The following is a 71,095-nucleotide window of genomic DNA, read 5'->3' on the forward strand; positions in this document are numbered from 1 at the left end:
TCAACTCCAAATTAACCTTTAGATTAGTAGGCAAATTACTGTCTTTAAAATGATATGTGGAGAAAAAATTTGCATATATGAAAAAAGAGTTTATGCTTATTTCAGGATTGATACTTGGTGTGCTATCATGGGGGTAAAGAAATTTTCACCTAGGTCTTATTCTGTTCATTTGTTCAAGTTGGAAAATGGAAACAGGAAGAATATCCCAAGATGGGGTAAACCAAGAGAAAATTCTCTCCAAGATTACAGCAATTTTATCTAGGCTGTAAGGAAGCCTAATAAAAAAGATTCTCCTCATTCATGAGGAGCTAATTCACACACTACGTGCACTGTCACTCAGAGGCACCAAAATGTAACTGCATTTTCTAACCCAACCTCATCTTGTTTTATTTTATATTTAAAAAAATTTTTTTTGAAACTTTTGCCCACACCACGCGGCTTGTGGGATCTTAGTTCCCCGACCAGGGATCGAACCCGTGCACTCGGCAGTGAAAGCTCAGCGTCCTAACCACTGGACTGCTGGGGAATTTCCTCATCTTATTTTAGAGCTCCATGCCCTATGATGTCAGAAAACACTTGGTCTTCTCAGCTTAAAATTTAGAGGGGGAGTAAAGAAAGCAGGGAGGTCAGGGGAAATGTTAACAGTAACATGGTCTCACCTGGAGACTGGCTTTAGCCAGAGCCCATGGAAGAGCTCTGGCACAAAAATTGCACTGCAGGCTTTTTCCAACTTGCCTGCCTCTGGCACAAGCTGCACATGCAGCTTGATGGAAGGAGTCGGCCATTTGTTGGCTGAGGTCTTTGCTCTAGTTGGGAGTTCAGCATCCAGGCGAGGCAGCTCCCATCTGGCAGAGGGCAAATCTCCAGAGAAGTAAATAGCTGTGAATTGTCATAAGCCAACACTTAATGCAGCTGGGTCGCAGATGCACTGATTAGCAAAAAGGATTTGGGCAGGGCACCAAAATCAAATCAAAATCATCCACTACATAATGTAATATTCAGTGCTCTATTGCTGAGAATGCCAATGCCTGTTCTTGAAAGATCAAGGAAAGATTTTATAATTAGAAACTTCTTGTTCAACAAAGCCAAGTTTTGTCTAAACAATGATTCACAAATATTTTTAAAGTCTATTTTGAAACCCAGTGAAAAACAATGATCTCTTTCTCTCTCTTTTTTTCTAAATGACGTTTCCCAACCCCATGATTCAATGGGTGAGAGAGCCCACATACAGCCAGAAATAAAAATATGTTGTTTCCCCTAAACGTCCATCGACAGATGAATGGATAAAGAAGAAGTGGTACTATACACAATGGAATATTACTCAGCCATTAAAAAAATGAAATAATGCCATTTTCAGGAACATGGATGCACCTAGAGATTATCATACTAAGAGAAGTCAGAAAAAGAAAGACAAATAACATATGATATCACTTGTATGTGGAATCTAGAATATGACACAAATGAACATATCTATGAAACAGAAACAGACTCACAGATACAGAAAACAGACTTGTGGTTGCCAAGGGGGAGTGGGGTGGGGAAGAGATGGGTTGGGAGTTTGGGATTAGCAGATGCAAACTATTATATATAGGATGGATAAACAACAAGGTCCTACTGTATAGCACAGGGAACTATATTCAATATCCTGTGATAAACCATAATGGAAAAGAATATGAAAAAGAACATATATATGTATAACTGAATCACTTTGCTGTACAGCAGAAATTAAAACAACATTGTAAATCGACTATACTTCAATAAAATTTTAAAAAATATATGTTGCTTCCCTAACTCAAAATATCCATGTTACATTGGCTTTTCCAACCTGCCTGCCTATTTTGAAAAAGTTATCTACATGTCTTTCTTCATCCCAGCTAAAATCCCAGATGAGAATTCCTCAGGAAGGATTATATTTTCAGGAGCAGACAAAGGCAGAGAGTACACCAAACTCTTCAAGTAGAGGGGTAATAGTTTTACTGTAAGAATTTCATGTGGCATAGTAAGGGAGAAAAATGATCGTGGAAATCCAGGACCAAGAACTGTAGTAAGCTTCATTCACAAGGAGAGAAATGTCAGGGTTATTCTATACCCAGGGAAGCTTCACCACCTTGGCCACAGGTGGGTTGTTTCACCACCAACGCTACACAGTTTCTCTCTGTCTATTTGTTCCATTCCGTGTCACCTGCATCTCTTCCCACCCCGACTAGCTTCTGCTATATCATCCCTTCTGTTTACTCATAACTGCATCATACATAGGACACCTTGTAACTGGAACACTACCACATGGCATCTCTATACATTCTATTATCTTAACCTGCTTTATTATCAACATTTTTTTCACATTCTTATGAGAGGAGACTGACCAGCCATTCTGGCACAAGGTTTCCATTTCCAATTCAATAACCTAGTTCAACCATGTGCTACCTGGCTACCTGTCCAGGAAGGGCCATGATAACTCCACCCACACCAAACTGTTTCTCATATCTTAGTTTCCACAAACTGAAATGCCCCTAAAATTTTTCTTGATGCCTCATCCCTTTGCCTGTCCAGTTTTTTCCTGGCCTGAGATTCCTCCTAAGAGCTCTACCAGAGAAAGATGTGGCTCACGTTGCCAGAAAATTGGGAAACTGGAGTTAGTCTTCTTTTATCTCCAAAACCCATGGGCAAAAGGAGAGTGCCAGGTGTCAGAGCTAATCAAGAGAGAATCCCAGCCCAGAGGAGTGGGTATGGACAAGGATAAAGTATGATCACAGAATTCCCAGGATGAGCTTGGGATTATTTTGACCCAAGTCTTTGCATTTCCATATAGGAGATAATAAATAACCAATTTAAAACCCAACACTATTCATGGCAGCACCATCGTAAGAAAACCAAAACGCTATGCGCGGGGATTTGCAAAAATTCCGTCTAGTGCTCCATCATTAATGAGAATCAGTTATCTCCTAGTAGCCTCCTTATGATGGCTACTCTTCACTACCAGCTGGCTTTCTCACTCTCTACCATTGGTTAGAAGTGGAGAGCAAAATACAGGTTTGGGGGAAAAGATAAGGGGGATGGTGAGTTGAAGAATAATCAAAAATCCAGGAGAGATGCAGAACTAGACTCCCTCAGGGAGGTTGCAATAGTTTTTATGTTTGCAACAGATGAGCTCTGTCCTCTTTTCAAACCTAAGAAGTTGATGTCCTCACAGTTGGTCATACACGACAGTTTTGAATAAAAATACATACTCCGCCCTGAGGAGGTGAAAGAAAGGGAATATAACTGTAATGACTCTGTTTCCTCCTACCATATTCCTAGGAATAACCTCTTTTCAGAGACTCACTGATCTTTCTCTAGACCCAAATGAGCTAAAAGACAGAGTCTATCAATTACTGACCCAGAGAGTGGATTTTATTTCCTAACTTATAAGGAACACTCACCTTTCCTTTCCTCAACGCTGTCTTAAGGAAAAGTCCATCTTTGCCCTACCCTCTGCAGGACCACCCCATCCTCACCCATCCTACTCACCCATGTATTCCATGGACAAAAGCAGGTAACTGTCTCTAAGGGGAAAAGGTGGTTGTTTCTCGGTCACTTTATACCCAACACTACCTTTTCTGGTAAGTAAGTAAATGTTTTCAACAGCACAAGTCTGGTGGTACTTCAGGGTGCAGGACCTCATGCCTTCATAGCATATCCCAAGATGATATTTTTTATATTTATAACACATCGTCGAAGGCTCTGCCAGACACAGAAAGAGGTGCTTAAAGGATGCAGTATGGAGAAGGTTCTCCAGGCCTGGGGGCTTCCCAACAGGAACTTGCTATTGACTAGTGGTTCCCAACTTTTCTAGGGACCCTGATCCCTTTGATAATCTTGTGAAAGCTAACTTATACAGACATAAATCAAATATTGTATATAATCTCAAAAGGTTGGAGTTCCTGTAAAATTTATCTATGGTCCCCAAGTAATGAACCCCTTATCTAGCCTAATGATTTTGTCCAGTAATGGGGAAGAGGAAGCAAAGACGGGGACTTTAGCTTCCTTACTCCACGAAATGGACTAAATTGGTCTGGGAGAAGATCAAACTCCTAGGATTCTATAGTAGGAATGGATAACAGCTTTCTTAAAAGATGGAGGGGAAGGTTTACTCCAAAAATGTCACCAATAACCTTTTTACCAAAGACTTTAGACTAGCTGTGGTCATACCTATCAGATGTTCACGAAATTCACCTGTGGAAAGAAGAAGTTTCCCTGTCATAATCACACATGCATCGGCCAAAGCCCCAAGAGCCAATTCTGGAAATTTCTCCTCCCCCAGCATCTTCCCATCTCTTAATCAACAACCAACCCTTCCTCTGTCTCCAGGACTTACCCTTACTCATGCAGACCAGAAAGACTATGCACAGCAGAAAGAGAACAAACATCCTGGGACTTTGGTCCTGTGCAGTTGCCTGTGGAAGGTACTGGTTGATCTCCCCCAGTGTTCTGCCCTTGGGCTATTCAGCTAAATCATAAAATTTCAGTGACGAACAGTACCTCAATGTTCCCAGAACCAACCAAACCACCAACTGGAGTCTCAATGCCCCTAAGGCATCTATTTAAAAATTCTCCTCAATGATGAATATATATATATATATATACACACACACACACACACACACACATATACACACATATATATATATATACATTCTTTATTCATAATTGTATAGCTAAGCTTTGTGCTCTGTAAGTCAAATTTTTTCCCCACATTTTAACCTTTCAGATATTTCAAGACAGGATTTGGACACCTTAGTTCCTTTTAGCTCTCTTCACTAATCTCAGAATAATATCAGATTTGTCTTTGTCTCACTTAGACTGAAGCACCAGGAACTAAGTTCAGGATTCCAGGTATAGTCTGAATGTGGGGGAAACACTGAGTGTCCCTTCTGTGGTGTAGGAAAGGGACGTTTCAGCAGAATTAGTTATTAACTAATTCATGGATTTTTTAAAGCAAATATTTTCTACACACATACCAAATGCCAACATCACAAAAAGAGACGTCACCAAGTGAACCAGGCCACTAATCTGTGGCCTCACAAAGACTTGAGTCTAGTTAAGGAGACCACAAGTACATCAAGCACAGTTGGCTATGGGGGTCTAAATGAGAGACATTCAAAGTTGACTGCCTGACCAGGGAAGGCTTCCCTGAAGAAGGGATAGTTGAGCCGGACTTTGAAGGCTAGTGATGTGTTAGTTAGAAGAAGTGAATAGGGACAGGCGCCCCAAGGAACAGCAAATGTCAAAATACAGAGATGTCAGGCAACCTGACACACTGGGATGACAGCTGGTCATGTGGTTCTAGAGACATGGGTGAGCAAGAAACTCAGAGAGATGCACCTTGTTGGAGGTGATGGCATATGGGTAAAGAGAGGGGCTCAAGGGGACAGTGCACTGTACTTGTTGCTGAGATTACTTTGTCCCAAGCACATAAAATGGGATCTCTTGCTCACTATTGTGCAATTGCAAGACATCAATGAAAAGAGTCATTTTTCCCAGGGCTGGAAAAGACACTAAAGTACCCACTCCTCTGTACCAATACTGAATTCTAGAAAGGACATCTCCCTTTATCCCGAACTTAAGCTTGGTACACACATGGGTTCCGATCCTGGCTCTGCTGCTTGCCAACGTTGTGACTCTGGGTGAGTTACTGACGTTCAGAGTAATTTTCATCATAAGATTGGTATTAGTAGTATTTTAAAGTCTGTGAAGAGAGAAAGCTCATATTTGTTAAGGTCCTGGAAACTATCAAGCACTAACTCCCTGCGCAGTGCTTAAGATTTCAGGAGAAGCCTGGGCCCTTTTGCTAGGGTAGGTGTCAGAAACTGAAGTCAAAACGAGCCACACGCAGGAAAGGGCATCTGACTGCGAGAGGCAATGAGGTGGAGGCTGTAACTGTGGTTTTGGCATCCAAGGGCCAAGAGCCTGGCTGTGAGGATGATGTTGGGAGCATCCTGTCAGGTGTTAAGTTGCAGCAAGGCTTACGTTTGGCCTTGGGTATTGGAAAAGATGGAAAGATTAATTACATTGTCTTCTAGAATGAACTTTGAAGACATAGTCAGCTTTAGAACAAACTGTTTCATTTGCTTTGGGTGGGTTAGCAGCTGGGAACTAGCTGAGCTCTGATTCACTGAGACTGGGTGAGAACTGGGTCCCATTCTCATAGCTCAAGCGTGAGGTCATCCATGAGCTGATGATGCTCAGTTTTATATCTCTACCTCAGACCTCTACTTTGAGTTCCAGATTCACATCCACAAATACACATTCTACTTTAGAAGGTTCACACATACCACGAGACATTGTTTACAAGAGAAAATCTGATGGATGAGATACTGTGGTAGGATGAGAAGTAGATCAGAGAACCTCTTGCTTGGGTGGAGTTGCAAAATTCTACAATCCTAACTGAAAATAATCCCGTAGAAAAGAGATTCAGAACTCAATGGGCCTTCCAGAAAATACCTGCCAAGGGGCACCTTGCAGGAAGAAGAATAGAAACTGGGCAAACCCTCTGTGGTTTAACCTAGAATTTTTTCTTCCTTTGCTATGATTCTAGACTCACTCGCTTTAAAGAGAGAGAAGAGAAAACAGGTGACAAATAAAGGCTCAGAAGTATGCCTTCTTGATAAGCCTTTGGAAAGTCCTGGAAAATGCTATCTAGTTTCCAACATCTTCTCCTGAAAGATGGAAGAATAGAAAATGAGATTCAAAGACTTCACAATCTTGATTGCCATTCTAGAATCAATTCTTTTCAAAGGAACAAATTCCCTCATGTTTAAGGCCTCTCTTCTTAGGCAGAGATGGGCTCCACACTCTGGTCATAGAAAAGGAACACTATAAATTTTGTGGCATTTGAACTAAGACTTTATTTCACCCGATCTTTATCTGATATTTAAAAATGTCATACTTGAGATATTTTGATGAACATATTGTTCCTACAACTAAAGAACATGTCGTTAAAATGAATTCATGAGAGAAGATTCCTATTGCCTCTAGCCAAAGTACCATAAGCTCACTGATGGGTTTCAGAGACTGACAGTGCCAGAACTGGTCATAATTTTCCAGTGGTTTACCCACGGTGAACCCTACCTGAGTTGACTTTTGTAGAGACAGATACCTAAAGCATGGGCAAAACTGGCCAGATTCACAATATAAATTTCCTAAAGATCAAGCCATGTGATAATTCTAGAGATGATTTCACAGCCCTACAAAGTAAACAGTCCCTGGCCTTGGAGAACAGATTTCTAGTAAAGTGAAAGAGTTCTGGGCTGAGAATCAGAAATTCTAGGTGGAAGGCCCAGCTTGGTCATAGATTATGCACCTTTTCATCTCTTTCAGTCTTCGTTTTCTCATCCATGAAGTGTGGAGCTAGGTGAGCTTTTTTTTGACTTATTCGTTGCTCTGCTCTTACACATGAAACTGTGCCTGGTCCATAAAAGCTCTCAATAACTATTAGTTGAATGTATGAATAAATCTCCAAGAGGCATTCAATCAAGATGGTTAAAAGTATGGCTTCTGGAACTAGAAAGTCTTGCTCTGAGTACTGGTGCTATAAGTCACTAGATATGTGATCTTGGGTAAGATGCTGGATCTCACCAAGTCTGTTTCCTCCTCTGTGAAACTGGGATAAGAATGATAATATCAAAGAAGAAAAACAAAAGAAAAAAAAGAATGATAATATCATAACTGCATTAATAATAATTACTATGATGAACAGTATATAAAAAACAAAGTTAACTTCATGTAAGCTCCAACATTTATTAATTATCATTCTCTGCTGTGGGGTGGAGAGAGCATGAACTTGAGCTCCCAGAGGAAACCTTGTGTGATTGGTTCCCCTTAGGCATGAATAATCCCTGCCCTATGATGAAGAGGAAGGTTTCTTCTTGTGGCCTAAAGACCTGTGCTTGCAGACCCTGGCTTCTTTTCTTCCTGTATAACAGACTTCTCTGTCAGGATGGACAAACACTTCTTGTTGCTCTCATCCGTCTTCTGCTGCATTGCGGGTGAGTCACAGACTTGAGTGGGCTCCAGAGACAGGATCTAGGAAGCCCCATGGAACTCCATATGTGTAGTTGGCGTCCATGCGGGGCTGAGTCTTGACCACGTTTATACGGGAGGGGAAGCCAGCCTTCAGAATGCTCCCTGGGCCTCCATGCCAACTTGTCTGCCCTTTTCAACATTCTGCCATTCCCCGCCAAGGGCTCAAGCCGCTGTGGCTGCCCCATCATAGTGCTCCCCACTCTGTCCCTACCATTCCCCATAATCAAAATTCCTAGTGAGATTTTCCTCAGGACATCCTTTCCATTTATAAATCTGTATCCCATCTGCTGAGCCTACAATAAATAATTTTGTAGCTGGTTTTAGTGCTATCAAGGGTTTTTGATGCCCTTATCAGGGATTTTTATATTACAACAAGTGATTGCAGGAAAGAAAATACTGGATGCACTGGAATCAGACAGATTAAAAAATGTTTCAGTCACTGTCTTAAATTCTCTGTACATCTAGTTGCTCACCTGAGAAATGGGGAAATCCCTACTTACAAGGCTTTTGTGAGGATTAAATCAGATACAAAGTAAGAGAACATGGCCCATATGAGATGCTCGATAAATGTTACTTTCTCACTTAGGTGCACCCAGGAGAGGTGTTTTTTTGTTTTTTTTAAAATTAAACCTGTATTTTGACCAGCTCACCCCACAGTACCACAAAAAGTGGCACTGACTATGATATAATTCATGAGGCCTTCACGTAGATTCAGTTCCAAGTTAAAAACAGAGTATATCACCTAACAATACGTAAGCCGCCAATCTCAGAAATCCCATCGTAGTAATGCTAGCACAGGTAAAAGTTTAAAGCTCTCAGCCTCATTATCACACTCTTGTCTACCTACAGTGCTGCCAAGTAAGCCAGGCCAGCATTAACAGAACCATTTTTAAGCCGGAAAGCCATTTAGCCAGAGGCTAAATCTTTGCTCAAAGTCACCAGGTTAAAAGGGCTGAAGTCGGGACCAGAAACCTTTAACTCTCACAGAGGCATTTCTCCGGGATGTGGAGTTGGTGAGAGATCCAGCTGCTTACTCCCGGATCCCAGCCACCAGCTCTTCACCTATCCGCGCACCACACCCCACACCTCAGGCCTGGATAGGTCTAGCTTCTTCTAAGTCCCTGCCTCCCCTGGCCTCACATCAGCTCTGTGCTCTCCAGCAATGACACCCCTGAGATGCATAACATGCCCCTTCGCACACAGACAGATCGCTGTAGAAGAGGCATCGGTGTCTGTGCTGCTGAGAAGCATGAGACATGCGTGATCTTAAAGATCTTCCAGGGTAAGTTAGAGGAGGTGCTGTGAGATTCCTAGAAAATTCTTAGGAGAGTACTCCACCAATTTCCTATCTCAGACTAAGGCCAACTCAAGAGAAGAACCAAAGTGCCGTATACCCCTGGGCATGGGTCCCTGTGCATGCTGACAGAAGAGGACCTGGGGAAATGAGACACGAGGAAGAAGCATCTGTACAAAGAGTTGAGGGTTGCCAGGGAACTTAGGCAAATAACCCCTGCAGGGGACCTGTGATTTCTTCATCTCCCTGCCTGAGTCCCCTTGGGAGTACAAGATGGGAAGCCAACCCCAAACCTACCTCGGATGCCTAAATAAATTTTTACTGACAGGACTAGTGCCAGGTTTGACTTGTCTTTAAAGAACTTAGATCACTGGCTTATTTTCTATGATTTCTTCTTATTACAGATAACGTCCTCCAGTTATCATATATGGTGTGTCAGAGATTCTGCAGAGAATTGACATACGATCTCAACGATGAACTTATGTTCATACATGCTGCAACTACAATTATTGTAACTTCAAAAATCTAAAATATTTTTTCTCCAAAGTTGTCCCTTTAAAATGTTATTGATGCTTCTCTGCCTTCACAGTCTGCCTGCCCTTGCTTTTCTGCCCTGTCTGTCCTGAAAGGATCCCAGCTCTCTCTGTAATTCAGTGTTATCCTTCCTGGTGCCTCAAGCTTGGTTCCTACCTCAGTTGGAGGATAATGATTCTGAACAACAGATTTCTCCCATTACAGGGTCTGGCATTTCTGTACTTCAAGAGGTCTCCCCCAAGAGGTCCAGTAGAAAACTTTAAAACAAGACCATCTAGATCCTTGTGATTATCTTAGATAGTGGAGGTGGACTAGAAATTCTTATTATGGCTATAATTAAGCAGAAATAGCAACAAAACAGATGGTGGACACTCAAGATTTTCCTCTATTGGCAAAAAGTTATTTTCCCCCGTGGACAGTGTCCATCTCACACTCAGTCATGATTTTCTTAGCATTTACATGGTGTCTCCATATACAATGTAAGAAACAGCAAATAAAGAATTTCCTGGCTCTGTGACATTCACAGTTCACACATAGCCACTTCTAGGCCTGTCAAGATGTACATTCAAGATATATTACAACTCTCATTTCTTCCTATTCCTCTTCTAGTCTTCTCAATTCCTTTCCTCTTTTGCCACCCACCTCTACTCTGACCTCTCCGGCAATGAACACAATGACTATACAAATTCTCCCTCTTTTGAATACCCAAGTCACTTTATGGGTACTTTTTTTTTTTTGACACTCTTTCACAAAAATGAATCATTTCTCTGTTTGTCTAATTTGCCCTAGTATGTTATAAATCACAGCTAGAACATGTGCCTTGTTTTATTCATCTCTATTGCCTTTAGCTGGCCAATTAAACTTTATTGTGTTTAATTGAACAGCCAGTAAAGTTGATGGAATTTTTCTTGTCCATCTGTTTAGCGTGACTTTTCTGGTTTTTTACCTATTTTGTTGAGTGTACTGGGAATGGTAACCTCTACTCCCTACCAGACATAGAACTTTCACTCCAGTGCCAACATACCATGTGTTTTTCTCAAAGAGATTATGAAAAGGACATTTCTTATTATGGAACCCTTCACTATTCAAATATATTAACTAAAAAAAATTTTTTTTGATGGGATTCTTCTAAAACTGAATAGCTAATCTTACTTCAAAATTCAAAATCAATACTTTATTATATCAAGTATGAAATAGGCCTGGAAGTTTAGAAAGGGTAATCTGGCCCAACCCTTGGAAATATCTGAAAGCACATGTTTTCCTAGTTTTAATGATGTCAGGATTGATCACATAAATTTGCTTGTTCTCAGACTTATCTATACCATCTAAAGTTTCCCTTCAATCTTTCATCTAACAGATTTTAGCCCTATTGATTATTGTTAACAAGATCTGTTACTCATTATGAGTTGAATAATAATCTTAATTGAAGTATAATTCATATATAATAAAATGCACATATTTTAAATATACAGTTTGATGTGATTTGAAAAATGTATAAACCTATATAACCACCATCTCATTTAAAACATAGAATATTTTTATCACCTTAGTAAGTTTCTTCAGGTAACAATCCACTCCCAAAAGTATTATTCTAACTTCTATCACCATAGAACTAATTTTATTTTACCTGTTCTTTTTTTTTGGCTGCGTTGGGTCTTCATTGCTGCGCGTGGGCTTTTCTCTAGTTGCAGCGAGCGCGGGCTACTCTTTGGTGCGGTGCGTGGGATTCTCATTGCGGTGGCTTCTCTTGTTGCAGAGCATGGGCTCTAGGAGCACGGCTTCAGTAGTTGTGGCTCACAGACTCTAGAGCGCAGGCTCAGTAGTTGTGGCACACGAGCTTAGTTGCCCCACGGCATGTGGGATCTTCCTGGACCAGGGTTAGAACCCATGTCCCCTGCATTGGCAGGCGGATTCTTAACCACTGTGCCACCAGGGAAGTCCCAGCCTGTTCTTGAACTTATTATAAAATAAATTATACAGAAAGTACTATCTTGAGTCTGGTCTCTATCACTCACCATAATATTTTTAAGATTCATGCATGTTTCACTTATATCAAAAGTTTATTCTTTTTTTCCCCATTGTATACATACCGTACAATTTATTAGATCAATTCTCTTATTGATGGACATTGAGTTGTTTCCAGCTTTGGGCTATTGTGAATAAAGCTGCTATGAACATTTTCATATAAGAGTTTTGATGGACATACACACTCATTTATCTTTGGTAGGTAATTAAAAGTAACATGTATGAGTCATAGGGTAGGCATATGCATAATTTTAAAAGAAATTGCCAAAGGGTTTACCAAAGTGGTGGTACCAATATATAGTCCTACCAGTACTGTATGAGAATTCCAGTTACTCTACATAATTCCCATCACCAATTATTATCAGTCATTTATTGTTTTGTTTTTTTACTTTTTGGCTGCACCTTGCAGCATGTGGGATCTTAGTTCCCTGACCAGGGATCGAACCCTCACCCCCTGAAGTGGAAGCTCAGAGTCCTAACTGCTGGACCGCCAGGGAAGTCCTATCAGTCATTTAAATTTTAACTAGCCTACTCATCGTAAAATTTATCTTACACTTTACTGATAACTAATGGAATTCAGCCACTTTTTATGCTCCAGGTAGATAATAATTCATCCATGTTTCCTTCTAATACTTTCATTGATTTAAATTAACTTTTGATTCTCCATTTGGAATTTACCCTTGTAAGAAAGTGATCCAATTTAATCTATTTCCACATGACTAGCCAATTAGTCCAACAACATTTATCTTTTATCTATTTTTTAATATATCTTTACTGGAGTAAAATTGCTTTACAATGTTCTGTTAGTTTCTGCTGAACAACATGAATCAGCTATATGCATACATATATCCCCATATCCTCTCTCTCTTGAGCCTCCCCCCCACCCCAGGTCATCACAAAGCACCAAGCTGATCTCCCTGTGCTACGCAGCAGCTTCCCACTAGCTATCTATTTTACATTTGGTAGTGTATATATGTCAATGCTACTCTCTCACTACATCCCAGCCTCCCCTTCCCCCACTGTGTCCTCAAGTCTGTTCTCTACATCTACATCTTTATTCCTGCCCTACCACTAGGTTCATCAGTACCATTTTCCTAGATTATATATATATATATATATATATGCGTTAGCATATGGTATTTGTTTTTCTCTTTCTGACTTACTTCACTCTTTATCACTGACTCTAGGTCCATCTACCTTACTACAACTAACTCAATTTCATTCCTTTTTATGGCTGAGTAATATTCTATTCTATATATGTGCCACATCTTCTTTATCCATTCATCTGTCAATGGACATTTAGGTTGTTTCCATATCCTGGCTATTGTAAATAGTGCTGCAATGAACATTGTGGTACATGTATCTTTTTGAATTATGGTTATCTCAGGGTACCAGAAATATTTATTTTAAAGTTAACATTTTTCTCAACTAATTTGAGATGCCTCTTTCATAATATGCTGAATTTCCATTAGCACTTAACACTAATTCTGGGTTCTCTACTTAGTTAAATTTTTCTACACATTACCTCTACCTCACAACATACACAAAAAACAAATTCAAACTGGATTGTAGGTTTAAAGTGAAAAGTATAACAATAAAACTTCTAGAAGAAAGCACAGCATGTAGTTGTAACTTTGGAATAGGCAAAAGGTTACTTAAACATCATCTGAACAGCAAAACCATTTTTAAACATTGATAAGTTAGACTTCATTGAAATTAACAATGGCAGTTCATCAAAATGTATCAGTAAGAGAGTGAAAAGACAAGTTAATGACTTGGAGAAGATATTTGCAATACTGATATCCTAAGTAGAACTTGTATACAGAACATAAAAATCTTACAGCTTTCCTAGACAAACAAAAGCTGAGGGAATTCATCACCACTAGACCTGCCTTGCAAGAAAAGCTGAAAGGAGTTATACAAGGTGAAATAAAAAGATGTTAATTAATGACATGAAGACATATGAAATATATAACACACTGGTACAGGTAAATATACAGTCAAACTTAGAAAACTCTAATAGCATGGTTTGTTAACCACTTAACTATACTACAAAGGTCAAAGGAAAAAGCATTAAATATAATTTAGCTACTATAATTTGTTAATAAATACACAATATAAAAAGAGTTAAATAATGACCTCAAGATATAAAAAAGATGAAGTAAAAGAGTGAAGTTTTGTAGACAATCAAAATTAAGTTGCTATCAGGTTGAACTAGATTGTTTTGCCTATGAGATGTCTTATATAACACTCATGGTGGAGGGGAAATTGGAAAAAGATAGTCAAAATGTACAAACTTCCAGTTATAAGAAAGTTGCTAAGAGCTCTCATCACAAGGAGACTTTTTTTTCTTTTTATTGTATCTCTATGAGATAAAGGATGTTAACTAAACCTATTATGATGATCATTTCACAATATATGTAAGCCAAACCATCATGATATACACCTTAAACTTATATAGTGATGTATGTTAATTATTTCTCAATAAAACTGGGGGGCGGGGGGAAGACTCATGGTAACCACAAAACAAAACCCTTGAGTAGAGGCACAAAAGATAAAGAAAGGGGAAACAGCAAACCACCATGGAAAACACCAATTTACAAAGGTAGGCAGAAACAACAGGAAAAAGAAACAATATATATACAAAAAAACCAGAAAACAATTAATAAGATGGCATTAGTAGGTCCTTACCTATCAATAATAACTCTAAATGTAAATGGATTGAATTCACCAATCAAAAGGCACAGAGTGGCTGGAAGGATAAAACAACAAGACCAAACCATGTGCTGCCTACAAGAGACTGACTTCAGTTTTAACACATTATTGACTGGGAGATTTTTGCAGAAACGAATGCTTGTGGCTATAATATGTCTCCAGTCAAAAATGTGTTAAGGACACAGATAGGCTCAAAGTGAAGAGATGAAAAAAGGTAATCCATGCAAGAGGAAACCAAAAGAAAGCAGGGGTAGCTATACTTATATCACAAAAATTAGGCTTTAAGCCAAAAAACAGTAACAAGAGACAAAGAAGGTCAATATATAATGATAAAGGGGCCAATTCACCAAGAAGATATGATGATGATAAATATATACAAACCCAACTTCATGAAGTACATAAATGTATTAAGACAATACTAGCAGAGTAAAAGAGAAATAGACTATGATACAATGGTAGTAGGGAACTTCAGTACCCTACTTTCAGCAATAGATAGATCATACAGATAGATGATCCAGATAGATCATCTGGACACAAAACAAGTCTTAGGAAATTTTTAAAGATTGAAATGATACCAAGTATTTTTTTCTGACCACAATGGTATGAACCTAGAAATAAAGAGTAAAAGAGGAAACTGGAAAATCTACAAACATGTGGAAATTAAACAACACACTCCAGAACAAGCAATGACTCAAAAAAGAAATCAGATGAGAAATCAAATAGTATCTTGAAGCAAATAAAAATGGAATCACAACATACTAAAATTTATGGGGTACTGCAAAAGCAGTTCTAAGAGGCAAATTTATAGTGATAAATGCATATATTAAGAAAATAGAAAGATCTCAAATAAACAACCTAACTTTACACTTCAAGGAACTAGAAAAAGAAGAACTAACTAAGCCCAAAGTTAGCAGAAGCAAAGAAATCACAAAAATTGGAGTGAAAATAAATGCAATAGAAACCAAAATTTTTTTTAAATAAACAAAACTAAGATCTGTTTTTTTTGAAAAGATAAACAAAATTGACAAACCATTAGCTGGACTAAGAAAAAAAAGAGATTCAAATAATAAAATCAGAAATGAAAGAGGAGACACTACAAATGATAACACAGAAATAATAAGGATCATATGAGACTACTAAGAACAATTACAGGCCAATCAGTTGGTTAACCTAGAAGAAATGGATCAATTCCTAGAAACATAAAACCTATGAAGACTGAATCAGGAAGAAATAGATAATCTGAACAGACCAATAATAAGTAAGGAGACTGATTAAGCAATCAAAAACCTCCCAACACAGAAAACTGAAGGACCAGATGGCTTCACCGGCAAATTCTACCATACATTTAAAGAAGAATTAATGCCAATCCTTCTCAAAGGCCTTCCAAAAATTAAGGAGGAAGGAACATTTCCAAATTCATTTTACAAGACCAGCACTACCCTGATACCAAAGCCAGATAAGGACACTACAAGGAAGGAAAACTAGAGACCAATATCTCTGATAAATATAGAGGCAGAAATTCTCAACAAAATATTAGCAAACTGAACTCAACAACATATTGAAAGGATTATACATTGTGACCAAATAGGATTTATCGCTGGGATGCAAGTATGGTTCAACCAATGCACATCAATAAATGTGATACACCACATTAATAGAATGAAAGATAAAAATTATATGATCATCTCAATAGATGCAGAAAAAGCATTTGACAAAATATAACATCCTTTTGTGATAAAAATCCTCAAAAAATTGGTTATAGTAGGAACATAAAACCTACAACCAAGAATATGCTTGTTCAGATTCAATGGAGAAATCACAAGCTTTACAGGCAAGCAAAAGCTAAGACAATTCAGCACCACCAGACCAGCTTTACAACAAACACTAAAGGAACTTCTCTAGGCAGAAAAGAAAAGCCCACAACTAGAAACAAGAAAATTACAGATGGGAAAGCTTAACAGTAAAGGAAAACATATAGTAAAGGCAGGAAATCAAGAGGAGAGCACAAATGCAGGACATTGGAAATGCATGTGAAATTGAGACTATCAACTTAAAGCAGTCTTGTATACATATAGACTGCTATATCAAAACCTCCGATAACTGCGACATTAAGGCATCAAAGGGTTTCTTTCCTCCCCAGGGTTCCCCTGTTTCTTTCTTTCAATCCTACTCTAGGTCAACCCTTGGGCCAATTATTCTCCTAGGTATCTTACTTTCTTTTTTCATTCCAAAATTAAAATTCCTTCTCACAACCTCCTAAGGCTCTGAGAATTCAGGGTCCTTTTCTCTCTGAGCCTCAGGTTGAAACTACTTTCTATGAAGCCACCTAAATGCTGGCTTTACTCAGCTACTTCTCCTTGGACTGTGGGCACAGAAATTTTCCGATATCTTCCCTTCTGCACACAAAAATCTCTACTCGGTTCTTAATTCTTTTATTTCTAAAAATGTAAACATATGTAAGAAGTACAGCAGATACAAAGAAACATGGTGTAAAGAAAACCTCGTTCACCATCTGGCATGTCCTGTTTAAGACTTTCATTTGTAAGAGGTGGTTCTCAGTTGGGGATGGTCTTGCCCCCACGGTTGGCATTTGGTGATATCTGGACACATTTGTGATTGTCATTGTTGGGATGCTACTGCATCTGAAGTGTAGAGGCCACGGATGCTGCTCCACATCGTACAATGTGCAGAACAGTCCTCCCAAACAAAACATTATCTAGCCCAGAATATCAACAGTGCTGAAGTTGAGAAACTCTGATTTACAACATCACCATATTTCATTCCACCTCAACTCATATAGCATCTGCCCCTCCCAGCTGGGGCATCTCACTGATTATTAGGAATTTCAGGACAGAAGTTTTGCTCCTGAGTGAAAGGAAGTAATTAAATGTTCTGACTTAATGGCAGGACGTTTAATTTAAAATTTAATCCAACCACACTGAATCCCATTACACACAGAGCTTTGATAGTGGTGGCAAGTAACAGCAAATATGAGACATATACCTGCCCTCAAAGAGCTTGATCTTCTTGGGAGGAAAAGAAATACACACTTGGAGAAGTAATAAGAATAAAAAGCAAGATATGAGTATCAGTGCTTAAGACATAAATAAGAATGATTGGGAGTAACATACATGAGTTGGCCCTTAAATAGATTTAAAATGAAAGCGTTTTAGAAATGAAAGCAATTAACATAATATCTAATGTAACTCCATTTAACAGGTGAGAAGAAAAACACAGAGAAACTAACCTGTCCAAATTATGCTGGCAAATTACTGGGAAGAGAACTCTGGTCTCCTGATTCCTGACCCTCGCTGTTTCGTTTACAACCGTTGCCTTTGTGACTGCTAAAAAAGAAGAGAGAGAGATGAGCAGAGAAGGCCCTGTATGAACAATGGCAGAAGTGTACATCATCATCATAGTTATAATAATAATCACTGCTGATATATGAATGCTTAGTAAGTAGACTGGTGAAGGGCTCACATTATGAAGTATCAGAAAGTAAGACTGGAAAGGAAATGAGCAGCTTGGGATGAAGAGATAAGATTAAACTAAACAGAATATTAACAGTCTCAGTCTAGGTATTTTAGAAGTTAAATGAGAAATAAAGGTAAGTGCTATAGGAATTTCAAAAAGGGTCAAATTCCAATGGCTGAGGGTAATCAGGCATGGCTTGGTGGGAGGGGTAAACTGGAGATGAGCTTTCAAGAGGCACAGGATTTGAAAGGAGATAAGAGGGGAATCTAGATAAGGAAGGGATCCAAAGTTAAATAAACCAAGTGGCTTTGAGGACAGTGAAGAAACAAGACTGACTACAATGGGAAGCTTGAGTAGAGGGGACCTGGGAAATGAGGCTGAAAAGGCAGGATGGGTCCAGATCATGCAGGGCCCCAAGAAGAATGAATTTACTCTGGCAAAGAGAGGCCACTGCAGGTGCTTTAGCATAATAACTTGATTAATGTTTTAGGACAACTCCTCTGGCAATGATGTATAGGATGGACAGAGCCAAGAGAGATAAAAGGGAAGGCAGAGAGCTATTCTTCTCGTAAGAACAGAATAAAGAATATTATAAAGACTAAAGAATACTATACAATATTTATAATGCAGTGAGTTATTATTTCATAGACACTATGCTAACATACTTTTTCTCATTTAATTCTCACAGAAAACATACAAAGGAAGTCGAATTATCATCTCCATTTTTAAAATGAGAAAACAGAATCAAAGAGAGGCTACATAACTTGCCCAGGTCACATATCTAGGCATTGGAGGAGTCAGAATTTGAGCCCAGATAATATGGCCCAGAGCCTACAGTCTTAGCTACTATGCCATATCCTTCAATATTATTAAATGTGTCTGAAAGAATCCAAGAACAAAATAATAGGGCTGAACTAATGATTAGTGGTAAAAAAGGAACTGGAAGGAAGAGAGATGAGACTTTACAAAGGAACAAATGACAGAACTTAATGAGATATATGGAGATGAGAAAGAGTAAAAAATGATCATCTCTTGGGCTTCCCTGGTGGCGCAGTGGCTGAGAGTCCGCCTGCCGATGCAGGGGACACGGGTTCGTGCTCCGGTTACGGAAGATCCCACATGCCACGGAGTGGCTGGGCCCGTGAGCCATGGCCGCTGAGCCTGCGCGTCCGGAGGCTGTGCTCTGCAACGTGAGAGGCCACAGCAGTGAGAGGCCTGTGTACCGCAAAAAAAAAAAAAAAGATCATCTCTTAAGGGGTGAGAGCACGGGGAAATGATAATACCATTCACCCTTGGAAATCACAAGGGTGAAACCAGAGGGGAAAGATGAGTAATATTTCAGATATGCTGCATTTGCAAAGATGAAAAGAAATTCATGTAGAAATTCTAATACGCAGATAAGATAGATTTCAGAAACTCAGGAGAGAGTAAGGATTGAAATTACAGATTTTGAAACTATCTCACATAAAATGAATAGTGGAAACAAAAAAACTCTCCAAGGGAGCGAAACTCTCCAAGCTCTCCAAGGGAGCGGAAAAAAAAAAAAAAAGGACCAATCCTTGGGGACCAGCAACAATTGAAAGGCAGAGGAGAGAGGCAGGAGCAGAAGCAGGACAGGGTAGTCTCCCAGAGTTCAACAAATGAGAGTTTCCAGAAGAGAGCAGGCTGCCTTCTCTTTTCACTCTGTACTCTCCTGGAAGATCTCATTCTCACCTATTCCTTAAACTACCATCCACACACATGCAAATAAAAGATGAGAGGTCTACACTTGAAGGAGTTTGAAAATGTCAACAAAGGGGTGAGGTAAGCAAAGATATCATAAAGGAGTGATTAACTTAAACATGAGGATATAACCAGTTGAAAGCAATGTTCGAATGCATAAAGATGCTGATGCGTTAATTAAACTAGCTAGGCCGAATCAGGGAAAGCATCTGGAAAAGGATGCATTACTACCGAAAGGTAAGGAAACCATGTTAAACTACGTCACTTAGACACAATCAGCAAAATTCAGATTATGGGAAACTTCACAGAACAACCTGGTTCCTTCAACAGGTTGTTGAACAACTGGTTCCTTCAACAAGCAAATTGCAAGGGAAAAATATGGAGGTGGAACTTGTAGAGTAAGAGAAGCTTGAAAGACGTGTCAACCAATCACAACGTGTGAAGTGGACTGGGTCCTAGTAGAGAAAAAAAAAAAATTATGAGGCAAGCAGAAAATTAAACTGGATATTTGATGATATTAAGGAAATACATTAAATATTTTAGCTGTAATAATAATATTGTGGTTATGCTTTTTTAAAGTCCTTTATGTTTTTAGAAATCATACTGATATATTTATAGCTTTCAGATGCCTGCTATTTGCTTCAAAGAAACACAAGAGGAGCTATGTAGATAGTGATATGGGAGCAGCGAGATTGGCCAGGAGTTAATAATTGTTGGGGCTGGCATTGAGTTCACGGAGCTTCATTTTTTCCATATGTTTGAAATTTCCCTTAATATTTTTTTTTAAAAGATGCAGTTTGGTTTGCAGGAATAGGATTTCCTTCCATATACTGTAGTTTAAATGGCCCTGGTTAAGTTTTCTTGACCTGAGTTCAGTGGATATCAAGGAACCACGAGGATTATCAAATCAGATCTAGACAAAGCTGGAGGATGAAGTGGTCCACCAAAAAACAGGGATTGAGTTGAACACAAGATACCACTTGAAAGATGACGGAAGATAGATCCTTCAAGTTATTGATTAAAGGGTTTCAAAGATAAAATTTTAACATAAAGGAGAACAAGAAACTAATGGGGGTGTGTGTGTAAGGAGTTTGCTGAATGAGCAAAGCAGTAGGTAAGAAAAATGACTCTGTCCGCTCTTGTTTCTAAGACAAATTCAATGCCACTGAAAAAGACATGCAGCTATGAGATGACGAAACGTGGGATATTTGTTCATGAGAAAAGAATGTGTGCACTAAAGTCGTGTTAAGACACTGGAGATCTAGGGGTCGGGTCATTCAAACCTTCACAAACTACTTCTGTCTTCTTCTCCTTTGTTTACTCCTTCTTCTTTCCCCCAACAAATCCAAAGTGCCTTAGAGGTAGTGCAAAGGGGTAAGAGTAAGAGGTAATATGAAGTTTGGAGGAAAAGATTACGGATTATTTTCTCCCTCTCACTGAATCCTGAATTTAATAGTGTAAATTAAATTTGTCACCTTCCTATTTGTTGTGAGGTGGGGTACAGAACGCTCAGGACGAGGGGGACAAGTTGCTTTAGTTAGGTTGCAGGGCAGTGATGAGGACACTGCGCTGTTAAGACCTCCACCCTTTTTCTTTTCTAGGTCTCACCGCCAGCAACTCCCAAAGCACTCGACTTTTCCCCCAGGTACGTAAACAAAACAAAACAAATTTAAGGGTAAGATTATAAGAAGGGAGCAGACGGGAGCATTCCAGAGGAAAACCACAAGCGAGGCCTCGTTCACCCAAGGAAGTTGGAGTGGTGGGAGCAGTCTGACAGTCACTTTGGCAAGGGTTGGAGACACAGCAATGGGTCAAATCATAGAGCCTCGGAAACCACGGGAAGGACTCTGCGGATGCGCGTCCGGTCTTTATACGGAACCTGCGCGTATCAGACTCCAGGGCAACCGTCAGGAGGCAAGAGGCGGGACCGGGGGAAGTGGCTCCAACCCGGCTCTGAGAGCCGCCCTCCCCGATGTCTCCCAGCCCCACAGCCGCCGGAGCAGGGTAGGGAAGATTCCCCTGAGGTGAACGGAACGTTTAGAACACCTCTCCCCAAATCCAGCTACCTCGCTGTTAACCGAGGCTTGAGAGTCCTCTCCTCCCCTTCGGGGACACCTAAAAGCGACGCCGCCGCGGTTCCGGGTTACGCGCTGGAGCTCGGCGCGTGGCGGCCCTGGCGAATCCAAGCCCGGAGTCCCAGGCCTCCTCCCGCCCATGGGGGAGGGCCAAAAGAAAATAGGCACCAATCGGGATGTACACTTGGAAGACGTTTACCCTCTGGGCCAGTAGTAAGGAGGAGGGCGGGGCCGAGGGGGCCGTACGCTCTTCGGGTTTAAATCTGGGCGGCCGGGCGGTTAACGCCAGCTTGGGCGCGTTTGCGGGTCGTGCGCTTGCGCGAGCTGTGGGACGCTAACCGAAACCTGCGGTACTAAGCTAGCGGGGCGGCGGGACTCGGTGCGGCCGATGGACGTCCGCTGGACCGGTAAGCGGGCAAAAGCTGAGAGAGATGGTGCACTGGCTCCCTAGGGCCGCCCGCCCGCCCACAGCTGTGGAGAGGTCAGGTTCTGAGTAGCGCGGCATTGGAGTTTCCCTCCCCTGGGTGCCGGTTTCCCCAGGGCGCCGTACGGAGCCTTGACGCTCCCGCCGAGCCCAGGTGTGCGGCCTGCGGAGGCACGTGTGAGCGGCGCCGTGCGTGCCCCCAGCGCGTTCGACCCCTCAAGGTCATGATGTGCACCAGCTGCCGGTCTACTGCCAGCCCGGCGCCCGCAGCGGCGAGCACCCTTGTGGTCGCCGCTCTGCGAGGTGGACGGGGCCGAGGGGCCTGTGGGCGGCGGGACTGGTGCCCGCGGGCAGCCGGCTTCCCCGGAGGCCGTGAGCGTCTGAGACGATAACCACGCCCCGGGCCAGCTGGTGCAGTCTCTGGTCTTTGTTGTCGTCGTGAAGGGAGAAAAGTCTTCTCCCCCTCTAGTTTCACCTTTTGTGAACTTCCGGATGTCACAGTGCGAGAAGCGCTTTCCCTAATGAGTTAGGATAGCGTGTAAAATTGAAGAATCCTATAGTCCTGCCCCAGAATGAAGAAAGAAAAACAACTTTTTTTTTCTGGTTATAAAAAGTATACAATCTCAGTATTTGTAGAAATAAATCCAAGCACTGTTAAGTACATATTTAAAAAGGAAGAAAATACTCGAGATTCCATCAGCCACAGATCAAAAAAAAAAATCAGTGTTGATATTTGGGTTTACTTAAGATGTATTCATTATGAGTATATATTTACATGATTGGTAAATGTATTTGTTTTATATAATTGTGTATTTTGAATATAACAAAGTATATTCATTTAAAAAGCAGATTATGCCTTATTTAGTCCCTAATAGTTTAGGAATAAGTGATTTGATCCATGCCAAATGTAGATATGCATTATCATTAAAAAAAAAATCTTTATTTGGCTGCACCTGGTCTTAGTTGTGGCACGCGGGATCTTCATTGTGGCATGCGAACTCTTAGTAGCGTCCTCTGGGATCTAGTTACCCGACCAGGGCTGGAACCCAGGCCCCCTGCATTGGGTGCGCAGTCTTAGCCACTGAACCACCAGGGAAGTCCCTGCATTATCATTTTTAATGGGTGCATGGTATTTCTTGCTATGGCTCTACTATACCACGTATTATTTAACCTATCCCCTAATGATGGACATTTGTTTTTCCAATTTCTTCATCAACAGAAAATAGCATGGTAGTGATTACTTGTACATGTACATGTTTGCGTTCTTGTCCAGTTTATCTCCTTAGAATAATTTCTTGGAAACGTTTTGTGGCTTAGAAATTATGGTACATTTTAAATTCTGATTCATAATGCCAAAGTGCCCTCTAGAAAAACTGTCATCTCCCCTCCACACCCTCCTCCAACACATAGAACACAGTGTAAGAGTACTTATTTCTCCACACTCCAGCCAGCACTGGGTACTGAAAAGTCTTACCAATCTAGAAGCATAGCTTAATGTTTTTATTTGCATTATTAATGAGGTGAAACATCTTTTTCTATGTTTATTAGTCATTATTTCTTCAGTAAATCACCTGTCTTTTTCCTATTCTGCTGGTGTTTGTACCTTTTAATAGCTTTCTAATAGGAATTTGAATTAGTGATTTTGAACCTGTTACAGTATTTCCACTAGTTTGCTGTCTCTTTGGATTATGGTTGTCTTTTTTAGGGTGTTTTGTTTTCTTTTGTTCTAATACTTTTGTTCTTGAAGCTGCATGCTTTCCTTCCGAGAGGTAGAGAAATTTGTTCTAAATCTGCAATAGCCTCCCAGGAAAGTTTAGAATCTAACTAGTGATCCAGCCCTGCTATTCCAATTTAAAATCCTTCCCCTCCACCCTCAAGATCCTTTCACTTGCAACTAGGTAAACATGGGACACTGAATTGCTTAAGATTTTGACCAGAAGGTACTGTTGGGTATTTTGGTCAATATCATCTGTATTTATCTACAAAATAAAGCTGTGCTAGCTTCTATGTGAAAGTTTCCCCCTAAGTAAGGAGAAAGGATTATCAGGTCTTTATATTAAAAAGAGAAAAAACTGACAGCTACTTGTGGACCTTATTAAATTTTATATTTTATTATTTGCAAGCACCTATCTTCTTCATACATTCGAGAAAGAAAAAGTGTGCAATAATTTAACTGCAAAGAAAACATGTTAATCATAGAATAGTATACTACACATGCCATAAAAAAAAAAAATCTCTTTGGGCCTTAGTATTGGAATTCTTCCAGCCCATTCCAGCCCAGAGTCCTGTTACATTTCTGTCCCTACTTTCCTCTGTTCTGTATTTATCTTTTTAGTAGGTAGTTTTGTATTGCATGAACATTGAAATTAATGGTGTAATACTTCTCACAAAGCACCGTTTAATTTATATATATAATATATATACTTATATATTACATATATAATATATATAAAAACATATATATATAAAATCTCATTTAAACTTCACAACCTGTTGAAATAATTCCTTCCATTTTTCCAGTGAAGAAAGAAAAAGCTAAGCCCTACTTTACTCCTCATATTCATTTAGTCCCTACCATCGGTCTGACTCTGGAATTTATACAACGTATTATACAATACAGATAAATGAAGTCATTCTTCAAAGTTACATTTTGGGACTTCTGATTTGCTTCATCTATGATGATTGTTCTGAGTTTTTCTGTGGTAACTACCAAAAGTAATGTCATTAGATCCTTATTCTTCTAGATTTGATAATATAACCTAGTTAACCTTGAAAGGATTTCATTTAAGATCAAAGACCCTGGACTTCCCTGGTGGCGCAGTGGTTAAGGACATGGGTTCGATCCCTGGTCTAGGAAGATCCCACATGCCGCGGAGCAGCTAAGCCCGTGTGCCACAACTACTGAGCCCGCAAGCCACAGCTACTGGGCCCGCGCGCCTAGGGCCCGTGCTCCACAACAAGAGAAGCCACCACAGTAAGAAGCACACGCACTGCAACGAAGAGTAGCTCCCACTTGCTGCAGCTAGAGAAAGCCTGCATGCAGCAACGAAGACCCGATGCAGCCAAAAATAAATAAAATTTAAAAAAAAAGATCAAAGACCCTGATCCTCTCTTTTGCTTCTATAGAATCTGCTAAGCATGGATGTGTTTTTTTTGGGTTTTTTTTGTTGTTGTTGCAGTATGCGGGCCTCTCACTGTTGGGGCCTCTCCCGTTGCGGAGCACAGGCTCCGGACGCGCAGGCTCAGCAGCCATGGCTCACGGGCCCAGCCGCTCCACGGCATGTGGGATCTTCCCGGACCGGGGCACGAACCCGTGTCCCCTGCATCGGCAGGCGGACTCTCAACCACTGCACCACCAGGGAAGCCCTAAGCATGGCATTTTAGTTAGTGCTTTTTGTCCCATGTATCATTTCTTTATAGTTGACTTTTTTTTTTGAGTGATTCCCTAAACTCTGTTCTTTTCTAGGTTTTCCTTTGACTTGAAAACTAATGCCAGTGAAAGTACATTGAAATAAGGTAGGAACCTGAAAAAAATAAAATGCTTTGGTTTGTCTTTACATGTTTAAGTGGGGATATTTTGCTATGCTCAGTGATTACGCTATCTTTACATCAAAATTAAAGGAGAAAGCAGTCATATTTTAAGGACATTTAGGGTATTATGAAATGTTGGCAGATCAATCCCAAAAACCGATGACGTGATTCAAACTCCAGAAGACCTGGATCGTACAATTGGCAATTTAGAAAAAATCTTACTTTGTCCAGCTATTTCCCCATCTCTAAAATGGGGCTCTTTTCTGGTTCCTACTCTGCTAGAATGTAAAAGCTATTGTGTCTTCTTGCTCTTCAAAACTACAGGGTCACTTCACTTCCTTATACTATTTTATTTCCTAAACTTGGAACTCTTTCAGTGAAGTCTTCTTTCTGCGGCCCATCCACTACTGAGCATCAGTGTACTATTTCTATGTTAGTATTGTTTCTAATTGTCCCATCTATTATTATATTTTACCTAGCAGCTTGAGGGTATAAATCATATTTGTATACCTGGAATTTTGAATATAGGTAGGAACAAACTAATTATTTGTTGGCAGGTAAATAAAACTTTGGATCTCATATAGTATATAGTATTATATCATAAATGTGGACTAGCAATACACTCTGCTGTGATGAAAATTGTTACTATTGAGCAGAAGGTCTGAGTTCATTTACTTTGATGTTTATTGTTTTAATTGCTGTAAAGGATAATGTATTATTTAAGAGAACTTTAAACTCTTCTGAATGAATATTGGTGTTTATAAGTCACATTTGGAGGGTTACTTATCAACTCTGAGAACAAGCAAAGCCCCCCCTCATTTTCCTGTCCTAGTGTGTGTCTCCAGAATGTGCTTCGATCTGTAACGTAGGAGTTACCCTGAAAGGTCCCTGCTTTGAGCCTCACACTCACTCAACCACGACGTCCTGTTGCTTCTCCTTTCTTAATCTCAAATTCACCTACTTGTCTCCGTTCCCCTTTCTGCAAATCTAGTCTAGGCCGTCATCATCTATTTCCTTGATTGCTCCAACAGCCTCTTAATTGGTCCCACTGTCTTGCCCTCTTGCAATGCACAGTAAACCCAGAGCAATATTTTTCCTACACAATTCTGGCTCTTAATTTTTTTTTCCAGTGGCCTCTCAAGATAAAATTTAAACTTTTTCAGGAAGGCCTACAAGGCTCTAAAACATGACCCTTGCTTACCTTTCCTAACTGTGCTATTGTTACTCTGAAGCCGTACTGCTGTATTTAGTTATCTGAATGCAAATGCTGTAACCTTTAACCTTTCATACAGCTGCATCTTCTGCCTTAAACACAATTAAAGCTCTGCTACTTTATCCCCACTTTAATTGACTCCCACTTGTTCTGCAAGATTTAGCTTGCATGTCTCCTCTTTATAAGAGCTTTCCTTAAACCACGAGGCCAGGGATTGGTAAACTGCATGGCCTGTTTTTATATGGCCCGTGGGCTAAGAGTTTTCTCTGCACGTGTAAAATGTTAAAAAGGACTATGCAACAGAGACAATTTGTGGCTCACACAGCACTAGACTGATAAGCTTCATAAGAGAGGCTGTGCCTTACCCACGTGGGTCATTTTCAGGTATCTTGCCTGGCACTAAACCAGTTAATCAAATATATAACTTACTAAAGTTTGTATTTTTAATTTTTGACACTTGGGCAAGCTCTTTATGAGAATTGAGATGAGTAGTAAATATCTCATTTGTTTTCAAAAAGGACAGCACAACAAATCAGACACTTGCAGGATCTGGCTTTAATGAATTTGAACAAAAGGCACAGGTTTCCAGGTGTATGTAAATATATGTCCATTTTAAAATTACTTTTTGCTTCTTCCATCTCTAATTCTCTTGGACAGGAATGAAAGAATGTTTAAATTCTTTCTTATTCAAGCAAGAACTTCTTTAGCCTAATGGTGTTTTGTTGCCTCCTAGATCTTGGTGAGTTCTCTATGGTTAAATGATCCTTTTAATTTCTGTATCAACACAAACTCTCTTTGTTGGTTTCTCCAAAAGAGTATTTTCTTCTAGTGTGTCATTACAGTCCCTTTTGGCTTTTGTTTCTTCGTCATGGAATAAATGTGGGTGCTCAATGCGTCCCCTACGTACAAAATGCTGGATCCGGGATTCTAATCCTTGGCATTTCGGACGATCCATTAGGGGCTTATAAGTGCGCATTTTCACTCCTTCTACAAAGGCACTGGTCTGCTTTATGACAGAGGGCTTCACATTTCTCCATTCTGTCACTCCATCCATCTTTGGTCCTATAATGTATACAATCAAGCGTTACATGGATACTTTACCACAAGAGAATCACCTCCAAACTTTATGTGAATCTCCCTCCCCCATAACCCTGTATAACTTTGGTTCCCTGTCATACCTGTCCTACAGGGTACCGCAACAGAGTCCAGTCCTTGTAGCATACTATACAACATCTGAGTTTTAACAGCATGATTAGCCCATAGCTGCTGAAGGTGGGTAACATTGAACTCCTGAACTTCCCGGTCATAGATCCACTTAATATTTTCAAACTTACAATCATACAAGACTAAAGGAAATTCTACAGCCATACTAGAGAGAAAGAGAGAAGAAACAGAGTATGAGAATACGCAGCAGCCATCCAACAATTCTTCAGAAACAGGATTACTTGGGTTAAAAGGAGGGGGAAAACTTTGTCAATATTGAGTATCTAATAGTTAAGAAAATAAAACACCATCCCTAACCTTGAACAACTTTATAATTAAAAAAAGAAAAAGGCAGCAAACCATGGATCAACTAGTTAGGCCTGGTCTACATTAAATTTCAGTGGTAACAAGTCACCTAGAAGTGAGCTGACTCGGCCCCACCATAATGCTATAAAATTATTTAAGGGGCCTGGTCCAAACACCGGTTTCTTACTAAAGGGATAGAACAGTAACAGAAGAAAATTAAACAATACCACTCCCTGCTACATGTTCATAACATTCTACAAGTTAAGAGTAAAAGCTTCATGAAGGCAGAATCAGAGACTTAGTTATTTAGACAATGGTGGGGAGAGGAAGAATATTTTAAAATATATTCTTACATATCTCAGGGCAATAGCTGTTTTATTTTGGGGGTCTGGGTGTTTCCTTGTTTCATTTTTTTACACTTACCTGTATTGAGGCTTCTGGGGATTTTTCTCTATGTTCAGCAGCTCATCAATAACCTCTGGCTTCTCCATTCCTTGGCCAATCAGAAAAAGGATAGCCATCATACAGCGGACTTGATGGTAAAGGAATGCCTGGCCAATCACTTCAAACTGACATAACTGAAAGGGTTCTTGCCATCTCTCCTCAGCCAGGCTCTGGCCTACTAGCTGCACTTGAGCAGACAGAATAGTCCTCTGAAAATTAATCACCCCATTGGCTACATCCATTTTACATAAGTTCCTAAAATCATGTGTGCCAACGTACTTCTGAGCTGCACTGTTCATGGTTACAATGTCTAAGTCAGCACAAGGGAAGAAATAGCGGTAGGTCCTCTCAAGACAGCTGAACCTAGCACTGAAGCTAGGTTCTACGGGAGCCCAGGCCAGTACACGGATGTCTGGAGGGAGCACCCGATTGAGAATGTGGGTATAACGGATCTCTATAGCCGCATCGTTGACTTCATCTTTTAAATTAAAATCCTCTGAATCCTTGCCCTTTGGAAAGTGAGAACGTAGGTCAAGAGAAATCACCTGTGGAATTAGAGAAAGATATTGTTTTACAGATACAAATAATCTGAATCCTCAGTATGTACACCTAGAATATATTGGTATTGCTCGCTTTGTGGAACAGTACAATGGCCCTTACCTGTCCAAAGGCACTAACTCCTTTGTCTGTTCGCCCACACCGGTGATAGTTGGATGTCTGTCTGTTTTCTACTAGTCGAGTCTTGGTTAGAGCCTCAAACAGTTTCTCTTCTATTGTATTGTTTGTGTTTTCCTGACTGGCAAAGCCCTGATATCCCCAGCCCAGATAGGCTATCTTTAGGGCTACGTGTCTTCGACCGTGAGCGCTGAAATCAAATGCACGCTTAGCTTTTACAGCTCCTGAAGAATTTTCTCTAACGTTTGAGTCCTTGTTGTTGGCCTGTTCTTTTTTAAGTCTCTGTACCTCCTGCTCCAGTTCTTGCACTCTTTTTAGGAGTTTCTCAGTCTGGATTCTTTCTATGTCATTTTCAGCCATGATAAGACAACCTCAGGAATAAACAAATCATAGAGATCCACGCTATCTGAAAAGAGAGTAAAGAGGTACAATTTTAGTGCTGATTGCTTTGGTGATGTCACTATCATTCCATTATGTTCAAATAGTATCTAAGATTTAATTTGATGCCTAAAGGATATGGACTTTTGATTCTGCCCAGGGATATAAGCATTAGCTTTATTATGGGTTGATCATCCAGCTAGCATTCTTTTCCATCCTGTCTGGCCAGTTCACAGTGGGAACGGGAAAGCAGCATCAAAAAAGTATTCAGCTAGCATTGTTAAGAGTGGTCAGAATTTACGGAATATGTAGATTTCATTTCTCTCTTCTTCATGAGCTGAGATGACTGAGGACGGATGTTATCGATATTTTTTTTCCCTAAAACATTTCCTTTTGACTTCTCATTATATTTGTCCCATCTTTCCAATCATAAGATCTGTTTATATGCAATATTTATGTCTACTCCAAGTTTCTATTGCTTTCCAATATTTCAGGTAAAATGAGTGGCTTGTATGTTCTATCTAATACTCAGTTCCGTCTTAAAGGTGGTACAATAAGAGCTGGCTTGATGGAAGAAACTTGTCAGTGATTGTACTTCATATTGGAAGTAGAATCTGGAGTCAAGATTTTCCTACTTCAAGCAGTTTTGATGGCAGAAAGAAGGTAATTAAGCATCAAGATCTTTAAGTCAAATTTAATGCATGTCCTGATAAAAGATTTCTGTACCTCTAGCAGTTAAGTCACTCTAGATAATATAATTTAGATATCAGTGTTGAAATTCCTGGCATATTGCAATAATCTGAGGACAACTGTACTATATCTATAATACTGGGACAGTACTAGACAATCTTTGACTGATGGTTACTTTAGTTAAAGAATATCATCTCCACATCTGTTCTAAGGCTGACTAGGTTATCTAAGTCTAGGTAGCTCATTTAGGTTTTTGCTTTTTGAGTTTCTGTTTCTATGATGGATGAAAAGTTTAAATGTAAAAAATGAAACTATAAAAGTACTAGAAGAAAACATGAGATAACTTTCTTATAATCTTGCTGAAGTAGGAGAGGGATTTATAAGTAAGGCACTGTAGAAACCCAGAAACTGTAGAAAACCAAAAAAATGTGACTACCTAAAAATATGTTTCTACCAGCAAAAAGTCAGAAGGTAAATAACAAACTGGCAAGAAAAATGTAAAGGTGGTATGTATTCCATGAATATATAAATCAGTTTTAATATAAAGATCAACAAGAAAAAAATCCAACAACCTGAGAGGTAAATGAAAACAAGCATTTCATACAAAAGGGAGAAAAAGCTTGTATATGTATGAAAAGATGCTCAAATTTACTCAATTTAAATAAATGCCAATTTATATGAGAAGTATTTTCTTTACCAAACTGACTGCAAAGAGGAGAGGGTTTGGTAATATACCACCTTGGAGAGAGGAAGGAGAAGCAAGATCTGGAATACACACTCAGTACAACTTCTTCAGAGGGCATCTAGCAACAGCTATCAAAATGGAGCACATACATACCTTTTGACCCACCTATTCCATTTCTAGAAATTTAATGTACACATATGCTTGCACAAGTATGTAAAAACTTACAAGATATTTGTTGTAACATTCATTTTTAAGAACAAAAGACTAAGTCTAAAATCAGTCAGGGACAGGATGAATAAATTATGGTACATCCATACACTGGAATTCCATGTACCTTTAAACAAAATGAAGTATGTCTACATGTACTGAAACAGCTGGATCACCAAGACTATCTTTAAGGTTTAGAAGAGTTGTATAATATGTTCCTTTATGGTATAAAAGTGCATATGAATATGGAAAAATACTGGAGAAATTTTAAGAAGCTGCCTTTGAGAGTGAAACTTGGTTTGGGTGGTGTGAGGTGGGGAGTCCTTGCTTTAAACTACATGTATATGTATTAGTTTTTCAGCTTAAGAAGAAAAATAGTAGAGACACAGGAACTACTGGGCAGTAGATACCTATTCTAGATCCAGTCAGGAAACTGGCATTGGGTATTTGACTGGTTGGTTTGGGTACTAAAAGTTAATTCAGTGACAGCCTGTTGGGATGAACATAGTTAGCTTGGCAGCTGAAGCCGTGTTATTTCTTAAGCATAAGGAGTGTATGCATTTATATTACTGCTTTTGTGATGGTTTTTTGAATTAAATCACTCTCATGGTTAAAAGCAAGGACTCTGAATCCAGACTGCCTGAGTTAAAATTCCAGCTCCACCACTTACTAGCTGTGTAACCTTGGGCTGTTTGATCTCTCAATGCCTCATGTTACTCATCTGTGAAAAGGGGATACTAAGAGTACCTATCCCACAACTGTGAGGATTACGCGAATTTAATAAATGTGAAGCACGAAAAACAGTGCTGGGTACATAAAGTGTCCCTCTAAGTACAAGTTACATAATGTACGTTAAGTATTGTGCCCCGTATCATTAGTCTCTTGAGCTTTTCTCATGCCTGAACTCACCTATCCTAGGAGCTACTAAAGATGGCAAGGCTACCAGGCAGTAAAAGTGGGAGTGAATAAAAAGAGAGTGGAAACGAAAGTGGTCAATAAACTCTCGAGTTGGGTTAATGCCCCTCCAAAGTGCTCCCATACTGCCCGTACTAATCTGTATTTTACTATATACTTAACTGTTCTACTTATGACTGCCTTAGCCATTCTTTCTCCATTTCACTGCTATAAAATAGTACACAAGAAGGGAATGAACGATTTTGGGGCTGGAAATTTATTACTGGAAAACTGATTGGTGTTTTCTCTTGCAGAAGGTCCTACAGTGTAGGGGAAGCAGTGGAGGAACTTGTGGGACCTGATGGACAAAAATGGGCCAATATGGATCCAGAAGAACGAATGTTAGCAGCTGCTACAGCTTTTACCCATATCTGTGCAGGGCAGGGTGAGGGAGATGTCAGGAGAGCAGCCCAGTCCATCCCATATGATCCCTACAGTAAAGCCTCAGTAACCCCAGGAAAGCGACATGCTCTTCCCGTGCAATTGCATTACCCACATACAGAAAGCAATGCCTCTTCAGAAGCAGTCTCAGAGGCCTCCCAAAGACTCCGAAAGCCCGTGATGAAGAGAAAGGTGCTGCGTCGAAAGCCAGGTGGGGAAGTATTAGTGACGGATGAGTCGATCATCAGTGAATCGGAGTCTGGTACAGAAAGTGACATGGATGTCTGGGACTTAAGACAAAGGCTGATGAATCTGCAGTTCCAGGATGACAGGGAATCTCCAGTTGATATTTCACAAAAATTTAGTCTACCACGTGAATACCAAGGAATTTCTCAAGATCAGCTCATCTGCTGTCTACGAAGAGAAGAAATGGGCCCTCCAGCCTTTGAACAAGACCTGATCGTTGCCAGCCGACCCAAGTCCTTTATTCTCCCAAGGCTGGACCTGCTGAGCCGAAACCGGGGCAAGGTAGACCGGGTAGCCCGCTACTTTGAGTATAAACGAGACTGGGACTCGATGCGGTTACCTGGTGAAGATCACAGGAAGGAATTACGCTGGGGTGTCCGAGAACAGATGCTTTGTCGTGCAGAACACCAATCCAAGCCTCAGCACATATATGTTCCAAACAATTACCTAGTACCAACTGAGAAGAAACGATCTGCCCTTCGTTGGGGTGTTCGTTGTGACCTTGCAAATGGTGTGATGCCCAAGAAGCCTCCCTTCCCTCTTTCTCCTTCTTAAGTCCTCTTTTTTTTTTTAACCTGTCTCTCCTTTCACAGCATTGTTTGGGATAACCTGGTTCTTAACCTCTCTCCTTTTACTTAAATAGAAACAACTAACTCAAAAGACCATGGAACACAGAGTAAGGACTTCACCCATCACTGGTCTTTCCTAGGTGTATGTCACGTTGGTATCGGATACCACTTAACTTCCAAATTACCACTCATATCTAGCAATTGAAAGAGGAATCATGCCAGAAAAAAAAAACAGACCTGGTCTTTCTGTTTTGTCAGAGTAGTAAGCAAAGCCAGCACTATTTCTGTTTTATAAACTTGTTATCTTTGGCTAGTGTGAGTTGCTGTTTTTATGAGTGTGTTTTTAAAGTTGCTGGGCAGTAAGCAACTGCCCAAAATTAAAGAATTTTGGAAATTTGTGAATTTGACCTTATTTTTACTTAAATACTTCCCAAAGATGATCTCAAACCTAGGTTATGATTTTGCTCCCAAGCATACTCCCCATCGTACTCTCACCACCTAAATAATGAGAGCCAGAGGGAATGAACAAAAACCTGCCCTTTACACACAATCCTAAAGGAGGAAAGGTAACAGCGTAGATAACCTTAGTTACTAAAGGAATATAGTAAATCCAGCTGTTTTAATAATTTTTAACAGATGCTCAATAACAGCACTGTGACATGCAAGATTCTAACCCAAGTTTTGTTTCAGAATTATTTCAGCAATATATTGCCCTCCATTTGTTACTTATAGAATGCCATAGTTTTTATAATTTGCCACTAAGATTTTCTTAGAAATTATGCCTGTCACTTGAAGGCTATTCCCACTCTGCAACAGAACTTCAAACTCCTAGCAGCTGGAACCAGATAGAGAGATAATAACCAAAATTAATCTGGTCTATTAGGGTACAGACCAAATCACTAATTTAGCTCACCTGAACTTGGATCTATTTGTTCCTGATACTTCTGGTCCAAAAACACCTAAAATCTGGAGGTTGTCAGTTTTAGCATTTAAGCCAGAAGAGTGACAGCAGAAATAGCTTGCTTGTTCTAGGAAAACACAGCTGTGTAACAAAAATGAATGACCTTGACCATTACTATCTGCTAAAATACATTTTCTCCGTAATATTTAAGCGACATCATTCACTCACCCAGTTCCACTGTTAGGCATTCATCAGGCAAAGTAAGAATCAGTGACTCAAAGATATATGTAGGATACATTCACTGCAAATACGTAAAAACTGCAAACTACCCAACAACAGCGAATAATTAAACGTTAGACTATTAGTCACTGGAAATCTATGGTAAGCTAATAGAAAAATGCAAATTAGGTCAAACAAGTTGCAAACTGTACCGTACAATCTCAGTCATACTGCACACGCAAGGCACAAGGAAAGATCAACACACCTAACTCTAGGTGGTGGGATTAAAGGTAGTTTTTATTTAAACCTCTCTTTTTTAAAAGTTTAAAGCCACATGGCACTTTTTACATACAAATTACAGCAAAACAATGGTTTACATCTTCATATCTCAAAGCCCAATATTACCGGATCAAAAAATTTCCGAAGTGATTATCTAGTTCAACCCCTTATATAACCGAAAAACTAGTCCAAAGGAGTTAAGCGAGTAATAAGACATTTTGGGGAAAAGAGGACTCCTGACGGGTGAAGCACAGTGGTTCCCAAACAGTCATGTAATACCTGGAGGAGGGCCACCAAATTACCACAAAGGAATTTCGTGCGTGCGCTAAGCATTGACTGTAAACATTAAAACAGCCGTCGCTAGACTTTCAATGTGTTTTTTGAGGTTAAAAAGGTTTAGTCTCGGAAATATTTGTAACCATTGGAAGTAGTAGAAAGAGCATTCCCCATGATAAACTTTTAAACCAAAGAAGGAAGCAGGGGTAATAGCCAAAGGATTAGGAAACACGCACTATGATCACTAATACTGGAAAGTAATCCCCCAAACAATTTGAAAATCGTTGCCACGCCTGCCCACCCCACATACTACTGGGATCCCGACCTCTACTAATATTTCTTTTTATGAGCAAACAAAATTCTAACTGAGGAAAAAGAGATTACACTCCGCAGTCCCAGGGCCCTCAAGGAATCGAATTAAAGAAGCTCCTACTGCTGCACGTTTCTGACAAGTGCTCCAAGAAGCACCAGACACAAAAACACGGTCTTTAGCGAGTTCCCATTTCCATGCTCTACAGAGCGCTTTCCTGAAAAGATCAAGGTATGGGAACAGGGGCTTAGAGGGAAAGAGAGAAACGTCCATCTGTTTGTCCATCTGTCCGTTCCCCTTGGAAGAACCCAGAAAATAACCCACCCCAAAACCCCCACATTTACCTTCCGGTCGTCGGCCACGCAGCTTTTCTCGAGACAGGAAGCTGTCCCTTTGCGTTTTCTACGCGCGCGTCCGGGGCCTCATGGGAAATGTAGTACATCTTCATGGGAAATGTAGTTCTAAGAGCCGGGAGTGCAGGCTTGACGCTGAAATCTGCCTAACGTTTTCTAATCTAGTCACCAATTGTCCACCTCCAACAAAACAGAATCTGGGTCCTGCGGTAGGAGAAAAATAAAAGGATAATTTCTAGTGCGCTAAAATAATAGAAAACTAAAATTAAAGAACTTGGTCTGATTTTATTCGTACTTAAATTAGTAGAAAGTTATCATTGAGAGTCAAAAACATTTACAATTAGAATCCACATGGAAAGGCTGAAAAGGAATGTGATAATCTCAAAACAGACGACTGAGGTGTCCGAGAGTGACCGAACAGGGATGGGGAGTCTTGCTTCAGCACCACGGAGAGATCATAACTAGGTTTTGTTTGCGCGTTTTTCTAGAGATGCTGATCGAAACCGCAAGATTCCAGTTAGAAAACTGGCGGGGGTGGAGGGTGGGGTGGGGTGGGGATCTGGTTCTTTTGTCCAAATTTAGCAGTCATTAGTGCACAGAATCTATCCCGGACTATGCAGGTAAAGGTAGCAGGTGAAGGTTGTACCGAAAGGGAAACCGTTTTCTCCGGATTGCTTTACCAAGAGGCGCGTATCAGAATTAAAATGAAAATAAGCCAGTATGTGGAAACATCACAGGTATCTAGTAACAGGGACGATAGAGCTTGAACAACTTTACTTCCTCGCTGCATCTTTCGCATTCGAATTCATTTGTCAGATGAAACTCACCAATTCTGACTCTCCACTTTCCTATGCCATTCACTAGCCTTTCTAACATCCTGCAACGCAGAAGCGGAAATTTCGGGGGGACGCGGGCATAAGAGCTTGAAGCGGGGTGGAGGGGTCCTGCTTCACCACCAGGAGAATAGTCTGGGGAGAGGGTGGTGGGGTAGGAGAGGTAGGACTCTCGAATCAGTACGGAAATTGCTGCCGCTTAGAGTCCCACGCTGCTGTTGCTCAGCAGAGGTCAGCCGCGGGCGAACGTTCACCACGATAGCACCCCGGCCACCTTTCCAACGCCTGGCGCTGACTGGGGCACTGGCAGACCACTACAGCCAGCTCCCTCCTGCGCGGACCCCGCCCTCCTCCCCCGACTCCTCCCACCACCTCGGAGTTCGGGCGCCTGCGCACGGCGGCTGGTCGGCCCCCCGAGAAAGCCCATTGGCCGCTGGGTGAGGCCGGGCACTACCTCGCGCCTGTGGCGGCCGCACGTGCTGGGAGCGGAAGCGGCGATCGCAGCTATGGCGTCGTTACTTTGGGGAGGCGACGCAGGGGCTGCGGAGAGCGAGCGGCTGAACGGCCACGTAACTGCCACCGAACCGGGGAGGGCAAGGGGGCAGGGGCTGGAACAGCACTCCTGGAGGGAAATGTGCTGGGGAGGGGAAGGGACAGCTCCTCTACGGTTTGGAGCCGAGTATCAGATGGTGGTGGGGAGGTGTGACAAGGATTTGGAAGAGGGCCACGGGAAAGGAGACCCCGAGAGAAACAAGACCTTTGGTTTGAAAAGGCAAAATGAAGACATCTGCGGGAGGGAAAGCAGCTGGGAGCCCCAAGTAGACCCCGAGTTTTCTACTGTCCCAATTTGACCGTTAAGCCTCAGCTAGCTTCTATCTCATCTACCAACGCGCTTTCCTATCTGCTATCCCTTGCTCGTGCTGTGACCCGCCGAGGACTGTCACATTTAGACTAGAGGCTTATAAAGAGGAACGTCATATACAGGGGCAGTAGAAAGTCTCCTCCGATTTTAGGATAATTCATACAGGAGACCTGCTTCTCAAAGGAATCCGTTAATACATAATATCGCAAAGGAAACAGTATTGGCGTGGCCTTCCCTGCCTCCCTTCCAGCCCGTGTTAGGGGGTGGCACTGGGCTGCTTGATGCCTTGCTTCACAATATTGATTGAAATTTGTATCTTTCAATAGTTTTCAAACGTCATCCATCCCCGGAAGAACCTTCAGGGTATTAAGAGTACTACCGTTACAAACGTAGGTGAGTGTTGTTAAAGAAGATTGGGCTCAGTTCATTTAAAAAGCATTGCTTTCCTCATGTCCCTGGCAACTTTGGCTCCCTTAATTTAGCATTCAAGACCCTCCACTACCTTTCCAATCTTTTTACCCACTCCTCCACTGCTTGACCCTTCCTTTGTACACACTGTAGAGTCGGCAGGAGAAACTGGGATGATACGCTGGACGTTCCTGCTTGGCATTTATCTTTACAGTTGTTTCTCTTCCATCCTTTTAGACGGTTCTGTTAATAACACCGAAGAAGATGGTGAAGAAGATGGAGGTAGGAAATAAATTCATTTGCATGTATTTACTGGCATTGTTTCCTTTAATCATGACTTTCACGACGTGGGTGAGTAATACCATCTTAATTGGAAAAGAACCATCTTTGCTTCTGTTTTCTTTATAAATAGTGAATGTCAGAAGAAATACTAACTTAGGAGCCAGGATTACTTCTTTAGAGGAAATTGAAATAGAATATGCAGGAATGGGTTACGAATTTTCAGCTGGCAAGGAAATATTAGGTCTGCTGGCAATAGATGTAGGCTTGGTTGAGGTTAGAGGTTGGTGTAGCAACAGAGCATAAGAAACTGGATCCTCGTGGAAACGAAAAGGAATTCTCAGTGCTGTGTCATTCTTTTTAGAACCTTCTTTTGGAAGAAAAATGAGAGTAGGAACAGTTGCTTGATATACAACCCGTGAATGGAAGGAAGCAACTTGTTAGATGTCATTCAGGAGGCTTGACTTTCCCCCTGCAATATCCCCTGTTTTATCCTTGTTTTTCTAGTGGAATTGGCAGCTAATTCACTCTTGAACAAGTTAATCCGGCAGTCCTTAGTAGAATCCAGTCACCGAGTTGAAGTCTTACAAAAGGATCCCAGCTCTCCACTCTACTCGGTGAAAACATTTGAAGAGCTGCGGCTGTGAGTATTTTTACTTTAAGTGTAGGAAAATTCCAGAGAGCATAGCACAGAACAAACTAATCTGCTAATAATAATTATCAGGATCTCCTTCGTGTTCTAATGGTCAATATTCAAATGAGATGTGGACATTTTGCATGCAATTAAATATAGCTCAAAGAGGAACACTAGGATATCTGAATTGTCCAACGACTTGAGAACATTTTTGATGGTAAAATATTTTAAGCTTGCTGTGCTAAGGGGGATAGCTAAGCCAGACACAACCATATTGCTACTCTCCATACCAGAGTACAGATAACAGGAATTTTGATGACCCAAATACCGCTTTAGATAAGTTACAAGCTTTTACCTTTTTAATTATTTTTTTTGTCTCAGATGGTATTTAAATGAATAACTTTCCCAAATAGGTTTGCATTTCCTAGGGAGTTATCAACTGGCATTAAGGAAATGTATTTAAATAGGTCGAGTTACTGATATGGACTTAATGTAAGTGGGGAAATCCAAAATCCCAATGCCTGCTTTCTAGTTGGGGAGAAGCTTACTTATAATTAAAGGTTGGCTGCCAGTAATCTACCAATTAATCTACCAATTAAGCATGTCCAAAATGTGCATGTCATTGTAGTGGAAGTATTCCAGCCTACTTCACTTTATCCTCTTTCTGACATCTATCCTGAGACCCCAGGAAAGACGCATTTAAAAATACTGGCTCAGGAGAATGAGCTAATATTGCGTCTTCTGCTCCTAGAGAGAATTGATATAAGACTCACCTAAATGAAATTTTGTTTTCTCTGAAAATTGCCATTGAAACGTTAAAGTTTGTCATTGACTAAAAAGAAATAAACAATAAATCTCACTTAGTTTTCTGCTTGTGTGGAAAATAAAACTCTACTGGAAAATTGATGCACTTCTATCAGATGAGTTTTTCCTTTTTTTTTTCTTGGTTCAAGAGAAAGTTCAACGTTAGGCCCTTACTGCTATCCTTGGCCTGGGCTTATGACATAACTTACTACTTTAGTGCTCCAACTGTGCAGACATGATTGTATATATGTTTGAGAGTTGAGGTTTAACTTGTATATTTCCAAATATTACTTTTTATACTCACTTGCAAAGTGGCCTAATTTAGAAATGCACCTTTCAAGTTTGTATTTCTGAGTCTACTGACGCATCACAGACTTTAAGTATTTGATTTTTTGTTTTTTTGACAGAAAAGAAGAGTTACTAAAAGGGATCTATGCAATGGGATTTAATAGACCATCCAAAATTCAAGAGATGGCTCTCCCTATGATGCTGGCGCACCCGTGAGTTTCTGCGGTAGTGGTATTGCAACTGGCTAATTTTAGTCACTTATATTCAGTTTATGCCCGGGAGCTTGTATTCAGCTTATGTCCAGCACATCCTCTTTCCTACAGACCTCAGAACCTCATAGCCCAGAGTCAGTCTGGAACAGGAAAGACAGCTGCTTTTGTCTTGGCAATGCTAAGCAGAGTTAATGCCTTGGAATTGTTTCCACAGGTAAGGAAAGGCTGGGAGAGAGATGGGAATGCTTGTGGTGCCAAAGATATTTTAGTAATAGGCAATATTGCTGCAATGATGTGATGATGTTTAGAATAGACGTTCTTTCATGAAATCAGAGTATTGGGCAGCAGTATGGGGCAGTGATTGAGAGCACAGGCTTTATAGTTTGACTGGTTCCAATCCCAGCCTCTCTACTTACCAGCTGAAAGTCTTAGGCGAGGTAGTAAATCTTTTGGAGTATGTTTTCTTGTCAGTAAAGATAACACTTATAAAGGTATGGGTCACAGTTGTTCTGTTCACCCTTGAACCCTAACTTCAATCACAGTGCTTGGCTTGTAGAAACCACTCCTTAAACATTGAATGAATGAATGAATACCTGCCTCATAGGATTGTCATGCAGATTGAGTGAATTAATGTACATTTTTAGCACCGTGCTCAACATAAAGTGAGCATTCAGTAGTGATAGTTATATAGCTGTAGATCACCCAGTCCCTCGTACTCATTTAGTGGAGAAGGAAACAGAGGCTTGGAGAGGGAAAGGTCACACGTGAGGTCACAGTTGTCAGAGAGCGACTGAGCAGGGACTAGAACTGCGCTTGCCCTTCTCCCAACCTAGTGTCAGTACATGGAAAGTATCTGGTGATCTCCCTCTTTCTCCAGCCTGTGTTCATCGAATTGATTGACAAACTGGGAGCCCAAGTGTTGGGAGCGCTCAAAGCTATGGGGCAGCAAGGATCCCCTCAGGAAGTTTACAACCTGCGCAGCAAGATAACCTGTGGACATGGATGTGGGTGACTAGTGACAGGCATAGGAAATCCTGTGCTTTCTTTAGACAAGTTCAGGGAAATTTATATCTAGGGTTTGATATCATGAGTAAAAATCCTTTAGGAGAAGCTATGCTTGAACACATGTTGAGAAATGTGTGTGGAAACTGTTTTTATCACTTTAGCTGTGTTTCCCTCTATCTCAGATCCTTAATTGAAGTTCAAAAATGCGTTAAATATCACCAGTTTCTTCAATCGACATCTTCATTCATCAACAGCCACCATTTATAGGGGGGATGGAAGTAACAAATGAAAGAGTTTCAGGGAACCTTCTGCCAGAGATGTGTAAGATGGATTGGACCAAGCAGGGAGTGCTCTGGAAATGGGCAGACTTTTAATATCAGGGAAGAGGTAATGGGGACCACACTCAAGCTGTAATTAGTCTTGCATCCCTTCTCTTTTTGATTCCCAGCCCCCCTACATCCCGTTTTTCCTCTACCAAAACAACGTGACCCATAACCTTTGTTTCTTCATGACCTTTCAGAGAGGAACATATAAAAGGAAGCTGCTTCTTCATCCTTCAGCCCCTTCTCCCCTTCCATACTCAACATTCACCCTAGATCTATCAGCTGCTAAGTCGTATTCAAGTAAAAATATTCTGTTCAACCAGAATCTCCAGTTTCACTTCTGTGCCTCTCCCTCCACAGATTTTAATTGTATTTCAGAATTGCGTGATGGCTGTCATGAACCTTTCTCCTTCCCCCCTTCTCTCCCTCTCCCTCTCTCCCTCTCTCAGTGCCTCTGCTTGGCTCCTACTTACGAACTGGCTCTGCAAACTGGCCGTGTGGTCGAACGGATGGGGAAATTCTGTGTGGATGTTCAAGTGATGTACGCCATTCGAGGGAATCGAAGTATGTACCAGCAAGCCAGCGCTGGCTGATACTTTAAATCCCGACTGCACCACTGACACAGTCGTGGTATATACCTTCTCTGCTTTCTTGCCTCTAAAATGGTGGATATAATGGCACCTATATCATAGAGTTGTTACTGGAATTAAATAAAATGATACAGATAAAGCACTGTGCACACCCCTGGCACATAATAAGGACCCAGTAAATGTTAGCTGCATCATTCCCACAGCCCAGAAGAGGATGCTTTTGCTTGTTCTTTTCTGTGAGGCTCAGTTGTTTTGTGCAGAACAGCTTTTATTGTTTCACTTTTTCATTAAAGTATTACATGCATAAAGTGAAAAAAAAAACTTTAAAACAGAAAATTCAAAGGTAAAAGTGAAAGTTCTTTCAAAAACCTATTTCCGAAGACAGCTATGGTTTTGTTAACAAATCTTTGTGTGTTTTTTTGTTTTGTTTTTGAGTGCTTACAAAAATGGGAGCATTTTTTTTGTACTGTTCAAAAACTTAGGCGTTTTAAACATCTTTTCATGTCAGTATGGGTAGCCCCACCTCACTCTTTTGACAAGCTGTATAATATTCTGTCATTTATTTCATGTAACCTGTTGATAGACATTTTGGTTGTTTTCCATTTCGGGAAGATTTGTAGGCCTTTCACTGCTGTCCCAGTGTTTCTGTAGGACAATAGGACAATGGGAATGCTGCAGGGTGGCTTTTTTTTTTTTTTTCTTTAAGTAACCTGTGCCTCCCAAGTCTCAGTTAGAGACGTGTAACCCAGGGTGGCTTTTAAAATGACCGTGGGGCAGAATCAAATATGCGTGACTATTATCATTACTGTAAAGCTAGAAACTTGGGAATTTATCCTAAAACTCTGTAAAATCAAAAACCACAAAGACCCTCAGGGTTGGCACTTGGAAAACCATTATGAAATGTGTTTCATTACCGGGAATTGTAAATGGTTAGAGTCGTTTGCATCTGAAGGAAACCTTTAAACCCTTTTCCTTTGCTCCCTAGTTCCCAGAGGCACTCATGTCACCAAACAGATTATAATTGGCACTCCTGGGACCGTCCTAGATTGGTGTTTCAAGCAAAAATTAATTGATTTGACTAAGATTCGTGTGTTTGTCCTGGATGAAGCAGATGTGATGATCGACACGCAAGGATTCTCAGACCAAAGCATTCGTATTCAAAGGTAACCTTCACATCCAGCCTTTTCTTCCTGGATCTTCTGTCCAGGGAAGGAATTTCATTTGTCTGCTGCTCCTAATTGTCTTTACTACTTATTCCCCACTTCTTTCACCTTTAAAACAAGTTGGGTTTTCATTATTTTCACCAGCTCAATGGGCCTTCAGCCTGCTGTAATTTCCCAACTTCTTCATCTTGTACTCTTGCCTGATTGCTTCACTCTTGTGCTGCAGGCTTACAGATGGAATCCATATACAGTGGGTCTGCACCAAATTTTGCCAGTAATCTTATATTTGAGCAAAATTCTAAAGAGAATTCATTAAAACCTGATAGCGCTATTGTGAGGACACAGCAGCCTGGGATCAGTAGCCTAGCATCTAGTCCTGACTTTGCCTGTAAGTTGTTAAATAAATCCTGTCGATTTCCTAGGCCTCTCTCCCAGGATCACCAACGGACTTAAAATTTCAGATTATCAGCCTAACCTGAACCTTACCGAGTCAGAATTTCTGGGAGTGGGCTTTAAGAGTCTGCATCGCTCATTTTTAAATAAAGTATTTATACACTGTGTTAAATTCAAGTATAATATTGAAAGACTTGTAATGATAACCAGTAATCCCCCGCCCCAACCCCTAGAGAATACTGTCCGTTACGACATTAACTTTCATACCTTTAAATAACCTGCTCACCTTGGTATTTCTCGTTGTATATTCGTTATATACAACGTTGTTGGTTACATTCATGGCTGGTATTGATATCATTATCACAACACAAATAACGTTCACTGCTGACTATTGAATTATTATAATTATGTTTTTCTTGTGCTTCTCCCCCTAGAGTTGCCTATTTTCCTTCATTTGGTTACTATCACTGTGTAGCGGTCTTTAATTTTTCTCTACCTGTTTCATCATACGTGTCATATGTCAATGATATCTCCAGATAGTCAAATACATCTTAAAATTCCATCAGTTTCTTTTTGTCTGGAAGATCTCCCACACTCACTGTCTCCAGTTTCAGCCTGGACTGGTTGCACCCCAGTCCTGTGGTCGCAGCTGCATTACGGGCCCCCCGTCCTCATTAACAGTTTCGAATCTCCCGTCTTGTGGGTCCTTCTTCTTGGCGTACTGTTGGTTTACTGGATATGCTGGAATGTATCTGCTAATGGCTTCCTGCAAAAGGATGTGTAGGAAGTTCATTTTCTAGCCCCTGCTTGTCTGAAAATGTTTTTACTGTACCTGTAAATTTGATCTTTCGGTTGAGTTTCCCTGGATGTGGAATCCTGTCTTGAAAAGCTTTCTTCCTGTAAATTCGGAGACAGTGTTAAAAACAGAAAAGTGGTTGTTTTTTTACTATAATTAATGCTCTGTTTCCAGTGTTGCTGCTGGAAAGTCTAATGTCTTCCTGATGCTCAGACTTTTGTCTGTGATCTGTTTTTTCCTCACTAGAAGGTTTTGGAATCTTTTTCTCCGTGATGTACTGGAACTTCTCAATGATGTGCTTTGGTTCAGATCTTTTTTTTCTTCCTTGTACTAGACACATGGTACACTCTTCTCATTCCCAAAACTTGTACATGCCAGATCTGGGGAAATTTCTTATGTTACTTCTTTCCCTGCGGTGACCAGCTTTTTAGGAAGACAACCCGGGATACAGTCACAGCAGGCAAATATGTATGTACATACGTACACACACATATATCTCATATATATATAAATATAATACAGAAGAAATAATCGTACATGTGTTATTACTTTAACATAAAAATATGGAAAATATGTTTATTTGAAATCATGTATTATCCTGTACTTTCCTGTTACATTAGTGCTACTATTTAAACACAACAACTGTAGAGCTAAACTGGCAATTGTAGTAACTCATAGGAGAACTAATTAAACAATATGTATGAGAAAAATACAGCAATAATGTTTCGTCTCTGATACAGCAATTTAATCTTTTTAAACATGATAGGCTGCTTAAATTTTGGAGGCTGTGCTATTGTATATTCTATTTTTTTTTTTCTTTTTTTTTGGCCACACCACACAGCTTGCAGGATCTTAGTTCCCCAACCAGGGATCAAACCCGGGCCCTCAGCAGTGAGAGCGCTGAGTCCTGACCACTGGACCTCCCTGGAATTCCGTATTGTATATACTTAAGATACATAATTATAGAACTATTTACGAGGAGAACGTAAATACGATAGAACTAATTAAACATATTACAGTAAGTCCCCACATACAAATGAGTTCCGTTCCGAGGGCGTGTTCGTTAAGTCCAGTTTGTTCATAAGTCCAACAAAGTTAGCCTAGGTACCCAACTAGCACAATTGGCTATATAGTACTGTACTGTAATAGGTTTATAATGCTCTTCACACAAATAATACATAAAAAACAAACACAAAAAATAAAATATTTTTAATCTTACTTTTCAAGTACCTTGAAAAGTACAGTAGTACAGTACAACAGCTGGCATTACAGGGGCTGGCATCAAGTGAACAGGCAAGAAGGGTTACTGACTGGAGGAGGGAGAGGAGGTGGGAGACGGTAGAGCGGAAGGATCGTCAGCAATAGGAGACGGAGGGCAAGCTGCCGCTTCACTCACGCCTGACGTTGCTGGCACAGGCTCTGGTTCCTTGCTGGATTCAATTCTATCTACCCTCTTGAAAAACGATCCAGTGACATCTGGGTAGTAGCTCTTTTTTTCTCATCATAGATGACACGGTAGCAATGGATTGCATTCTGAACGGCTGCTGCAACCTTCATGTACCATTCTGCATTCGGGTCCTGTGTGTCAAAAACTAACAGTGCCTCCTCAAATAAAGAAAATCCCCTTGCCATTTCCTGAGTCATGAAGCTCTTCAGTTCTTCAGTTACTTCTTCCTCTTTTCTCTCTTCATCCTTTCTCTGGGCCTCCAATTCCATCAGGTCTTCATTAGTAAGCTCCTTGTGTTGCACAGCAAAGAGTTCAGTGAAGTCGTCCTCTTGCTTCAAATAAAGATACTGTACTACTGTACTCTATACAGTATGGCACAGTAAAGGACACAAAAGTACAACCACTTGTAGAGGATGCATGCACGTGGCAATATATGCCAGACACGTGAACTAACTTAACGTGATTGGACATGTGAACACACATCCACATCTTTGAAGGTTCACAACTTGAAGGTTTGTATGTAGGGGACTTACTGTACCTGTATTTAATGACAGAGACAATAATGACACTCTTTTTTCTGTCTCACAGTGTGGTAAGATGTTTTGACTCTCTCTTTTCTAGTATCCTCTGAACTCCCTGCAGCCCTCTTTTCTTGTATGTGACAGTAAAACAGAATACAGTCAAATCTAAAATTCATTTTGACTTGCAGCTCTGCCCTTATTAAGCCCACACTGATTCTTTTTTTTTTTTTTTTGGGAGTATAGTTGATTTACAGTGTTGTGTTAGTTTTCTGCTGTACAGCAAAGTGAATCTGTTATAGGTATACATATATCTAGTCTTCTTTAGATTCTTTTTTGATATATGTCATTACAGAGTATTGATTTTAGTTCCCTGTGCTATACAGTAGGTCCTTATTAGTTATCTATTTTATATATAGTAGAAGCCCACACTGATTCTTGGTATCAGTCCAGTGTGATATCCTCTGAACAAAAGTGTTCAAGCATAGAATACTTAGGAGTTTACCTACTAGCAACAGTGGTTTTTAGACTTGCAAGAATCAATTTCTAGCTCCTTCAAAATGTTCTTCCACTGTATCCGCAGGCTTGTTTCGGTGAACCAACTGTTTGTCATTCAGATCCTGTGCATTTATAAATCCATCGTTTAGGTTATCCATGTCTAAAATGTCCATCATTTTCAGACACTCTGAAGTCTATTAGATGTCATCGTAAGTGAAACCCCTTCTCCTCAGGGAAAATGATTATAAAGCACAAGGTGACTTAAACTTGTCCAACTGAAAGATGGATTCTTTACAAATTTAGTAAAGAAATTAGAAAGTCCTCAACTTGGCTGTCCTTTTCTGCTGACATTTTTCGACTTCTGCAGCAGTTTTATTCCTAAAAAAAGGAAAAATGAGTCGTTATTTGCTACAAGTTTTTGTTGCAGCCTTTACAGAACACCAGACAGCTCAGGTGCAGTCAGTACAAGGCCTCTTCACAAGTCATCAGACAGTTACGGAGACACAGTGTGTTATTTCTATTTTACTATAATCTTTTCTCCATTCTCATCCTTGACGTATTTCCAGGTTGGAGGTGGACATTCTTTTTGTCTCAAACTTTGAAAATAGGCCAACATTTTAAATCTTTTCACTGGCCAACTGCAATGGCAGGCATCTTGTAGGCACACGTCTGAGGTAGCTCTACATCCATTTCTGCACAGTTAGAAATCTTAGTAAGGCTTCTGCAAGTTTAAAATAACAAAATGACCCAAAACTTTGGTAATGAAGAGCTCAGTATCACAGGTAAGCATATTGTATGTGTTTTTAAAAGTATTGTGTACAAAGGAGGCAGGACATTTAGCTGGTAAGATCTTTTCATGTTCTTTGATAAGGAATTTATAGACTGAATGGAATATGCCAGAATGTACATTTGCACTGTCTGCTGCTCATGCGGAGAGTTGAACAAAGGCTAATTTGTATTTGGATACAAGGTCAACAGTCTTTTCTTGTATATTTTCTGTGTTGTATAAAAACTTCATAGAAGCCAAAAAGATGTTTTGAGACTCCATTTTTTCAAAACCAAGTACCTAAGAGATTGGAGGGGTGGGGCGTGTATTTTGTGTTGCCGTGATTTGAAATCTCACTGGATATACTGTAGAAGCATGGTGTCTGGTAAGATCTGAGACACTCCACTCTACACTGAGAGAGGAAAGACGTCTGTTATCAAAAGTTCCCGCCTTGTTCACCCGCAGGACACTTTACTTGCAGCCTCTGAACCAGGAAATGTAACTTGACTCAGTTTCATAGGGGTGGCAAGGGAAAGGTAGAGTCACATGTGTCCCTTTGCATGGTGTGGGCAAACTAATTCAGCTGAGCACTGGTGTGTTTGGAGGAGGCAAAAAACTTAATTTAGAAGTATTGCCTGTCTCATCCTGAACTTGCAGTAGCATCTTCCCCTTCTGCTCCCCTTTTACTTATATCCAGGTTCTTCCCATTCCAAATAGACTTAATGTGGCTGTTCTTTCCCACCCCAGAGATAGAACACCTGCCATCGAATGATGAGCCTCTGTGCCCTTCATCCGCATGGAACTTGTGCGGGATGATTGCCGTAAACAGCACCTAGACTGACACCCTAGGCTTCACGAGCCCATCTCTTCTAAGGAGAAGACTGGCGTGAAAGCCCAGATCACTTACCTACACTTCACTCTGGAGCCCCACATTCAGTGTATCCATTTTCCCAAATTCTTGGTGGGCAGGAGGGCCTGACACGTGGCGCTCTGCAGCAGGTGTAGTTGTCATGGCCGCAGCACGTTTCACGGTGACCCCAGAGCAGGAGCAGGGGCGTGGGGGGCAGCTGATGGCCGTGGGCGTCAAGTGCTGGAAGTGGCCCCCCCAGGAGAGGGACAGGCCTGGCCATCGGGTGACGGCCTTCTTTCCTCCTCTCTCGTAGAGCTTTACCCTCCGAGTGCCAGATGCTCCTCTTTTCAGCGACCTTTGAAGACTCCGTGTGGCAGTTTGCGGAGCGAATCATTCCTGACCCCAACATTATCAAGTTACGGAGAGAGGAGCTGACCCTGAACAACATCCGACAGTATTACGTGCTGTGCAGGGATAGGAAAGACAAGTACCAGGCTCTGTGCAACATTTACGGTGGCATCACCATTGGCCAGGCCATCATATTCTGCCAGGTACGTCTGCCGGGACTTGTCTTACTCGTGCCCAGGTTTCTGTGCAGGTGGAGCCGGGCACCATGTTTGGTGCTTTTTGTACATTATGTTGTTTAATCTTCAGAGCACCTCTGAATAGAGGTTATCTGTATTTTATGGGTGAACTGAAGTAATGGAATAGGACTTCAATATGGTGTGAAACAGAGGGCATCCTTCTCGTATTTCTTCTTTTCTTTCTTTCTTTTTTGGTCGCGCCACGCCGCTTGTGGGATCTCAGTTGCCTGACAAGGGATTTAACCTGGGCCATGGCAGTGAAAGCCTGGAATCCTAACTACTAGGCCACCAGGGAACTCCCTGGGCATCCTTTTAGAGGGACTGCTTCTAACACTTCCCCATTCAGGTTGATGTTTATTGTAGTGTTTCCATAGATACCCTTTATCAGGTTAAGAATGTTCTCTTCTACTCCTAACTTACTATGAGCAAAGTAGCCACTCAGTCACTCACTATTAACAGCCCCTTGTTTTTATTTTCGTATTTACTTTTCCAATCTGATGTTTTTCGTGTTCGTGTCTTGGTTGTATTTTTTCACCACCATGGGCACACTGTCAGCTCCATGAGAGCAGGCTCTCACCTGTTCCACTCACCTTCATGCCCCCACCCAGCACATGGATGGCCCTGGAAACATACTTGTAGAGTAAAGGAAAGCTCAGCTCTGCCATGTGACCATGTGACAACTAGCCATGTGACCTTGGGCAAATCACTTAACGGTTTTAAGCTTTGGGTTTATTTTTCAGTTTTTTAAAATGAACTTAGGCAGCTGCTTCATCAGATCATTATGAAAGCAGATGAACGTGGTGCACATACAGGTTTTAGCAAAGTGCCTGGCGTACACAGGATGTCATCATTGTTAGGTACCTCATTTTGTCATCAGACCACCCTGAGGGGTGGGCGGAGCATTTTATTCTCTGTTTCAGGGCTGAGAAGCCAAAGCTCTTACAGGTTGAGAGGATGTGCCCCTGAAAAGCACAGGGGAGGGCGAATCCCCTGCCACATTCTCAGATCCCTCTAGGCCCCACAGGGAAGGTGAAGCAAAACCCCTCTGCAGCACCCCCAGCTCCCATGCCCTGCAGACATGAGCGCCGCACACATAGCCAGGCTGCTTCAACTTGGGCGCCATGCTGGGTTTTGATTTTCATGCAGACTCGTCAAAATGCCAAATGGTTGACTGTGGAGATGATGCAGGATGGCCACCAGGTGTCTCTGTTAAGTGGAGAGCTGACTGTGGATCAGCGAGCTTCCGTCATTCAGAGGTTTCGAGATGGGAAGGAGAAAGTTCTTGTAACAACCAACGTCTGTGCTCGAGGTGTGTATGTATGCACTTAAAGTCAAGTTTATTGAGGTATCATTTACATATGATAAAATTCTCTCTTTCTAAGGATACGTTTCAGAGAGTTTTGACAAACATATATAGTCACATACCCATCACTGTAATCAAAATATGGAACATTTCCATCTCCCCTCAAAATTTCTCAGTGCTCATTTTCAGTCAGTCTCTGTAACTAATGACCCCTGCCAACTACTGACCAGATTTCTGTCTCTGTATTTTTGTGTTTTGCAGAATGACATGTAAGTTAAATCATACAGTTGGTAGCCTTTGTGTCTGATTTATTCTACTTGACACCATACTTTGGAATTCATCAATGTTGTTACATGTATCAGTAGGTCATTCCTTGTTATTGCCGAGCAGTATTCCATTGACTGGGTCGTACCACAATTAGGTCTTCCATTCACCAGCTGATGGACATTTGGATTGGTTACAGCTTGGAGCTGTTTGGACTAAAGCTGTAATAAACATTCATGTATAAGGCTTAGGTGGACATATGCTTTCATTTCTCTTGGGTAAATGCCTAGGAGGAGGATTTCTGGGTCATGTGGTAAGTGTATGTTTAGCTTCATAGGAAACTGCAAAACTGTTCTCCAGAGTGGCTGTACCCTTTTGCATCTCTACCAGCAATATAGGAGAGTTCCAGTTGTTCTCCATCCTTGTCAGTAATTGGTATTGACACTCTTTTTTCATCTTAAGCTTTCTAGTAGATGTGTGTGGTATCTCGTGTTTTCAACTTGTGCTCCCTAACGACTAATGATGTTGGTCATCTCTGAGGTGTTTTTAATTTTAAAACTGTTGACTACTGGAAGAAAAATCTTTGTTTTTTCAAGAGGAGGGCCTTCGTACTTTCCTCATTCCTCCTGTATCCTTGCCTACACTGCATACTCAAACCATGTTTCCTAATTTATTACTAGTTCACCAGGTAGAACCGAGGACCTGCCCTGAGTGCTGAGCTTGGCATTTGGAGGAGGAGCCTAAAAAAGGATGAGGTTCCTTCCCCTCGGGAGCACGCTGCCTAGACTCCTGACCTCTAGACCAGCACTAGCCAATAGAAATTTTTGCATTGATACAAATCTCCTATTCTCTGCTGTCCAAGCCATATATGGTGGCTGTTGAGCACTTGATGTGTGACTAGTGTGGCTGAGGAACTGGATTTTTAATTTGAATGAATTTAAATAGCCATAAGGCCAACGGTTACCATACTGGACAGCACAACTCCAGACCCCAGAGAAAAGAGGGCACAAATTGCTCCAGAGTCAAAGCACAGTACAGGGAGGTCAAGGATTATGACCCAGACAGCTTCTTAGTGTTGAGGAATGGAGGCACCAGGTGAGCACACACGTTAGGAGTGAAAGGTGTGAAAGGAAGGGGAGAACTCCTGGAAGTCTCGAGTTGTTTGTACTTTATCCTGTACTGTTTGGGCAGCTGGATTCTAAACACAAGTGCTCTGGACGTTGCTGTGGTGACCACGGTGACGATTAGAGGAGTGGGAGATGAGGGACTGGGGAGACCAGTCCGGAAATTGTTGTAACAGTTGAGGCAGTGGATAAAATGCCCTGATGAGAACAATGGCCGTGGAATGGGGTGGAGCTGGGGCCCTGTGATGGGTAAGGGGATGTGAGACTAAGGGGCTTGCTGGGCACTTAGCACAGTGGGGGTGGAGAAGATGGAAGGGCTCTGTGACCTGCTGCGAGCCCCTCCCCAACACACACGCACACGCGCACGTGCACACACACGCACACATGCATGCACACGCGCTTTGTACATATTTAGACTTATGTATAATTCACTTCTACTGACACTCTTATCCAGCATCATAGACATACATACTTGGAAGCAAACTGCCTGACCGAAGGACCTATTTCATTGATGTAAAAGCAGGTGTGATTTACAGGTTGTGTCCATTAAATGAGAATTCCCTTGGCAAACGTGGTTCTTGAATAGCTATGTCCTGAGGAAAATGTTGCAGGACCCTGCAGTGTCGTTCCTCTTCCAGGGATTGATGTGAAGCAGGTCACGATTGTTGTGAACTTTGACCTGCCTGTGAACCCGGCAGAGGAGCCAGACTATGAGACCTACCTCCACCGTATTGGGCGGACAGGCCGCTTTGGGAAGAAAGGCCTTGCCTTCAACATGATCGAGGTGGATAAGCTGCCCCTGCTGATGAAGATCCAGGACCACTTCAGTGAGTAGTACCCTTTGTGCCCAGAGCTGTGGACCTGCCCACGTTGACAGTGACGATGTGTGTCATGGACCTCGAGCCCAGAGGCTTGTGGTCGGGTGGGGGCAGGAGCCAGGGAGGAGGCTTCTACTTCTTAGTGCCAGAGTTCCTAACAGGAGGCGGGGGTAATTAAAGGAAGCTGTGAAAACCAAGTAGAATTGATAGGAGCTCGTATTTCTATCTTATTGCTCATTCCGGGATCTGGAGCAGATTTTACGTCCATGAAGAGCCACCCTAGGCAAAGTAATAAGCTCCTTTAAGATGATATTGTGTCCCCAGCTTCCTTTTTTATGTACATTTTTCCCTTCCTGTTGCCCCAGCGACCAACTAGGACAGTCCTAAATCCTGAGGCCTGCTGCCTTCCTCCAGTGCCCGCCCCCCCCCCATCTAAACAAGGCAGGCTCTGCTAACCCTCTGGGGCTCTTGGACAGGCGTGTTGCAGTCTGGTGGAAACTTGAAGGGTAACAGAAGCTGAGATGTCCCCCTGCCCCAGGGCCCTGGATAGATACGGCTGCGGAGCAGGCGAGGAAGAACCCTCGCAGGACTCCAGATGTATCTTTCACCTTTAGGACAATGGTACTTAACCTCTGTGGGAAGCAGAGGACACTATCCCCGGGGAAATGCACACAAGCACATATGTGCAATTTGGAATATAATGTTAAAAGGTTTGCAGACTGGCTGTGGACCCTGCAGGGAAGTTGATTAAGCACCCCTGCGTTAGGATAACGGAGGAGGGATGGGGGCGGAGAAAGAACCATTAAGATCACTGTTGCTATGGTAATCAACACTCCCTGTTGCCATTCAGCAAACCTGCCCCCTCAATGCACACGCCCACTTCACCCTCCTGAGCTCAACCAGGCACCTTCCCAGGTTCCCCTCTCTGCACTCTGGCGATTTTTTTCTGCCCCACAGTATTTAGACATGTATGTTGTCTTGTCTGGTGCATTTGATGCCATTGTAGTTAGTATGGATTGGTTATTTGGATACCATCCCTTCCTTACCTAATCTAGAGAATGTCCCAGTATCTCGAGGCTTTCCATACAAGGTGTCACTATCTTCAGAAATGTAATTGGATGGAATGAAATTTCGTTTAGGCCCTGGGATAAGACTGTTCCATTCTCTTTTGTTCTTTTAGACAGCAATATTAAGCAACTCAACCCTGAAGACTTGGATGAAATTGAAAATATTGAATATTGAAGAAAGAACTTTATCGTTTACAAGTGTTCTGGTTTATGTGAAAGTGATTTTTTACGTTGAGCCTTTTTCAACATGAAACTGTTAATATATGGCAAAATAAATGTTGTGGTAGCCTTAGTTTTAAGACCTGAGGTCTTTCTGAACCAAATTGATGTGAAGCACTTGATCCTTTTGAATAAATAAAGGGAGATTATTTCTTACTCCAATCTTTTCACAGATAAACATCTTTGCGTGGGCTACTGGGTTGTTGTGGGATTTAGTTTATAGAATCTGAGCAGGTCATGCCGCCTGTGAATATCTCACGGTGCCGCGAGATGGCAGTAGAACGTCACTGTTTCTGGAATTTGAGTTGGTCAAGTGAAAAAACCACACGTCTTCAGATTTGCTCACTGCTGCCCCTCCCACCCCTAATGTCTTCCCTACCTCCCCCTCGCCCCCTCCCCACACATGCACGCACCCGTGCACCCCCTGCACAGATACACACTCTCACGTGTGAGTGCGGGGTGAAACCTTCACAAAGTAAAACGATTTGAAAGAGTATTTTGCTTCTTTTTTAGTGTTTCAACCAACACAGAATTTCAAGATATTGTTCTATTTTACTTCTTAATGTCTTCAAATTAGAGAAGATTTAATCCATCATCGTTTATGTCATAGTCTCTGGAAACGTGGCTTTATTATAGACATTTCTTAAAAACAGGCAGTGGAGGTGGGGGGAACCCACTTGCCTTAGTAAAGAGGTGACACTTCAGGGAGCCAAAGGGTTTCACTTTTAAGAACTTAAAGGTGTATCTGAGAATCCTGGATGTTTTCCTGCAAGTCCCATTGAGATGCTTCTCATTTCTCACATTTGCTCCTAAAAAGTGAAACAGTGGGCTTGAGAAAAAGGGGGGGGGAAATTGATACTCTCCCAGAAAGCCCACAGCCAGAGCTGGGCCCCAGCTCTGTCACAGCAGACTGCCACCAGCAGCCTCAGTGAATGCGCCTGTCATCCCGGTATGGAGGGGTGTTTCTGGCCTATGTCTTCTGATATCCCATGTGCATGTCACCTGCCCATGTTGTATCCTGTGGGCAGGGCTCAGAAATACATGAAAATCGTTCAGCCTCCTCACCCCACAGCATATATTTATCGTGCACCCTTTTTGCTAAGCACCAAGGAAGAGAGATGAATAAGATGTACCAGTCATTTCAGAATTCAGAGTCTCACAGCAGAGACTCAGAATAAGCCAACATTATTTTAATAATGGTCTTTGCTTAAGGAAGGGGTTCAGAGGAGGCACCCCAAACGCCGTCGGGGCCAGTTTCCCAGAGGAGAAGACATTGTGTCTCCTCTCATAGGAGAGAACGTGAGTTGCACGGTGCCTCTCCTCAGGTACTTAGCACCCCCTTGCAGTCCCCTCAGTAGATCCACTGAGTCAGTGTTCCAGATCCAGCTGATTGCCAGAGTTACCTGGAGAACTTGGGGAGAAAATACAGATTTCTTCCCCGTACTGTGCACCAAAAAGCAAACTCTCTTAGGGTAGAGCTCAGAAACACAGTTACCTAAGGGAGCTGAAAACAGGTAAAGCAACAGGTCTTACAGACCACTGTCTTAGGGAGGAGATGCCGAGGCAAAGAGAAGTCCCAGGGACAGAATCTATAAAGAGTAGAGCTTCCGCCTCTGAAGGTCCACTCGTGTTCTCCTCACGGTACGTCTGCCTTCCTCTCTGGGCCGGATCAGCGTATCCACTCGATACCCGGCCCCCAACACAGCGCCCAGCACGTAATAGGCAGTCAGTGAATACTTGTTCTGTTGAGTGCATATTCCCTTGCCATCTCTTCCTTCACTAACGTTCTTCCTTGATGTTTGCCACCTTGGTTTTGAACCGCAGTCATATGGCGCAAGATGAATAAACGTAGGAAGTGTTTCGAGAGAGTTTGCTCTCTCTTACTATTTGAGAATTGAGTCGGACTTTGCATCATAGTCAGCTGAGCACTGGGGCCTCTTAAGTAAGATTTTGTCACCTCCCTTTCCGGTCCAGATCTGACGGGATCTCTGTCAGTTACCCTCACAGGCGTCTTGAGCGATTTCCATTTGACAGCCGTTCCCGAAGAGTCTGCAAATAGTGGGCACTCTTCCTGCCCCTTTGACCCTCACTTCCATTTGTCTCTCCACCTAGGAGGCAGAAATCCGTCCCTGTTCTGTGTGCATCACAGCCTGTCCAGTTGGGCAAGTCGACACTCCCAAGGCTGTCTTGCGGGGCACAGCTCCTCGCTCAGAACTGCCAGCAGCCTTCGCGTCTCCGTGCCTGGCCGGGCCAGGGTTGTCTTTCTCCGTGGATGCCGGCCTGAGGAAGAGTACGTGGAGAAGCCGGGAATAGCCGGATGAGTCAGTGCGTCCATGAGCCGGGCTAATCAGCTGTGTGTTACTTGGCAGCAGACAGTAAACCAAATCCATTCGGTTTATGTTGGCCAGCTTCGGACTGTGAGCATATTGAAATTCCCGATGGCGTAGAGCAGGGCTGTAATTTCCAGCGGGAGCCGTGAGTGAACACCTCGCCGCCGCCGGGGGCACAGATTCCTTGGATGCTAGGTGCTGGATCTGAGGCAACCATGAATAACAGGAAAGGCAAACGTGTGGGTCCTAGTCTGGTAGGACGTCTGACAGCCCTTCTCAGGAGATGTGATTGCTTTTGCTCTTGAGAAAGTGTTGACGTTCCCGGCAGACATCGGGCCCCAGGAGAGCTCTGGCAGACTCTGCACGTGTGGTCAACAGTGGAAAGTCTTAGAGGGTCGCTGGGGGTTAAGCGGTACCTTTCCAGAGAAGACCCTGGGAGAGGAGCCGGTTGTGTCCAGCCTTGGTTCGGCTCCTGGTCCCCTGAGAGGTTCAGCCTCCTTCCCATTGACTCAAGTGGGGGCCCAGGTCAGAGAGAGGACCGAGGCGGAGACAGCGCAGTTGCCGGGGTGGACGCTGCAGTGGGGCCCAGAGCGAGGGGCTCCCCGTGGGCCTGCTATTCTTTGCCCTCCGAGCCCCGGGGCCTTCCTGCTGCGGTATGGACAGCCCTGCAGGCTGGTCCGGAGGGCACATTCGTTTTCTCAAGGGACAGCAGAAGAGTCGGGTCCTGTTAAATCCTAAACCCCACTCTACCCCTCTACCACTTTCAGGGAATCGGCATGTGTTGAGGACTGTTATCATGTTGCAACCCACAGACTGTGAAACGTCACAGCCTTGCCCTGTGCTGCAGGGAGCGTCAGCTTTCTGCTCTGGGAGGAGCCCAGAAGGAGCTCATCCCCGCGTCTTCCGTACTATTTTTACCCACGGCTGAGAGAAGAGTTGGGACTCTCCCTCCTCCCTTCCGCCTGCTCACTACCCCTCTCTCGGGGGCACTGTCTTCCGGCTCTGAGCCCTCCTGTGGTACTCGCATCGCTAAGGAGGGATGGGTCAGCCAGGCCGGCCGTAAGAGCCCCTGTATCTGGATGCTGCCATCTTCCTCCATCTCCCTTACTGCTTCGTGTCTCGGTCGGCTCGGGCTGCTGTGACAAAATACCACATAGACCGGGGGGCTCAAGCAACAGAAATGTATTTCCTCAGATTTCTGGGGGCAGTAAAGTCCAAGATCAAGGTCTGGCAGGGTCGGCTTCTGGTGAGGTGAGGACTGGTCTGCTTTCTCACGGTGTCCTCATGTGGCAGACAGAGAGGGACGTGCATTCTTTCTGGTGTCCCTAATCCCACAATCCCACTGTGAGGGCCTCCCCTCATGACCTAATCACCTCCCCAGAGCCTCACCTCCAAATACCATCACATGGTGATGGTGGGGTGGGGGTTGGTTTAGGGCTTCAACATATGAATTTGGGGTGGAGGACAGACATTATGCCCCACCCACCAAATAATACTTTTCTATCCATCGTTTGAAAATCTGGGTGGGGTTGAAGCACCATTATCTATGTTTAATGTGGTTGGTCTTCCACCCCACCTGTAAACATGAAACTTTTAGACCTTCTCATGAAATACAGGAAACACACCTGAAATGGGATGATTCTTGGTTAAGAGAAGCACTGATGTGTCCTGTAAACCCAGGGCAGAGTCCCACTGCCCACGCTGGGCTGCCAGCCCTGCCTCACGGCTCATCAGCCTTGCACTTCTGCTGCTGAGGTTAGAGACAACCAGAAGCGCTGGGATAATGAGAAGAGGATCACGGAAAAGATGGATCTCCCGCTCTGGTGTTCAGACAACTGAAAGAATTTTCTAAATGAGAATCTTTACACATCTCAAGTCTTTAGTCTTTAGGGAGAAGCATAGGCAACTCTCTGTTGCACTTTTCTTTGGGAATTCATCTTTTCCCGTAATTTATTTTTTTCTATTCAGTAGAATAGTCGTGGGTTTCTACATTCCCAATTCTAGAATACGTTTGTCGTGAATGGGAATAGTCTCTTATTTTGTGTTTAATGTTTTTCTTTTGTCAGGAAGGTAATGCAGTCTCACTCAGTCCCTTAGTTTGTGATGTGTGGCTTGAAATCCCAGTTGGAAGGAAGTGACTGACAAGGGAGCCCTGCTTTGTGTGGGGGTTAGAGCTGTGGTCCTGTACAGCTGCCTCAGGCATGGGTGAGAAGGCGGAGCCTGAACAGGCTACTCTGCGAGGTGGTGAGCTCCCTGCTTGTGGGAATATTCAATCATTCGGAAGCATCCATTACAGTTACTTGGAATGGATGCTGTAGTCCTGGTTCTTGAATTAGCTGGGATTTGGGAATGAAATGACGTCTGAGACTCCACCCATTCTAAGATACCACATTTCCCTGACGCCACACGGCAGAGCTATGCACACGGAAAAGCATGAGCCACAGGAGCTCTGTACAGAGGAAGACCGTTTCCCACAAACAAAAAGAAAATGGAATGATTAACTCCTACCTGTACCCTGTCTTAACTTTCAGATGCACTGGCTTCCCCGTGTGACCATCTCATTATACCTATTTTCATCAGCTTATGCAGAATGTGGATCATTTTTAATTTAATATTTACCTTATAAAAGCAATAAAACAGCAAAAAAGTGGTAAGGGAAATTATCAAAAAGCTCATTACTTCATCATAACACTTATTGTCTTGAAATGGTCCTTTTCATCTTAATATGACTTAGTTAATCATAGTGCATAGATGGTATTGTGTCCTTTTATTTGAAACCTTCAAGCGGTTTTTTATTTCATGTTGCTACATAGTCTTTGGAATTATTATAATAATAATTGATCATATTATCCTATGAGGTGAATATAACATAATGCATATTATCATCCTGGTTGAACATTTATGTGGTTGTCGGTTTTTCAACGTTGTAAATAATGCTGCAGCAAATCTTCTTGCCCATTATTTTGAATTATTTCTTAGAATTAGAGATGTTATGTTTGAGAAGTAGGTCAAAAAACAGGAGCATTTTTATGGCTTTTGATAGGTAGTGTCTAATTGCTTCCAAAGACCAAGACTATTTCAGTTTATATTACCCCACTGATTTCACCTCACCTAACCAGCAAGGGATATTTTCATTTCAAAATTGCTTGGTAACTTTTTCTGGTTTACATTTCTTTTATTTTTATTTATTTATTTATTTATTTTACATGTCTTTTAATACAAAGTTGCATATTTTTATTTTTGGGCATGAGGTTCATTGTTTGAAAAACCTCTGTGGTGTCCTTTGCCCATTTATCGTATGAGATCTTAATATTGTCCTTACCAAGTTTTGTGAAATACATGTGTGACTTGATTTTTCCAAATAACGATATTAACTTTTTACTGAACATATATTTTCCTAGTTTGCCTTTTTAATTTATACTATGGCTTTTACACACAAACTATCTCATTTTTGTAGTGAAATAATTGAATAATTTTGTGGTTTCTGTCTGCTGGTTCTAGAATGTCAGCCCTGCTCTAGTAAATATTCAGTTTTATTCCTGATTATTATTGTGATTTTTATCTTTAAAAAAGATATTTGAGTAATCCGTCTGAAATTTATTCTGGTGTGAGGTATAGCAAATTGGTCACATGTTCCCTTTTTTAAAAAAAATTAACTAAATTCAATACCGTTCATTGAGAAATCTTTCTTTTTTCCACAATCTCCTTTACCATATTAAATTTCTATACGCCTACACACATATAATAGGATTCTGGGTACCTACTTAATTTCGGTTTGTTCTTGTGCTAGTGCCACAGTTTTAAGTATTATTGTCAAGTATTATTGTTTTAATTCAAGGACTTGTTCCTCCTCTTGACTATTTTAATTCTCATTAAAAAAAATCATTACCAATTTTATTCTTCAAGATTAATTTTAGATCCATTTTCTCAACTTACAAAAAACCTCTGAATTTTTATCTGTACCCATTTGGCAGTAATAATTTGTTTACTCAGTCCATACATTAATTGGTGGATAATTGATTTCTTTACAATATTGAATCATATAGTATATCTTTCCTGTCTCAGAAAAGTCAGGAGGCACGCCTGGAGCCCAGACACAAGGGAATGGGCACGGATGGCCTGGCCAGGAGGCTGTGACTGCCGAGGTGTGGGGGTGAGTGTTCTCGCTGGGTGTTCCCAGGTTGGGCCGTGCATGTCCACCTGCTGACTTGTCTGCCTGAGGGAGTCCAGGTGAGGCACGAGTGATGCGAGTGGAGGGGTCAGGACACCTGGGTTCTAGCCTCATCCACAGAGGTCCCTTCCAGCCCTGAAATCCTCCTCATCTCTGCGTTATGTCAGGGAAGACACCAAGCGCGGGAAGGCAGAGACCCTTCCTAATCCATCCTACACCCAGCCCAGTGCCTCCCCTCACTCATGTCCCATCCCTGCATGAAGAGGAGGGAAGGAAGGAATGGTATTGCCCCAGTTTATAGAAGAGTTTTGTCCTGGCCCATGTGTTTGGAGCATCTTCTCCCAGCCTTGAGTGTAAACAGAAACCACTAGGGAGCATGTTAAGCTGCAGCTCTGAGTTCACAGGTCTGGGTGGCGGCGATGCCCTTAGTCTGCAGAGCGCACTTTGAGCAGTGAAGTTCTAGAACACCAATCTAGATGAGACTTCTTGGCTGAAAAAGAAGGGAGGGGGTAGCGGGAAGCGGGCCTGGAGTCTTAGTCACAATTTTGCTTTAAAAGTATGGGTTTAGGGACTTCCCTGGTGGCGCAGTGGTTAAGAATCCTCCTGCCAATGCAGGAGACACGGGTTCGAGCCCTGGTCCGGGAAGATCCCACATGCCATGGAGCAACTAAGCCCCTGCGCCACAACTACTGAGCCTGCGCTCTAGAGCCTGTGTGCCACAACTACTGAAGCCCGCGCGCCTAGAGCCCGTGCTCCGCAACAAGAAAAGCCACGGCGATGAAAAGGCTGCGCACCGCAACGAAGAGCAGCCCACTCTCGCCGCAACTAGAGAAAACCCGCGCGCAGCAATGAAGGCCCAACGCAGCCAAAAATAAATAAATGAACAAATTTATTTTAAAAAAAGAATTGTACGTGTGTAGACGAGACTTCGAAACAAAACCGTTGGATACATTATAGGAATGGTGGGGTTGTGGGTGACTTCTACATTTTTGTTGCTTTCAAGTGTTTGCAAAGAATACAAACTCTAAAGAACTCTCAGTGAAGGGAAAACAAAAGCAGTTCTTGGTCCCATGGCCGCAGGGGCTGGCTAGGCCACACCACTCATTGTCCCTTCCCTGAGGGACTGCACTTCCTAGGTAAGGTTGCTCTCTGGCTGGGGGTTTTCAAAATGTTTTCCAACAGCCTGCGTGAGTTTGCTCTCGTTTAGAAGCATTTGAGGCTGTACCCACGGCGCAGAGTGTGAAGTGTGACAAGCTGCCCACCTCTGGTGCAGATACTGCCTTTATGGGCTGCAAGAAAATCCCTCGTGCCCCATCAGGGTTAACCCACAGCCTGGCCAGATGACCAGCGATGCCCTCCACCCACTCCCCTCCCCCGAAAGCACGCTCAGGAAAATCTCGGAGTTAAAAGTTTGCCTTTCTTACTGGAAGAATTTTTATTAGGCCAAAGCGTTGACAAGTTTGTCATTCCCAGAATCTAACACCCTCCCCGAACTCCCTTCGATTTTTAGTACTTTTTCCCTCCTCATTTCTAAAGGGGGTGAAAAACTGTCTCGAGCAGGCAGAAAGTTTTATCCAAGGTGTTTGGCAGTGACTCCACGTGCTGGGAGAGATTTATGTCTCCGTTCTCTGGCACTGCCTCGTGTGAGCTCACTTAAAACAACCGAATAAATGAGTTCACTTTATCCCGTCAAAATGGAAACGAGGGCGGCATGGTACCCAGCTGGGGTCCTCGGGGACCCTGAGGCAATGTTCCTGTCTCAGTCGCTTGTGCTGAGCTCAGCTGTTTTTATGTCTGTCTGAGATCATTAAAACAGGGGAGGGCAGGGAGCAGAAAGACCCGTGGAGTTGGTGGTAGGATGGAAACACCACTTGGAGTCTGGAGGCCTCAGTCGAAAGCATGAACCCAGGGGGTTCGTTTAAATGTCTGCCTCTCACCATCTGGTTTGGCCTGAGTTCCCTGAAGGGCGTCCCCCCAGAGAGGTTTCTTCGTGCCGATGGTCAGAAGAATATTGGTTTTCCTGTCTCATTAAGTCATATTTTTTTCTTTCCTGCGGCCCTACTACCGCTAAGACCAGGGCCTTGTTACTCTAGAAGATCCAGGATTTTCTGGGCCAGGCCCAGGTTCTTCCCTCTCACGTGGGTTGGGGCTCAGGATTCGCCAAGCAGCTGTGTTATTAACCTGAGGCGACGTGATCAGAAACATAACAGCTTCCCCAAAGGGAAGGACTGTGGAGCAGAGGGAAGCTGCGTCTGCCCATCCAGGAGAGGATGCCTGACCCTCCAGTATCCCCTAGGCTAGGACTTATTCCTCCTTCCAGAGTCCTGGGCTGCAGCTGAAGGGAGGGATGACTTCTGTCTTAGGGTGGGGACCAGGACCGTAATAACCCCTACAATTTCTCAGCTTTTGAAGATGACAGCACATCTCCTAGACTGTAAGCAACCTAAGGGTGGGGATTGTGCCTGCCTCCTTAGGAAGAAGGGAGGGAGGGAGGGAGGGAGGGAGGAAGTAAATCGATCCTCACTAGTCCTGGGAAACTCCCAAGGAAACATGCCATTTGATAAATGCAGAAGGTGAGAGGTCATGGTTTCCATCCTGCAGCAGAGCTGGGATTGGACTTCAGGCCTGTCTGAATCCTTGTCCTTTGCCCTTCCCCTTCATCAGTATTGCCCAAACTTCAATCACTCTTTGCCTTCGCCTTCTTTGCCAATCTTCACACTACATAGATGTGTAAATATCTCCTTAAATCAATTTATTTTTACTTAAAAATATAACTACTTTGACATGCTTGTTATATTTTCTAACATGCATTAAAGCATGATGAGATAGCAATTGTCATCCACGTATCACCTTGCAAGCCGCCCAGAGCTGCTCCCCTGACACCAGAGCCGTGGTTCTCAGTGTGGTCCCCAGACTGGCAGCATCAGCACCTCCTGAGAACTTCTTAGAAATCCGAATTCTCAGGCCCTACCACAGACCTCCTGCATCAGAAACTCGGGGGTTGGGGCTCAGCGAGCTCTATTTTTCAAACCCTCCAGGGGATTCTGATGCCTGCTAAAGTTCGGGGACCATTGCACTGGAGTGTTGGACCACTCAGGAGTGTCCTGGTTGAGTCACCTTTGCCCCCCCATCCTGGATCCTCGCGGTGTCCCCATGACCACAGAGCATATGAAAACAGTGAGTGAAGCGCCACATACATGTTAAATCATTAGTTAGGAAAGACAGGAAGTGTGATGTGAAGGAACATCTGCATCAAGGAAAACACCTTGAAACGTATACGTAAGGATACAAAGAGCCAATGCTGGCTCACTTCTCGGTGACTCCTTGGGTCAGAATTCAGACGTGATGGGGAGGACCTAGCAAAGCAGCTAGCTCCTCGTTGCTCAGAGCAGCTCTGTCCAACAGAACTTTCTGCAACAATGGAAGTGTTCAATATCTGCCTTATGCTGGGAGACGGTTCTCCACGGGTCTTGCATTTCTGCGCATTTGGCAAGCAGAGGCACTGAGTGCCCTTTTTCCTGGACACTTTTCAAGAACCTTTGTAGAGCCAACAGCCTTGGGAGGTAGAGGTAGTGTCTTCCTCCAGAGCAAAGGACAGCATGGTTCCTGCCTGTTATAAAAGATTCAGGTTTTCTAAACTCAGGGTTCTTGTCTAGTTATCATGACCCACTTCATGCACATATAAGCAGGTATCTCTGACCCTCTTCCTGTTGCCCTGTAGGAATTGGAGCTCAGAAAACTAGAGCAAGAAAATGTTGATACTCTGACTACTGATACTGCTATAAATAATAAAGCCCCTTGTCTCAGACCCTGGAGTCATGTCTTCTGCAGCGTTCACGAAACTGGCAGATTAACTTGTTACCTTGCAACGAGGGCAACATGTGAGATCCCTTGAATTTCTTGACACGTTGTCCAGCACGTGGCTATTGAGCCCTGGAAATGTGGCTAGTGTGACTAAGAAACTGAATTTTGAGTTTTAAATTTTTCCCAGTTTCATTAGGTATAATTGTACATATTGTATATATGTACAATTGTATATATTTAAAGTGTTGAACATGATGATTTGGTCCATGTATACATTGTGAAATGATTGCCACAATCAAGTTAATTAACACATATTTAATTAACTCACAGTTACCTTTTCTCTTTCTTTCTTTTTTGTGATAATTCTCAGGAACGACTCTAGGCAAATGTCAAGTATACAATACAGTATTATTAACTCTAGTCACCATGCTTGTTCATCTTCTAACTAAAAGTTTGTACACTTTGACCAATGTCTCCCCATTTCCCTCACCCCCGCCCCCTGGCAACCACCATTCTACTCTCTGTTTCTCTGAGTTTGACTTTTTTTTTCTTGTTTAAAAATCCCACATATGCCATACAGAATTTATCTTTCTCTTTCTGTCTTATTTCACTTAGCATAATGCCCTTCAGTTTCATCCATGTGATCACAAATGGTGGGATTCGTGATCCTTTTTATGGCTGAATAATATTCCATTGTATATTTATACCACATCTTCTTTATTTTTTTTTGATTCATTGGTGGACACATAGGTTGCTTCCATATCTTGGCTATTGTGAGTGATACTGCAATGAAGATGAGAGCGCAGATACATCTTTGAGATACTGATGTCATTTCCTTTGGAGATATACCCAGATGTGGGATTTTTTTTTAATACATTTATTTATTTATTTTTGGCTGCATTGGGTCTTTGTTGCTGTGCGCAGGCTTTCTCTAGCTGCAGCAAGCGGGGCTGCTCTTCGGTGTGGTGTGTGGGCTCAGTAGTTGTGGCTCACAGGCTCAGGAGTTGTGGCGCACGGGCTTTGTTGCTCCGCAGCATGTGGGATCTTCCTGGACCAGGGATCGAACCTGTGTTCCCTGCATTGGCAGGTGGATTCTGAACCACTGTGCTACCAGGGAAGTCTGGGATTTATTTTTAAATAGCCGCATGGGGCTAGGGACTACCATATTGGACCACATAGCTTAGAATGTTCAAGCGTCAACTGTCATGACCAGTGATCAAGGATGCTGTTGAGGGAGTTTCTATGTTGAGAGTGAGTTGGGACTTAGGTGATCTCTAAGTTATTTTCAGTATTTGAGTTTTGATGATTCTGCAGCTCTAGGAAGAGTGGAATTGTGAAGGGATACCTTTTCTTTTTTATTACATCCAGAGGGGTTTTGTGGTACAGGTGAGAGATGAGAGGAAAGGGAAACTGGGCTGAGTTTGGAGCTTGGGGATGGGGAGATGCTGCTGTAGGATATGTCTTTTGGAAGAGGCTTGGAGGCTAGAGAGAGAAGATATGGCCAGAGAAGATGAGCAGACCAGGGGCCCTTAAAGAATTTATCCGGCCCTGCATCCCTTTCTCCCCTCAGCTTGAGAATACCCGCATCTGCCCCAGGCTGGCTGAAGACTCCCTTGGGCCCTTCTCAGCTCCCCAGGCTCCTGCCCCTCTCACCTCCCGGCTCAGAACAATCTCCCCTTTGATTGCTGGCTCAGGCCTTGCTGACAGGTCAGGTCATATGTACCTAATCAGGAGGAGCTGGGGCCTGACGGATGAGAAATGGGGCTTCTCATCTCAATAAAGTTTGTGCAGAATATTGGAAACAGCTGTGGGCCTTGGCGGGCAGTACCAGAGCCTGTGGGGACCTGGTGTTTGGAGGAGGAGGGCTGAGATGGAGGAGCACCAGGGCAAAAGTCTAAAGGGTGCTTTGCCACCCAAAGGCTGACAGAGCTAGTGAGCTTAGTTCAACGCCAGCCTGGAATCCTGGACTTTGAGGAGGGTGAGAGCGCTCTGGAACCAGAGGACACAGATCACGGCCAAGCAGATCTGGACTACCCAGCAGATATTTATGTACATCCATTGCCATTTATTTCACAAATACCACACTGATTTCTCTGAAAGTTGCTTTTCTCACATAACCTCATGAAAATCCTTCTAATTTATTTGTTCTTAAATTGTGGTAAAATACACATAACATAAAATTTACCATCTTAACCATTTCTAAGTGTACCTTTCAGTAGCGTGAAGTATTCACATTGCTGTGCATCCGACCTCCAGAACTTTTTCATCTTGCAAAACTGAAACTCTGTACCCCTTAAACAATTGCCCATCCCCGCTTCTACCCCAGCCATGGACAGCCACCATCCTTTCTGTTTCTATGAGTGTGACTACGTTAGAGGTATCTAAAGTGGAATCATAGAGAATTTGTCTTTGTGTAAATTATTCTTTTGTATAGCTGCGTAACATTACAGTATATGGATATATGTGTATCACTCAACAATTACTATTATGGTGGGAAAACTTGCCACAAAAAATGCTATAAGGAATTTTTTGTATGCATAACCTTGCATACTGGAGTTTGCTGGGGTTTTTTTTTCCCCATAGGATAAATTGCCAGACATGACATGACTGGGTCAAAGAGATGCATATTTTTAGTTTTTATATATGTGACCAGATCCCTTTCTCAAAAATCCGTGGTAATTCACATACCTGCCAGCTGTGATTAAGAGTGTTTTCTCTCCCACATCTTCCCCAGCCCTTCCCCTTCCCCTTCCTCATTCTTTTTGTTATTCCAATAAATGAAAAGTGATGTCACACTTTAAAAATTTGCATCTTTTTGACTACTAATGACGTTGAGCATCTTTCCATAAATGTGCTGACATTTGTTTTGTCCATTTTCGACTAGGTCATTTCTCTTTCTTATTGTGTGTAGGAACTCTTTGTATATTATAGATGTTAACTCTTTATTGGTGGTAATTGAAATATTTTCTCCAGTCTATAATTTGTCTTTTGACTTTGTATATGTTATCTTTTATCCTTCTAAAATTTAAACATTTAAAATTTTCCTCTATAGCTTCTGGACTTTCTGCTTTGTTTAGAAAAATCTCCTCAAACCCTAGATTGTATAAATATTCTCCTAATTTTTTTCTCATTAAATTGTTTTAAATATTTAAATTGTTTTAAATATTGTTTAAGATTGTTTTAAATATTTCCTCATGAAATTGTTTAAATATAAAACCAATATTTAAATTGTTTTAAATGTTTAAATTGAAATACATTTAAATCTTTCATCTATTTGAAACTTGGTTTTCATAACTCATGAGGTAGAGAGCTTAACCTTGTTTTGTTTTTTCAGACAGACAGCCAGTTGTGTCTATACAATTTATTAAATAAACTATCCTTTTCCCCTCTGGTTTGAAATACCACCTTTATCATATACTCTAATCCATATGTACTGGGATATATTTCTTGACTGGTTTCTATTTCTGTCCCCTGGATCTATTTATCTTGTCCTTTACCTTTAATGCATTATTTGATCACAGAGATTTATAGTTAGTTTTGTTAAGGCCACTTTTACCTAAATATTTCTTCACTGATGTTGTTTTCATCTTTAACATTATACAAATTCCTTCCAGCTGTCAGAGCCTGTGAATGTCAGTAACTCTTCCAGACAAGCCAGAGTAAGTCCAGGGAAGCCCACGTGCCTTTTCAGGAACCCAACAAGGCAGAGGCCAGATAGTGATATTAGATGAGCACCTACTATGTGCTCAGCACCACTCTCTCCGCTAAAGCTGGGGCTGGAAGACCAGAACTTCCTGCCCCCCAGTGGCTAATACTTTAATAAGAGTCTTGCTTCTCAGCTCCACACCCATCCTGTGTCCATTGCTTTGCGACGCTGACCTTGGGCCCTGTGAGCCCCATTTCTGCTTTGCCAACTGTTTCCTCGCAGATTCCCCAGTAGGAGTTGCTAAAGGGAGGTTGCAGGATGGAGGAAGAAGGGTGGGCATCTCCTTGTGTCTGTGTGTTCTCCGTTAAGCATCATCTCAACGGCACTTCTTCACCCCAGGCCCACCCTGAAGCTGCAGCTGAATCCAGTTTGCAGTTTTTCCAACACTCGCAGCTTCATCATCCACCACCCATCCCCTCGTCCCTGCCCCAGAGACCCCACCCCCAGCTGGCAGGAGCCCCTTCCTCAGAGGTCTGGGCACAAGCCCAGGGGTCCTTGCTTCCTACTCAGAGCCTCCTCCTCAGAGGTCAGGGTCCCAGGCTCTGGGTCCCCCTTCCTCGAAATGTCTAAGGTCCAGTGATTCCAGCCTCTTCCTTTGTTTTCCCAGCCCCAGCAGTTGTCACCTCCATGACACCTAAGCATTCTCTTGTGCTATTTTTTTTTTTTTTTTTTTTTTTTAGGTGCGCGGGCCTCTCACTGCTGTGGCCTCTCCCGTTGCGGAGCACAGGCTCCGTACGCGCAGGCTCAGTGGCCATGACTCACGGGCCCAGCCGCTCCGCGGCATGTGGGATCTTCCCGGACCGGGGCAAGAACCCGTGTCCCCTGCATCGGCAGGCAGACTCTCAACCACTGCACCACCAGGGAAGCCCTCTTGTGCTACTTAATTAGCAACTTTATATCCAGTTACCAATTCTTTATAGTAAGTTCTCTTCTCAACTGACTGATGGGCCTCTGTCTCCTGTCTGGACCCTGACTGACACAGGTCAGAAAGAATTGAAGTTTTCTGGGGGCCGAGGGCCTGCTTCTCTTGGCCAGCCTGCGGAGAGCTCCCCTGCCTCCTCCATTCCCAGAATTATTTGGCTGCCGGTTGCCAAGGAGATGGCTGACAATTTCCAGTCGCCAAGCCTCCCCCTGGAGCTCTACGGAGACATGCTGGAAACTCCCTCCTCCTTCCAGCTCCCCAGCCAGGGATCTTGGAGAATCAAGCCAGGCTGGGGAGCGGGGGACTGGGAAGGGGGGAGGAGGGAGCAGACCAGGCCTGAAGATGGAGTTAGAGGCAAGAGTTTTCCTTGAGCCCTGGCTTCCTCCACAGACCTCAGTGCCTGGTCTGGCTCCCCCTCAGCCCTGTTCAGACAGACACCCACTGGGTCCAGCCAAGGCTGAATTCTCCAACCAGGCCCTCAATCAGAGAAAGCTGTCCTAACACTGTCACTCCAGACATGATAGAAGCCCCATCGCCAGCTGGAGCAGGGAAGGGCCTGGAACATCTACAGGGGAGGAACCTCAGCCTTGCCCAAGCTTTCTTCTAGTGGAACAGCATTCAACACGCACTCCAACCTGGTGTCACGGCGCAGGCTCCAGGCTATTTCATAATAGACATAACAGCAACGCTAATGATAATAATAGCAGGGAGGTGGATGTGAGTCTCACTCCACAAACATATGTGTGCAAGAGTTTCTGTTCCTTTATTTCATTAAAATCAAATAAAGTGGATTCCGTACTGGAGCCCCTGCCCCTCCCAGGGTCCACCAGAATCTTGGAGGTTTATGAGTTAAAACGGAGAAGCTTCGAACCTCGGGTCCCTTATGGTTGCTGCCGACCTTGTTGCCCAAGCCTCCAGGGGGCTCTACACTTCTCTGCCGCCCTGGGTTATGGGCCTGGCCTTCAGATTCATCCTGTCCCAGGGACCCAGGAACCTCTGACCTGTCCCCAGGTCAGGGAAATCTCCTCCTCTCCACTTTAAGTGCCTCCAAATGCTCTTTCCTTTCTCCTGCCCACCACTTCCACTGAGAACACCTGACACCACTTTTCAACGAGTTTAGGCTTTTACAAAAATAGGGAAATGCTAACTTTGGTGTCAAGCAGGTTTTACATCTGCCCCGTAAAAATCCCTGAACCAATATGGAACTAAAGACCTGGCTACAGATGCTTCATTGACTTTATTTTCACGGAGGTGTTTTAAAGTAAAGATACCATGACATCTCATCCTTGAATATCTTAGTATTCATTAAAAAAACAAATAGAAACATTGTCTTACATAAACACAAAACTATTATCACACATAACAAAATTAACAACAATTTTCTAATAGCAGCCTCCTTTTATAGGGGAAAAACTGAGACTGGGAGTAAGTCACCTGTTTGCTGTCACCCAGCTAGTGGATGATGGAGCCAGGATCCGAACGCTGATCTGATTCCAAGATCTGCTCTCGTTTCACCCCCTACTTCTGTACAGTGGTTTCTATGCTTTTTGCAGACCTCTCCTGCTTCACCACGCAGCCAGCTCTTACGGCAACTCAGAGAAGCGGCTGGTGGGCATTACGACCACATTGTTCATCCATCAGGAAACGGAGGCCCAGAGAAACGGGGTGTCCTGCCCACAGCGGCCCAGGAAGGGCTGTTTGTGGAAGGGCACCGAGAGTGGTCGAGCAGATGGAAGGAGGGCTCGTTACCAGGCAGAGCTGGTACAGACACCAGGCCCCGAGGGGGCTCTGCCTCTCCCGCCTCCCCTTCCTTCTTCCCCTGCTCTGTTGTTCTCCCTCTCTTCACCCCTCCATCCAGGGCCCCATTCATTTCCTCTCCGGTCTCCAAGGAGCAGTGTACAAAGTGACTAAGCCGTGACCCCTGCCGGACCCTCTGTCCCTCCTGCCCCCATCCCCCTCCTCTCAGCCGT

General features: G+C 42.5%; 4 protein-coding genes and 1 pseudogene across 10 annotated transcripts; 3 read left to right on the top strand and 2 right to left on the bottom strand.

Moving 5' to 3' along the window:
- Positions 1-3,097: 3,097 nt before the first annotated feature.
- On the bottom strand, positions 3,098-21,198 carry PATE2 (prostate and testis expressed 2). Its single transcript, XM_060158008.1, is given in 6 exon segments — positions 3,098-3,162; positions 3,165-3,233; positions 3,592-3,720; positions 4,189-4,212; positions 17,877-17,973; positions 21,109-21,198. Coding segments are annotated over 3 exon segments (252 nt in total). The 5' UTR covers positions 3,710-3,720; positions 4,189-4,212; positions 17,877-17,973; positions 21,109-21,198.
- LOC132526562 (prostate and testis expressed protein 3-like) lies at positions 7,976-9,874 on the top strand (annotated as a pseudogene).
- A 1,001-nt stretch (positions 21,199-22,199) lies between the features above and the next one.
- On the top strand, positions 22,200-34,208 carry HYLS1 (HYLS1 centriolar and ciliogenesis associated). Of its 5 annotated transcripts, none has more exons than XM_060160730.1 (4): positions 22,200-22,307; positions 25,791-25,840; positions 30,607-30,737; positions 32,865-34,208. In XM_060160730.1, exons 3-4 carry the CDS (start codon positions 30,724-30,726, stop codon positions 33,790-33,792), a joined length of 942 nt encoding a protein of 313 aa, XP_060016713.1. In that variant the 5' UTR covers positions 22,200-22,307; positions 25,791-25,840; positions 30,607-30,723; the 3' UTR covers positions 33,793-34,208. The 5 variants fall into 5 exon arrangements, with proteins under 5 accessions (XP_060016713.1, XP_060016711.1, XP_060016714.1 ...); XM_060160728.1 differs by having other exon boundaries at positions 30,620-30,737; XM_060160729.1 differs by having other exon boundaries at positions 22,226-22,381; positions 30,620-30,737.
- On the bottom strand, positions 27,604-36,177 carry PUS3 (pseudouridine synthase 3). 3 transcript variants are annotated; one of them, XM_060160726.1, is made up of 5 exons: positions 36,136-36,177; positions 29,682-30,102; positions 29,001-29,566; positions 28,247-28,437; positions 27,604-28,130 (listed from the first exon to the last, which is right to left on the bottom strand). In XM_060160726.1, exons 2-5 carry the CDS (start codon positions 30,054-30,056, stop codon positions 27,823-27,825), a joined length of 1,440 nt encoding a protein of 479 aa, XP_060016709.1. In that variant the 5' UTR covers positions 30,057-30,102; positions 36,136-36,177; the 3' UTR covers positions 27,604-27,822. The 3 variants fall into 3 exon arrangements, with proteins under 3 accessions (XP_060016709.1, XP_060016708.1, XP_060016710.1); XM_060160725.1 differs by lacking the exon at positions 36,136-36,177 and adding an exon at positions 34,720-34,848; XM_060160727.1 differs by lacking the exon at positions 36,136-36,177 and adding an exon at positions 33,111-33,571.
- Positions 36,178-37,483: 1,306 nt separating this feature from the next.
- DDX25 (DEAD-box helicase 25) lies at positions 37,484-54,319 on the top strand. Its single transcript, XM_060158009.1, has 12 exons — positions 37,484-37,546; positions 38,166-38,232; positions 38,485-38,529; positions 39,034-39,169; positions 40,372-40,464; positions 40,576-40,678; positions 42,242-42,356; positions 43,368-43,545; positions 49,127-49,364; positions 50,544-50,706; positions 52,727-52,915; positions 54,087-54,319. Exons 1-12 carry the CDS (start codon positions 37,484-37,486, stop codon positions 54,146-54,148), a joined length of 1,452 nt encoding a protein of 483 aa, XP_060013992.1. The 3' UTR covers positions 54,149-54,319.
- Positions 54,320-71,095: the final 16,776 nt, after the last annotated feature.

This window comes from Lagenorhynchus albirostris, chromosome 9 (assembly GCF_949774975.1).
Source record: "Lagenorhynchus albirostris chromosome 9, mLagAlb1.1, whole genome shotgun sequence".
NCBI lineage: Eukaryota > Metazoa > Chordata > Mammalia > Artiodactyla > Delphinidae > Lagenorhynchus > Lagenorhynchus albirostris.

Excerpts from the sequence above, each read along its gene's own strand:
- PUS3 (XM_060160726.1), bottom strand. The coding sequence starts at position 30,056 with ATGGCTGAAAATGACATAGAAAGAATCCAGACTGAGAAACTCCTAAAA. Across the intron at positions 28,438-29,000 it reads CCCCAGAAGCCTCAATACAG|TATGGCTGTAGAATTTCCTT; the intron begins GTAAGTGTAAAA and ends CTTTCTCTCTAG. Across the intron at positions 28,131-28,246 it reads TGCGGTACCCTGTAGGACAG|GACCAAAGATGGATGGAGTG; the intron begins GTATGACAGGGA and ends TATACATTATAG.
- DDX25 (XM_060158009.1), top strand. The coding sequence starts at position 37,484 with ATGGCGTCGTTACTTTGGGGAGGCGACGCAGGGGCTGCGGAGAGCGAG. Across the intron at positions 39,170-40,371 it reads ACATTTGAAGAGCTGCGGCT|AAAAGAAGAGTTACTAAAAG; the intron begins GTGAGTATTTTT and ends TTTTTTTGACAG. Across the intron at positions 40,679-42,241 it reads CCTTGGAATTGTTTCCACAG|TGCCTCTGCTTGGCTCCTAC; the intron begins GTAAGGAAAGGC and ends TCCCTCTCTCAG.